This window comes from Mya arenaria, chromosome 3, assembly GCF_026914265.1.
Source record: "Mya arenaria isolate MELC-2E11 chromosome 3, ASM2691426v1".
Lineage (NCBI taxonomy): Eukaryota > Metazoa > Mollusca > Bivalvia > Myida > Myidae > Mya > Mya arenaria.
Window position 1 is genome coordinate 80470671 of NC_069124.1, and position 60948 is coordinate 80531618.

A 60948-nucleotide genomic window follows, 5' to 3' on the forward strand; every position below is an offset into this window, starting at 1 on the left:
GGAAGAAAAACAAGAACTTGATAAGATCCAACAAGAAGCAGCAATAATCACGACAGGTGCCACTGCATCAATCTCTAAACTAATGAAACATGTCGGATGGGACACAATGGAAAACCGTCGTAATAAACATGAATTAATTCAATTCTTTAAAATGAAAAATCATCTAGTTCCAGAATATATTTTTAATTTAGTACCACAAACTGTCGGAAACTTGAATACCTACATGTAACGCACGCAGATCATCACCGACATGTTCCCGCTCGCACGTAACTTTAACTCAATTCTTGCGTCTGTAGTCCGTAGTTTTAATACCCTCCCTCTAAGTTTAAAAACAGAGGACTCGGTTTCATCATATTCAGTATGTGCCTGCCTATTTCTTTCACGGAAATAGAACATTCCAAGTGCTTCATACGCAATTTTACACGTACTGTAATGCCCTAGTTGCTTATTTATATACTAAAAGCATCGTGGAAGTCCTTACTGTACCGTATGCGGTGAGGTAGACAACAGTCGTCACTTCTTTTTAAATGTACATGTTTCTCTGCTCCCCGACTGCAGCTTCTTGATAATAGCTCAGAAATTTGCACACCCGCTCTGAATGTGATGATGTTTGATGATCAGACGTTCGGTCATGAATCAAACAGGTCCATTTTCAAAAACGTTTACTTTATACGGAAAATTAACAGATTCTAGTTCGCCAACTAAATTCACATTACCATACGTTTTTTTTTCCTGTTTTCGCTCAACATACCTTTTATTCCTCAGACTCGTTCTATTGCCATATTTTTTTCCAACTTTAATACAATTACATCCTCAAACAGTCATTATTTGTATACTTCTTTTAAAGTGACACTCTTATTCAAAATCAATACATACACATGTATAACGAACATCATTTTTGTATTGACTTACAGTGAAGGTGTTGGAATTCTTATACATCCAAACTATACTTTTGGTGAAATTAAATCGTATCAAATATCAAATTAATACAGGAATATTATTGGCAATTGAACTCTCAATCAACTCTAAAGAGTATACCATTATTAATATATACGGACCTAATACAGACGATATAAAAGTTTTTTAAAGTCTGCAAGAATTTATACACAATAACTCTGACAAACGCATAATAATAGGTGGCGATTTTAACACCACTATTGATGCTAGATTAGATAAGAAGAACGGCAACCAAAATAGACATACTCGATGTCGGACTTTTATTAAAGGTATGAACGAAACTTATAATTTAATTGATATAAGACGTATAAAACACCCCGACAAAAAACAATTTACATGGCAGTCAAACTTAAAACCAAGTATACATTGTCGATTAGATTATTTTTTGATATCGGATTCCATTCAAAATCTTGTTACTGATTGTCGTATACGCACAAGTTTAGGAACTGATCATGCATTTGTTAGATTACGACTTTGTACAATTGAAAACAAACGTGGACCAGGATATTTTAAATTTAACAATAGCTTACTGTTCATGCCTCACAATAAAGAAATAATTGAAAATACAATTACAGATACTTTGAATACAAATGAAGACGCAAACCCAGTAACTTTATGGGACATATTAAAAGGAAATATTAGAAACGCTACGATAACATATTCATCAAAACTGAAAAAAACTACAAATGCAAAAGAAAAAGAAATAATTGGAAACATCGCAAAACTCGAATTCAAACTGGAATTACAAAATATAAAAGTTGATGAAACAACTGAACAAATATTGTCCTTAAAATCTGAGCTTAACGAGATTATATCAAAACGTGTCAATGGTTCAATTCTTAGATCAAAAGCGGATCATACAGAAAACAATGAAAAAAAATACAGAATACTTTTCAAACCCCGAAAAGAGAATAGCAGAAATAAAAACAATGCATAAACTTAACAATAATAATAAAGTAACAACATGTCAAAAGGAAATAGTTAATGAACAATATAAATTCTATTCTAATCTATACAAGAAAAATACCCTTATTCGACATGATTTATCTTTATTAGACTACTCAACAACCAAATTAAACAACGAACAAATGTTATCATGTGAAGGCCTTTTAACAGAACATGAATGTTTCAAAGCACTTAACGAAATGAAAAACAACAGAAGTCCAGGATCAGACGGATTTTCAGTTGAGTTTAATAAAACATTATGTAACAACTTAAAACACAATTTGACTGATAAACCTTTAACTACTTTCTAAATAATGCATTTATGGAAAATATTAATCACTGACAACAAGATTTTAACCATGTATTTAATAGCAGAAAGCGCAACAAATATGTGAATGCTAAAATATTTAATGTAATATACTATCATCTCATGAGGTAGATATAGCATGTTTTATGCACATTTCTTTCAAATTAAACTCGGTATCCTTAAATTTAAAACAATTGCATTAATTGTGGTAAATCTTATTTGGGAGTAAAAGTGCATCTTATTACATTACATTTGCATTATTTTATTGGTTTGCAACGTTTTCATTGACAAGTTAATATTAACTGAAACGCTTAGTAAATTCAAATAGATTAGTGAGGAAGGACGTTCATTAGTTGTTTGCTATTTTATCTTCCTGATCAATCCTATATTTTGATAGTGTATATATGACCTTTAATTAATTGTAATTGTTTCTATTTACAAAGAAAATAGCGATGAACATCGATGGAAAGACGACGAAATCAAGATGTACCATGGTTAAAATGCAAATTGCCTTTGATTATTTCATTACAAAATATACACGCATTATAGAACCAAACACGCCATTTATATTGAAAATATTATTATGAAAATGTGTATAAAGAATAATCAAGACAAAACATTGAAAACTATGGCATTAAAGTCTGTTAAATACGAGTATTGATAAATATGACATCAAAATCTGTTAATTGCGAGTATTGGGGATCCCTTATCATAAAAATACTAGGGTTTTAAATATGAGTTTATTATTATTTGTTTTATGTTTTACTTTGGACTACTGTACTTGTTGCTGTTGTTTTTCATACTGTTATGAATAGATATGGCATAGTACGAAGATTTATTAATGTGACACTCTTATTCAAAATCAATACATACACATGTAAAACAAACATTAGTTTTGAGTGATACATCCTCAACTACTCACTCAATAATGCATTTATGGAAAATATTAATTACTATTAACAAAATTATAACTGTGTTTTTAATAGCTGAAAGCGCAAAAATATTAAATGAATGGTGAATGCTAAAAGATTTACTGCGATTTACTATCGTCTCATAAGGTAGCAATACTGTGTTTTCTGCACATTTCTTTTAAATTTAACTCGGTATCCTTCATAAGAACCATTGTTTTCGACATTTTTTTCATCCTTTTTGGTATATTAAAATAGTTTTTTTAAATGTGTTAAATCTTATTTTGGAGTAATAGTGCATCTTTAATATAACACCAAAAGCAGTTAAATACGAGAATTGATGAACATGACATCAGCGTCTGTTAAATCAGAGAATACGGAAACTAAAAACACGTGTACAACGTATTTTATTTGTTAACTAATCAAGTATATAAATAGGTTTAATTAATTTATTTTCAAATTAAAGTTATAACTTTTGCTCCCAGCACATAAACATTGAAATACCCGTAAATTTACAATTAACGAACAAATTCAATGAAGACCAAAACTAAGTATACGCGAAAAGGGTATGCTGATTGTTAGGATTGTTAGGTAAAGTCTCAATGGAGATATGCGATTCGCTGGTACTAATCGCATATCTCCATTTCCTATAGAAGAGTGGATCCATTCTTTATACCCCCATTGAAAGAATAGGACGTTTTATAGTTTCACTTGCAGGCAAGCTCGGTGTCCAGTATGTTGTCCAATCATTAACTTTAAGAGTTTTTGTCAGAATGTGTACTTGTATTATCCTCGAAAAAGTTCGATAACCAATCATATAGCTCTAGTCAGTCGAGAGTTATCACCCTTTAATTATAGAAATTACATAACATCTGTATTGCCCAATCAATAGTTTAAAAACCTTCGTCCTATTATTACCAGTCTGTATGGACATAATATCTTGAACAATTATATTAATCAGACATACTGCTCGAGTAAATTGAGAGTTATCGCACTGTAGTACAGAGTTGAGTTTAATACTGTTTTAGCCAATTAAATGGTCATTCCTCTGGAGTGACTGAGGCGATATGACTGATTATCAAACATAAGCGAGACATTCTGCCCATACACATACTACCAAATTTGGTCAGAATGTGTATGGGCAGAATGTCACGCTTAAGTTTCACAACCAATTATATCGTGTCAATGTTCGTAGAAAATACAAAAAGTACAGTGTCCGATCTTTAACTTTAACTTAGGCTAACTGTTAACCACTTCTCTTTTTGATTGTAAATAAACAATCCTTTTTTCATTTCCTGGTTTGTTTGTGCGATATTGATAGCAATGTTCTTTATGTTTTTGCCAGTAAAAATGGTGACGTGAGATGATAAACATAATATGAGGACAATGTTTGTAACGTTTATTACTCATCCAAGTTTTATTAGAACCGAGAAACATAGCTGTGACATTCTAGGGACAGCTTTTGTTTATTTAGAAAATACTAAATTATTCTGTATGTTGATAACAGTTTTGATTCAACGTATTTGCACCATACATGATGTGCTAAAAGGGATTGAACTATTATTAATCGGTCCTCTCGTCGAATTGTTCTTGTTTTTGTTTTATAAAATTTCCTTTATCTATTGAATCAACCCGACGTTTTACAACAAGTGTATGGGATATATTAATAATATATAAATATGGGAAATATAAGCAACATTTTTAACCTATATACACGTATAGATGTGCTCTAGTCAATTTGTTTAGTTCTTTTACAACATAAGTTTCAAGTAAGTTTAAAGGGATATTCCCGCCATGGACGGAGTTCATTATTTTTTTTTATTCAGGAATGAACAAAAAATAATATTTTGAATTAAGTCTCACTTCTGAACTAACTGGTTACAAAAAACACTATGTCTGTGAAGATAATAACTGTGTATTTGGGTAGATGTAATATATAAACTAATTTTAATGAATATTGTTCCACATAATGGCGCTAATTGCCAATTTGGAGAAATTGAAGATTTCTTCCTTTTCTTCATCTGTCCATTATACCATGCCCAAATATTTCAACCAGTTATCTGTTATAAGGCCGCTGTCTTTGCGTGAAGAAAGAAGCCAAGTATCAGTGGGGCACATTAATATTCAACTAAGATAAACACAACAGCTGGACATTAGGCATACAAACTATACTAATGGCGACTTATACCTTAGTTTATCCTTCCTGCATCCTTCCGTGTATATAACGCAATGCAGTTTTAGTAATAACTCCTTAAGTGGTCAAAAGGTTACTCAAAAACGACCATTAAGATAAGATTATTAAAAGCTGTAGCATCAGAAATGTCCACATATAAAAATGTTCAACTTTGGGAAAAATAAAATAAAATGGGTTCAATATTTTTTCAAATGCCTAAGGCTATGTTCCGAATAACGACTTTTGATATACGTAAAGGAGTCAGACAAGGCTGTCCTCTTATTCCAATTTTATTCATTTGTTGGATCGAGCTGTTGTCTATTGAAATCAATAAAAATGAGAATATCAAAGGTATTAAGGTAAACAATATTGACCAATAGCAAACACACGGACGATGCTAGTTTTATTTCTGATGGATAATAAATATTTCGACACGCTTAGTATAACTAAAGATAGTTAAGGCAATATATGAGGTTTAACTTCAAACAAATCAGTGTACAATTTTACGGCAAGGATCATTGAAAGATAACCATATAAGATTATGTGACCGCAATTACAATGCAACATAAACCAAGCGCAACACTAGGATATATACGGAGGAACAATGCAAAATAAAATAAATTTTAAAGATAAAATGCTGGAATTTGAAGCCTGTATGGAAAAGTTGAACAAAAATGGAATGTTTTGCTTTTAGGAAAATGAACAGTTTTGAAAACGTTTGCAATTCCAAAAATATTGTACCCATGAACAGTCCTAGAAACCACACAGATGCAATTTTAAATGATATTTAAACAAAAATATTAAAATAGATATGTGACAATAACCCGGATAAAGTTTTGTAAAATCAATGAAGGTTTTAAATATGCCAGACAAATTTAATTCGAATGTGAAATAAAATCCTGCTGGGTTAAATGACCTTTGTTCCAAAAGGTCATTTAAAATGGGGGAAAATTGTATGAAAGTATGATGGATAAATTTGGAATAGACTTCATTTTCAAATTTTATCTAGACCCAAGTAGCATTGATAGTCTTAAAATAACGTGTGTGTTTTTTTATAAAAATTGGTACAGCAAAGGTATACAATAAATAGAGTATCCGTATAACAAAAAACTGTTTTACGATTTTAAAGACTGACACAAACTATATGAAACTAACCATTATGGTAATGTGAACTAACCTATGCAAGCTAGATTATCAAAAACTCGTTTTTAACCAGTAACCAGAGCAAAACGAGAACGAACATATGTTTTGGGACTGCCACACGACCGAAATATTTTGGAACAAAATAACACCTATCTAACAAGCATAGTTAAGATTAATACCTCGACACTCTACAGCGACGTCAAACTTTGTAAGTTTAATTCATTTAACGGGAAACATGATTATGAAATACAATTTGTAATACTTCTTGCAAAATACTTTATCTTCGTCTCAAAGTAAAAACGCCTGTCTTTAAGGTTTTTGTTCCATAGTTTTCAAAGATACTACAAACAGAAAAACCAACAGCTATCGCCAAAAACAGTTTGTATACATTTCATGATAGATGGACTATAGCGCTTAACAAGCTTATTTGTGATTAGTGCAAATGCTGTTAGTTTTGTTTTAACTTTAGGTCATATACTACAATGCAAGTAAACACCAATTCAAGAATATAAGTTTCATCCACATTGGCTTCCACTACCGTCTAACATTTTTAGTCCCTTTTCGAAAAAAAACACCCCAAAAAGGAACACCAAATACGTTCGCACGATTTATTTTGTTACATGACTTTTGCATACATTATCAATATATGTATGATCAACATGTATATTTGAAAAAGTAAATTTTCGGTATACATACATCAATGCAATCTGTCTTGTCTAAGTCAACAATAAGAAATGGATCAGTGGTTTTACTGTTCCTGTACGATACTCCACTAACTGGGTTATCTGTGATATAACGTTTTTTTCAGCAAACTCCAAAAGAGTCTTAAATTGTAATACTCAGCTTCATCTAACTTATTATAGAATTGTTATTTTAGATTGAATATTACTCCTCTTTGACTGATAATAAAATTGCGCTTTGCTTGCTTATTGTCCGTTTACTAGAAAAGTCCGAGCCCGGTAACGCCCAGTTGATATCCACTTTTGCATGGCATCGTTTTTAATGTTAAGTGCAATGCTTGTGTAAGGCATTCTTTACAAGAAGGTTTCGCTACGAAACGTACACAATACAATTGACAATGTACGTAAACAGTAAATCAAAACTATTTTGAGAACACTCACATTGATATATCTCCAGTTGAGTCTCTCATCCTAATATTGTCAATCATGTAGCGATGAACACATGTGTAAAATTTTGTTTGGATACGTTGTATTCGTTTTTCTGACGAGATGCTTTGTTGCACAAGTCAAAATAAACGTTTGTTCTGTTCATTACTTCAAAGGTAATTTGTGTACCTCATGTTTCCAAGCAGTATTGTATACTACGGTTACAGTTCCATTTGACCAGTTTGTAATAAAATGAAATATAATTGTGTAAAAATTTATTTTGGGCAGGAAAACGATTTATTTTTTAGTATTTGTTTTCGTCTTTTATAAATGATTTAACAATGTATTCATTTTCAAATATATGACTACCAAATCGCGTTTATGTTACTAACAATTAGCACCCGGATTATTTATATTATTTCCCCCCCCCCAGGCATTTCGGATTAACAAAAACCGTTTCCCTCACCTTGATATTTTTGTTCGTGCAAGTGTATAACTTTCAGCGGAGAACCGGTTATAACAGAACAAAAAACAACATCGTTCAGGTTTAAAGTATCACTGCCATGGAAACAATACATATGGTTCCCCATTGGGTGACATCCAATTTCTGCCTTTTTGAGTTGTCGGTTACTTTGAATTTAAAGGCATCATGGCGTGGAAAAGTAACAATAACATTTCTGTTTACAAAATAATTTTATTAATGTGCAAGAAAAGAAGTTAAATACTACCTTTAACAAACACAAAATACTCCGATTGTACTTTTGCAATTCGTCTGTATTCTTTGTAGAACATCGACTACAAATTAACGATTTGACATCGAAAAAACATATGTAGCTTCCGCGGGACAATACAATGCAATGCATACTTAAACTAAAGACATCTGAAATTAAGATGACTGTGTCTATTTTGAGTGCAAATGTTATTGTACAGATAAATGGAAGACACATTACTAACTTGCATAACACACTCTACACACATACACACTTGATCATTATATAAAAACGCATGGAAGACAGTAACTACGCAATTGTTGATTTAATCTTGAGAAATATCGTCTTCGGAGTCGACTTGCTCCATGGTGAGTTCGTACTTCTTCTCCAGACCGTTGATACCACAGTCAATGATTTTGACAGTCTTCTTGGGCACGGCGTTACTTTTGTCAGTGGGAACCTCACCGATTGTTCTCACAACATCCTAAAATATCACAACATAGATGACATGAGTAGAACTGAGATGTGTATCATATTCTTTACAAAAATACCTGCGTCAACGGTCAATTACTTTATTGATCCTGTAATGCCAGCTATGTTTACTCGAACTCATCATTATAAGCTTACATTGGTTTAATTTAATAATTTTCCTTAAATAATCTGCTTACATTAACATACCCCTGTATTGTTTATCGAGGAAAACTACGTTTATTTAACAGTTGTGCATGCAAAAACTTATCTGTAAATGAAGTCCTTAATCACAAGCGGAAAAAAACAGTTGTATAACTGGTATAAAAAAACTTACTATAAAAGTAATGCTATTTGTAGCTTATTCTTTTGAAATTTTGAAAATGCATTTTATTGGTCTAACAAAGATTAACTATTAGCATTTTCGGTCTCATTACTAAACTGTTAGTTTTTGCAAATGAACGCGTGTCGAGTTTTATCAGAATGATGTTGATGCTTGTGACATATTGATTGGCAAACTTTATTTTAAATGCCAAAGATAATGGAACAATGAAAATGCTTGATAAAAGTGCACAGTTAATCTATTCTACACACCATTCCCTTGATGACCTTGCCGAAGACCACGTGTTTGTCGTCCAGCCAGCGGGACTTGTTGAGCAGGATGAAGAACTGTGAGCCGTTTGTGTCCTTTCCGTGATTGGCCATGGAGACCATGCCGGGGGCACGGTGGCTCAGGTAGAAGTTCTCGTCCACAAACTTGTCACCGTAGATGCTTCTGCCTGCAGTAAGAGTATGGGTAGAAACATATGAGAGGTAGACCACGATCAATAAAAGCGATAATAATATTGACACAATAAAAAAGCCATTAATTTCGTTATCATTTTACGAAAAATGTTCTACTCAGGAACCTATTTTATAGTAGAGAACTATTCATTATATAGACAAGTTTTAATTCATATTTGCACTCTCGGATTTCGTCAATATTTTGATAAAGTCTTCAATAGTGCCCACTCACGAATGGTATTGTCAAAATCATTTATGGGCCGCTAAACATACAGTGTCTGCCACAAATTTAAATGATGATATTGGTGAAAGACATAAAAAAAGCAAACATAATCATAATACTTACATATGTACAAAATAAGTAAATATAAAAATGCATTTTATTTCTGTCACATTCTACTTCTAGAAATGAAATGAACAAAACGTATACTCCATAGACAGGTAAAACCTTGTTGTTTGTAAATCGAACATCAGTAATTTTAAAACAGAAGCATTTTGATTAACGAATGACTATTTCTTAATAATAAATGAATAATGAAGATCAAAGTCATTTGAGAGAGATAAGCATACATACATTATGAAACCTATTTGGTATTTGTATAATGACTGCCGTCTTAAAAAACGACTGCCGTCTTGAAAAAACTCCAAAGTAAATCAAAGAATACAAATAAAATCAGGAACGTAGAGTATGTTTATATGAATAATCCCGACACCAGCCATGCCAAAGGTAATTACACACTAAACATTATACTGTTGTCTTTCTCTCTTCTACATGTACTTCTATATATTTACTAGACTAGTTCGCATCACCATCACTATGTTAGATCAGTCGCTTACCGCCCGTGCCGTCACCAACTGTGACGTCACCCATTTGAATGAGGAAGTCGGGCACCACGCGGTGAATCTTCGTGTTTTTGAACCAAAGGCTTGTCTAGAAAAAAGTTGTGTTTATGACATATAAGACTGCGTTGACAACAGATAACTTTAGAATAATAGATGATCATGTTTATATTTTGAATACATGGGGTTTATAACAAACAGTGTTGTATTTTGCAAACGAAGTGGGTTTGGACACACAGGTACATGGATTTGACATGGATTGGACAAAGGGTGTGTTGGTTGCTGAGTGGCATCGGGGGTCACGTGACCTACCGCCTGTTCCGTCTCCTATTGTGACGTCACCCATTTGTATGATGAAATCTGGCACAATGCGATGGATTTTTGTATTTTTGTAATGGAGGTTCTCCTGTTGAAATCAAGTTCATTTATAAATAAGCTAATTTTATTGAAGAATATAATCAGCAAATTATTACTAATTAATGGGCGGTATTAGCACAACATTTTAATGTAGCCTGTAGCCGTGTTCTCTCTGCAATAATCATCCATTGTCTTGACAATTTTGCGCAGGAATGGCAATAACAATATATTAGCAATTCAACAACAACATCATATCAGTCAGGTCATTAGTTTTCGTTCGATTATTTTTTAAGATGAACTGTAGATCAACGGCGTTTAAATCAACAATTAAACAGAATGGATCTGAAACGTTCATCATAAAACATACAAGTGTGAAAACGCCATGTATGAAAATGCGTAGTAACTATAAATCATTACCCCTTTGGCCTTTACCTAACAAGAGTAAAAACATATCAAATTACTGCACGTGAAGATAATTAAAAAAAATGTTAAGCAGTTTATTTGAACTTGATTTCTTGATCGGTTATATTTATTTTTTCTAAAAGTTCTCTTGTCACTAAACAATGGATTACAATCTGATTCAGTTTGAGTCCGATGTCCCTACTCAGAGGCAACTCTATTTTCATAGTACTTATATAGATATTTGATATGTGTTTACAATAACTAGTTAAGTCCCATCTGCTCAAAATTATCGATTTCCTAATCACCACATCCCCATAAATTACTCATATTTAACGTGGCACTACGTTGCCAAGTCGCCATTAACCCCAATCAATGGACCAGTAGGCTGAGCCCACCAGCTGTTGCAACTATCGACTGGGCTCTAAACAATGGGGCTGTTTACAAGCCATTGATTCCGTGTACGTAGGTAATCCCCGACAATTATTGTTAGTTCGTTTTACATTAAAATATAAGAGGTAACAGATATCTTGATTGATTAAAGCTGCACTCTCACAGATTGAACGTTTTGACAACTTTTTTATTGTTTGTCTTGGAACGAGCCAATTTTTGCAAAAAATCCATGGAAACCAGTGATATATGACTGCTGACAAAAAATAGATCGCATTTTTTTATATTTAAGATCAAGAATTAATGTTTAATGCATTTTTCTTAAACCGTTAGTAACGGTTTAAGCCACAAAACATTAACTTTCGAACGGAAAGTGATCTGCGATCTGATCTTTTGTCAGCCATCTTTTATCATTGGTTTGCAGATATTTACGCAAAATTTGCTCTTTCCAAGACAAAAAATAAAAACGGCTAATCTGTGAAAGTGCAGCTTTAAGAAAAAAATCATCGGTAAACTTTGAGGTCTGGCATACAATTTTGATATCATTTTAAACCATTTAGTGCGTCAGTCAAATATATCTATGGTATATAACTAAACAACAAATGGAGCAAACCTGAATGAAAAACCGTAATAACTTTCTCATTTGTTTAAAATGTAAATCTGAATGTAAAATCAATGTGATCAGTCGATTACTTTTCCACGGTAAACACGATGCAACATGTGAAGGTTACCTCACTCGTCTATATCTAATGTGTAGATCGATTGAAGTTTGAATATATAACAAATACAACTATAACAAAAAACTCACCCTTGCTCTTTTGAATCCCTTAGCTATGGCTGCAAAGTTCATGGCAGTCATTGGGCAGGTCTCTCCGAACAGAGCAATGACAAAGCGGCCCCTGTAGTCCTCCCCGGGGCCGTCCATGTCCTTAATCTCGACGTCAAACCACGCTTCCTCCGTCACCGTGTAGTTCCCACAGAAGCCAAGCCCTAGTAGGGCAAACACAGAGGCGACAAACAGTGCTACCATTTTGGAGTGTCACTGAAAATGAAAACGTCCGTTTTAAAGGTCATTTAATTTGTATTTGCCAATTAATAAGTATCGTAAAATTTTAACAGATCAGACGCCATTGTAGTTAATACATAACCTTCTATATAAGAAAGAGTTTCGAAAAAAAACATCATAATAAAATAAAAACTTCAAAAATAGAGAAAATCATGGAAAATATCAGAACATCTTTTGCTTTGTCAGCCAAAGTTTAGACCCTAATATGTTGGCAAACTATGTATTGAATTTTTTTTCAGAAAAGAACTTAACGCATGTTATTTTGTTTTCTTAAATTTAAAAATGAAATTAGAACACTAACAGTATAAAGAAATCTATCAATATTTATAAAATAAAAGATAATATTTTTAAAACACAAGTTTTCCCACCTTGAATATTTCTGTCCTAAACCAAATGTACAAGAGGCAGATTCCTTAGGCCGATCAGTATTTATACAAAGCCAATGTCCACGAGTGCATTTCGCGGAATTGATTGTCAACGTTACAAAAAGCGGAACCGCCCAATCAAAATGTGCGTTGCTGTTGCAACTCTTTCATAATATGCCAAAGATTATTTTGTACCGTAATCTGTTGACTTTTTGCGGTATGAAATTATTCATTTTGTTCCCCTGATTTCCTCTTGCTAATGAAGGACTAATTAAATTGTAGACGATGGATCCACCATTGAGTATTAACTACTCCAAATTCGCCTCTGCATCAAATGCGCCGTTTACGCAAGTATGCTCATAGAAAGGGAGCGGTTCCGATTCATGTTTATTTTAATGGAATGCTTAATTAGAATGTCGAATAATTGTGAATACACAAAAAATGGCCTCTAAAATACTTGGATGTTTAGTGTGAAGATGTGTTTAATGTATCGTCTTAGTTTCTGTTTGTTTGGTATTGTATGAATGTGTGGAATTGTACTTTCCTTTGTATTGCAGTTTACATGGTGAAGTGTCAACGTTGCCTTTAGGCCAGAGGGAACCCCGGGAAGAAATGGAAATGATGTATAGAAATATAATAACGCCAGTTTAACTGGGGTTTGCTGTTTGCATTAGTTTAATAAAATCAAGAAAATTCGAATCCAAGAACGCAAAGATATCTACATAGATTTGAATGTAATATTCATTCGATCTTTTGTACTAGTATTAAATGCGTGCGCTAATATACAATTTGGTTATGTATTTAATTACGATTGCAACAAAATTGTCTATATTGTCTGTAGTACATACTGACTAGAGTCGGAAATTGAGTGTGTGTTTTTTTAATAACTTAGGAAAAAATAAATAATATTGAATGCAATTTCACACAGATGGTGAGTTAGGCTACAGCAGATCTAATAGTCAGTATGTAAATATGTATAATGTATGGTTAATTTTAGAAAACCTATTTGACACTCTTGATAAACATTTTAAACACAACATCCTCGTTATGAATTAAATTGAATTTTCTATAAAAAAATTTTTTACTGGACACCTGAATTTTTTTTATTTTTATATGTCTCATATACAAATGATTTTATACCTTGTATTTGAAATTTGAATTTTTATGAACCATGTATTTTGTATATTTTTCAAGACACGATAAACACATCTGTGTGTCTGTCTGGTGAACGCGACCATTCTTATCCAGACATATGCAGTTACAGAGTTGCTCTCACGTTAACCGATAATAAAAAAATACTTTTTCAAAACGTTATCTTCATAATGTTCGTCTGCAGATTTGATGGGTTTTTTTGCTCAGAATTAACGCGTAAAGCATTGCTAATTTTAAAAACTGAAAATATATTGGTTGATTTAAAGAGTTACTGAAACTATTTACTGACCAACTAACATTTCATAATCCTTTTTGAAGGAGAATAGTTATTTATATGTTCATAGTTCGTATGCCCAATGTATAAAAAAGAGAGCATTATTTTCACCCGCTAAATCAAACATGCTATCTATAAGATGTACCTTTACAGCTTTTCGTTCCTATCCCGATACGTAGCAAAACGTATAACATGGGATACGTTGCATGGAAGGTTATTGTTGAGGTTTAGTGGTAATCTATAGGGAGTCGTGGACAAACAAAAGTGAGGCAACATATGGGCGTAGAGAAACAACGTTGTTTAATGACACCGCCAGCAAGCTGTTCTCCAGGGTTAGTGATATGTCAAAATGTACACGTGTAAAAGCAATTAATCCTTACATGGACAATTGTCATCAAATAAATGTCTATTTCATTCAACGTTGTATTTACTCACAGACTCCACGTTGCGTGATATTGTGATGCATCTGAGATAGCATATATACAATATCATGCAACGTGGATTCTACGAGTAAGACTCATTAAATAAATGAAAGAATTTCAAGTTAGGAATATAGAACATGTTATGGAAGGTATAGATGTACCAAATCAATATAGACCATCCTTATTCGAAGCTTTACTGTGTTACTTAATGTTTATATAAATATAGAGCAGTTCCCTTTAAAAATATCTTCGAACCATACATCCATTTGTATACACCACAGATCAAACTTACTGTTTCTCTACCTAGTCACCTAGTCATTACCTTTCAATATGTGATTATGTGAATTTTGGTTGTCTGGTGACCAATATAAGTTCGGCACTCTTGGAAAGGTAAATAAAATACCAATACGATTATAACATGTCTTTGGACACATTAGATCAGTATCATCCACTTACAGTTGAAAGTATTGTTTATCATAATTTACATTTCATCATTGATTTTACATATTCGTAATCAGCAAGCAAATGACTTTCTAATTACACCAATATTATATGGGCTCATCAGGCAACACAAGTTAACATAATGGTTAATGGAGCTATCAGAAAACGAGCTCATTTGTGGGTCGGATGAACACATTCATCAAGAATGATAGCAGAGGACAGTTCTATAAGAAGGTCCATTAATGTGTGTCCGTGCACTGTTTGTACAAAACTGTACACATGATTGATACTGAAATCGAGTTCTTCAACCTTTTACGGATCGGTTTTCTGTGTCATGATATTTTCTATGATGATGATGTTAAACTTTGCATTACTTTTCAAGCTTTCGTGCCCGTTTTTCGTACGGTTGTTGAGTACTTAAATAAACATATTGGAATGGTATGCGTTTGTTGCAATAGTGATTATAACTAACAATAAGAAATGTACATGTACCAGCTGCTGTTACCCCTTGTTAGGCTAAATATGTTTAGACTGTTCAAGAAATGTTTACTTTACTTTTATTGACAGACGCTTGTTTTGTGTTTGTGTTAAATGCTTGTGAGTTGATTTATGGTTCCTGTTTTGTAAGTCCTTGATTTGGCAGCATTGTCATTTCTCTATCTTTGTTGATTTCACCCACAGTATATCATATATACTAGCAAAGCATGGGGTCGTTAAAACATAGCGTGTCAACGCCACATATTAAGGAAACACAGTCAATTTGCTACCACACTAAAGTTCCACATAAAAGTTCACATCGTGAACATAACGGGTCTCTTCTCGGCAATTGATAAAATCATAGAGCATTATAAATGTTTTAAACGCGTTTGATCGCCCCAGCTTTCTAGTACTCGAGTAGAGCGATCCACGCATGCTTATACCATGGCAATGTTAAGGACTGGTTGTGCTTGTGGGGGTTTCATTGGTTACCCAGTTACTCCAGCTAGTAATTGAGTGTTTTCTGGATAAAGTCTGGCAACATGCGCACGATGCATATCTATGTTTTTCTGTCAGTTTAACCAATCATCAAAATAATCTGGATTGTTTTAACATTTGCACATTGAGAATGAGTAACGTATTGCCGCTGCCTGAATACAATGAAACGTCTGTTATCTGGTACACGCCATAGCTGCCATAGTTACTATTAGAACTTAAACCAACACACACACAAAAAATCATATGAAAATCCTTTTAAAACTGAGAAAGATCTTATTGATATCAATTATAAAAGGTTTTAGTCATTTTTAAATTCAGTACAACATACGAAATTAAACACAGAGTGGCTTCACGTATATTATAAATAAAGATTAGCCACACATAGCATAAACTACAACTAATACCAAGAAATTACCGAAAATGTCAACATTCCCGTTGGAAATAAGCTTTTGCACTTGTGAAAAAACTTGCGAGTTATCCTGTGGAACAGTTACAAAAAATGTTAAAATAAATTTATTCCTAAATTATATAGCTTAAACATTAATATCTGGAGTAATTCATATTCTTGTAGTATGATATAGGTTAAGTTTATAACGATTCTAATATCAGACAATTGCAATGTGTGATATTGCTTGTATTGTTGTAACAACTACTACTACTACTGCTACTGCTACTGCTGCTGCTGCTGCTACTGCCAGTAGTGCTGCTGCTACTACTAATGCTGCTGCTGCTGCTACTACTGCTGCTGCTGCTACGGCTACTGCTACTGCCACTGCCACTGCCACTAATAATAATAATAATAATAATAATAATAATAATAATAATAATAATAATAATAATAAAAATAAAAAAAATAAAAATAATCAGCTATAACTAACAAGGGCAGTAATGTCAGGTGCGTCCATGCTTCCCGGTTCATTGTTTTGAGTGAAAAACGTCCTCGATTCGGTAAGTATTACCACTGTTTTCTATATGTTTCAACGATAATTTTTAGAAACGACCTTGTGCACCGAATGAAGAGCAATTGCTCGTTTACGAAGACTGTATTAAAATATCTCGTGAAAACAATGCACGTTCTTACTAGGCTTCCCGACTCACTCAATGCATATTTTGCTTCAAAACAACAATTTAATACCGTTCTCCTGCGTACAAACCCCACCCGATGCTTTGTTTTGGACAATAACAGTATTACTATTGTTTTTCGAATGCAGACAGCCAATTTTGGAGTTAAAACGGCTCATTTACGAAAATGCTTGCTGGTTCATTCTGAACATTTTTAGAACCTAGGTTCATCCCAAATCTAAAAGATCTATGGCACATTAAAATAACGAATAAAAGGCGTCGATTTTTTTAAAATTCATGTATATGTTCTAAAGCACGTCTAAGAAGGGTAATTTTGTTCAGGCAGTGTGTGTATACCTCGTGATAAATTACGTCATAATTATATGCTACGTCGGAAGGCAACTTTCTGCTTAAAATGAAGACTTAAATCGAAGATAACTTTTCAATCACAACACCATTTTAAATGAAACAAAGGACAGTCTATGCCACCTAAGGAGTCCCGCCTTTGTTGTTTTACCGAAGTTTGATAATGTAATTAGTTTCAACAAACACTTCGACAAACCTGTTTCCAAAATAATGTTTTGACAGTGCTCCGTCAGACGGCCGTATTGTGAAAAGTTTTGTCGAAGTGTTTTAAGAAACTAAACTCTCAATCAAACACTGGTAAACGACCCAAGGCGGGGCTCCGTTAGCGGCGTAGACTGCGCTTTATTTCATTTAAAATGGTGAAGAAATAGGAAAGTTATCTTTGTTTAAAGTCTTCATTAGAAGCAAAATTTTGTTTTCGGACGTAGCGTTTATAAATGACATTATTTATCACGTGGTATACACACTCTGACAGGGCTCTCTACTTAAAGTAGAACTCACATTATTTTTGGAGGTTATATAGTAAGTCAAGACAGTTATGTCTTTACATAAAACAGTTACAAGACCTTAAATTGTTGACTGTTTCCTGCAGGTTGTCTCCCTTTTTATTTCGATTTCCAGAGAAAACATATAGCACACTCTTTAAGGTAAACTCTTAGTTCCTTTTCATCGCTATTTCCTGAAAAGGTAGTTTTAAATATTCCACAATTTTACCTTACATTATTACATTAGCAATTTTTAAAGGGGCTGTACTCCGTATGATGAAATAACGAAAAAGAGAGAAAATTGTCGAAACCTGACATAAACTCCGTATCGATTTGTACAATGCAATGAAACTTACTAATCGAAGTACCACATAGTTCAAAATTAATATATTTTTCGCTGTTTTTTTCGTATTTTTTTTCAATTAAAAAAAATACTAGGTATGTCTTCCTAGTGGAATTCATTCCCGTAATGCGTGATTAGCTAGTCGATGTCATCACGTGATATAACCAAGTTAGGTATATAGCTCAAATATTCCAACCGTTAAGGGTAAGCCTTCGTAGCACAGTGGATAACACTGGACTGCAATTTTGGCGACACCGGTTCCAACCTGGTCTCCAATTCGATTTTTCTTCTACATTAATGATATGAAAGAGTAAAACATTTCCTTAAATACTTGTCCTGAATTTCTTTACAGAAAGAAAACCTTTTTTGGTGCCAATCTGGTGTATAGTGCCTTAATATATATATAAAGAACCTTTATTTTTATTTTATCATCAAGTATGCAGAGTTCATTTATTATGTCGTTTATATGGACTACCTTAAAACGTTTTGTTTTTTGTCTATTTAGATTCAGGTTTGATCTCTTCTTTCGTTTCATCTTTTATTCCTTGAAAATATAAATTATATATCTGTACACCCTCTTATCTAATTAAATAATTAACAAAATTAATATATTTGAAAAACTAAAACAAAACGACTGGTTATTCGGGTAAATACAGTGTGCCATAGATCTTCCAGATTTGGGATGAACCTAGGTTCTAAAAATGTACAGAATGAACCAGCAAGCATTTTCGTAAATGAGCCGATTTAACTCCAAAATTGGCTGTCTGCATTCGGAAAACAATAGCAATAATGTTATTGTCCAAAACAAAGCATCGGGTGGGGTTTGTACGCAGGAGAACGGTATTAAATAGTTGTTTTGAATCAAAAAATGTATTGAGTGAGTCGGGAAGCCTAGTAAGAACGTACATTGTTTTCACGAGATATTTTAATACAGACATTATTTTGATCTAAAACAAGCGTCTTCGTAAACGAGCAATTGCTCTTCATTCGGTGCACAAGGTCGTTTCTGAAAATTATCGTTGAAACATATAGAAAACAGTGGTAATACTCACCGAATCGAGGACGTTTATCACCAAAAACAATGAACCGGGAAGCATGGACGCACCTGACATTACTGCCCTTGACTAATCATTCTTGTGAATAAAAATATAAAGTTTTGTGTTTTCAAATAGTCAGAGCGAATAGGTCAGCGACCCAGTGAAAACAAGTGTTTTTGACGATGTCAAGCGAAGCCGATTTAAGATGATTTTAAACATAGAAACTAAACTAATCAATGAATTACAATCATAAAAAAACCCTGATTATATGATGGAATGAAATAGTATTATTTCATTCAAACATTTTTAATAGCTTACTCCAAATAGGCATTTAATTGCATCTTCAATTCGATCCATTTATTCCTAGGTCTTCCTGAGGTTTCCGGGGAATAAACCTGTCCGCAAACCTGGTCAAGTGACATTAACACCTTTACCAAATATATGAGCTACGCTGATCTTCAAAACAGAATTTACCTTGGTAATCTATCATCAAATGTTTCATGGAATCTTGCTTATATGAAATGTAAAATTAGACGTTTAAATTTTTTTATTCCTGTTGTGTGTGGTCGTAATATGAATGTTGATAGGACTTTGCGAAAGTGTACATTACGTTATATAAATGGCTTGGTGATGAGATTCATTATCTTTTCAGATGTCCTTTTTTGATGCAGATAGATAAAAGTTAGAAGTAGTAGTTTTATTCGTGCATTATGTCAATAACAGTACATTTTACATCAATATAAGATATATCACATATTGTATTTGCATGATATTTAGAGTCCTAATCAATCGTAACAACTCGGCCATCTCCGGCAAGCTTCGAGATAGACCTCGTAAATAGTAGTACGATATTGTAAGGATATACGAGAGTGCGATGCGGCTGCCGGCGATTAACACCGTTTTCAATCCGCGTAAAGAAGGCCCATTGTAACAACAAGGAAATGGATTGTGTTAAATTAAATCTGCTTGTTTAAGAGAAAATATTTACTGTAACCTCAAAAAATGTTCGTTTTATGAATATATTTAGATGTTTTCTTATAGTTGAAGCACTCTATTTCCTCTAGAAAAATCGTGAGCACACAGAAAATGTACTTGACAGTCATTGAAATGATCATACGGTTCATGGCATGCATGAATCATTACATCGGATTAAATGCATGCATGGACTAAATGTCAACATTTTCTCAACAGTTATAGGAATACCCTATGAAATGTTAGTTTTAAGTCATACTTTGCCGTGTTATTTTTCACACCATGCCTTGCCATTAAAACAACATTACTATTCTGTAAAATCATTGATTGCATTGTGCAGACTTTTGTGGATTGTGGAAGGATGGGTGTGAGCTTGGCACCCAGTCAGCTTTACCAGCTGAAATCTATGCATGCCTTTACTTCAGCATTATTGGGTTTGGGCTGCAGATTTTGTGTAAACAGTTCTGTGGGGTTGAGGTGGGGCGGTGACCATCCACGCAGTAAGCTCAATTGTTAGAGTACCAATACAACGTTCATGTGGATATGCACCAGACAATTGTAACCACGGCCTCCCCAGGTCTGGGGGATAGTGGGGACTTTGACTTTCAGTACAGCCAACCCCGGCTAAAATCCCCACCCTGCGCGGACGATCCAATGGCAAAATCCCTGCCAAATGCCCTCACACCCCAGGGACTCTAGGTAAGGTCCATTCCCCTCTATATTTTAAGCGAAGATAAAACCACCGCATTCAACCAGCACTGCAGGGCCACCTAATAGGTAAAACACGGCCCATTTCCCCTGGTTAACCCCAGTATTCCCCCGGACCTGGGGTGGGGGGGGGGGGGGGTTACAAATGACTGGTGCACTAAGTTGACAGATCTGGTCTTAAAATTGTATTTGTTCGAGGCAGATCATGCTTCACTTTACCTCCTAGGCTGTGGATAAAACCCACCCATTAGAAGTTTCCTTACACATTATACTTGCCTAAATCTATAATTAATAGTCTCAATATCTTTGAGTAAATTGCCATTTTTTATTAAAAACAACAACACCAAAAGAGTAACTGATAAGATACTCAACTGATTTATTTTTTTGTAAATAAAATCCTTACACAAATATTTAGCCAGGTTACTAAGCTTTTCAGCAATGTATACCAGACTTTTTTCAATAATACTTAATCTATTTTGAATAATTAGGCTTTAGATCACTCTTCACCAAATGACTCTTTTATGTCCAACTCCATAAAATGCAAACAAGAATAATTACAGTTTGGATCAATATGTCTCTTAATTTTATTTTTAATATTAGTCAAGTAATAACAGAGCCATGTGTATGCAATCCAATGTAAAACTAATGATTAATTAGGTTTTGCTCCCATTTTTACTTTCATTTCTGTGCCAAGCCCTTTTAAGTGCATTGAGTCTTTTGGGAGACTTCACAATATTTCTGGCGCTTAATCCCCATATATGGCTTTAAGTTGCCATACAAATTTAAGTCTTCATTACAAAATATACTGTATGTCTCCACTTTAACCATAAACACACAATGAGAGGACTATTTAAAGCATTACCATGTGTCAGAATTATAGATCTTTCTTTACATTTTATTTGTCTAATTGTATTACCAGTCTCTTTAGCAATATCCTTGTGCCTCTTTGAGTACTTGGCTTGACAGTTTGGTTTTTAATACATTGTTTTGAATGTTTTATTTGTACACAACAATGATGATCATGATGATGACACTATGCTATGCCAAAACCTCAACACATTTTCTTCAAACAAAAAAGGTCAGTCATTCAGAATAACTTTTATTACATCATTTGAGAAAATAAACTCGTACAATCAACGAAATAAACATGCATCTGTAAAATCACAAGTCATGTTATGTGTTCGTTAAATTCAACTTAATTAAGAAAATAAATATTGGTTGCAGTAAGCAATGCACATCACTTCTAATAAACATTCCAACAGACTGAAAAATAAATCAACACAAATGGAAAAACTGTTTGCAAGTCAGCTAGTATCTTATTTTATGCCTTATCAGATTGCTATGCAAGCTGGAAGCTTACAAAATCACTCTTAAGTCTGTTGCCTAAGAAAAACAAGTATGGACATCCTTTTCCTGAGGTCAAGAGAAAGTATCTTGGAGGTCTTGAACTCACAACCTTGAATTTGGGGCTTATCCTCTACACCACTTTCACCTTTTCACATTTTAAAGAGCCCAGTTTACAATATGGCATTTGCAAAGATGTGCCCTATTAACAAATTTTCTGAAGTCTTAAAAATTGAACTGAACAAAATAGTTCTCCTTTATTTGGTCTGCCGATGCCATCTGTTTCTGTTTTTGTAGCTATCTTCCCTCCATAATATAGGAAAACCACTTTAAGCTTAGATAAATCCTTTACCATTTTACCCATTTAAAATATATGTTCGGATTTATTTAATAATCACGGACCAACAGATGACTTTTATCTTCAACTTCACATCAGTATGTAAGTAATCAAATATTTGAGATGACAAGATGTTCCACTGAACGCTTTGTTTCCATCTTGCACTCATTTTTCCAAGGAAGGCGTTGCAGTTGTGTTAAGATGGTTGCCATGCATTGCAGGTCAATCCTCATACAATGGCATTTTTGATTACATTCGGATTCCAGTGCCTGAAATAGAAAACAGAAAATACAACAATAATAGGAATTATATTTTCAGATCAATTATTATAAAAGCCTGTACAACAACAGAAAAGTATTCACAAAACATTAAGTAAAACACCAATTTAAAGCTGCATCCTCACAGTTTTACTGTTCTGACAGCTTTTTTTTAATTTTTGTCTTTAAACAAGCCAATTGGCAATTATTGTGCAAATGTATGGAAACCAGTGATATTAGACTGCTGACATAATATCAGATCACAGTCTTTCATATACAAGTTTGAAAATTTGGTAAAAAATCCTCCAACTAGTCATATAAGGTCACACATAATAGAACAGATTTCAATTGTTTAGAAAATATTTTTTTTGCTATTGCTTTAAGCCATATAATTAATTATATGTGTAAATTTAATTTAATTACTCCTTTGGGCTTTTTAAGAATGACCAAGAAGAACTGTCAATCTGTCAGAGAGCAGCTTTTAGCTCTGGACTACTGGTTAATTAAAAATATGAAATGAAATTGTTATCATGTTTAAATTCATCTACAATGTTGATATTTTAATACTGTCAATCCTTGTTGGTTAATTGTACAAACATGCAGGTACTTTTGGGCTCAAACCAAGGATACTTGACTGTTAAATTATTGTCCGAATTTCGAAAATAGCACAACCATTACCTCATCTGCATTTTTTCATTAGAACAAGCCGGGAATCAGAGTCAGCTGCACCCCTGGTACCATACTCTTCTCTGAAAATGACAATAAGATTGAAATTTAAATGTCTGCATTTCATTGGCACAGTAAAAATGTCAGCATTTTTCAATGTTTCTGCATCACCACCACTGGTGGATATCAAAGAATTTAGTCTTGAAAGAAATGTGTGCTGGTTTATGCGTTCAAACTCATTTTGTTAAACCAATATAATGAAGATCTAATTTATTTAGAGAACTATATTAGTGAACAGGGCCGAGGTATTCAATTGTGCCATTACATTAAGTTGTTTGCTACCAACACTCACGGACATATAAACCATACATCCTTTGTTAAAAGAATGTAAATTTTAATTATAAAAAATTAAAGTTAATGATATGAAATGTATGAGATAAATACATTGAGAAAGAAAGTCTAACCTATTATACCGTGATACCGCGATACCGCATATACAGGATAAAGGCTATGCTGCCTGTAACTCCCGCTCAGGTCTTCTTGAAAAGTTACTCGACGACGCGTGCGTGGGACGAGTGTCAAACAGTCTGTCTTTCCAATACATGTCTAAATTGCTCTTAAAAGTGTTTATGTCTTTAGAGCTGACCACAAAGTCTGGAAGGGCGTTCCAGTTATTCACAACCCTGAGACCAAAGGAGAACTTGGGGATGTTGAGCCTACCGCGTTGTTTCGCCAGCTTCATGCTGTGACCCCTGGTTATTGTCAGTTTGGACTTTGGAAGCAGCTTCTCCTGGTTTATTCTGTCTTTGCCAGTAATAATCTTGTACGCCTGTATTAGGTCACCCCTCTCATGTCTGTAGTATAAAGATGGCAGTTTCATTTTCTTGAGGCGCTCTTCATATGGTTGGTCTTTGAGGTCTTTGCATGATTTGGTTGCCCTTCTCTGTACCCTCTCGAGTTTGTCCATGTCTCCTACAAATTGGTGGATCCTAGGTGCATTGCCATACTCTAGGATTGGCCGAACCATTGTCATGTATAGTCTCTTGATAATGGCAGTGTCTCGGCTGACAAAAGTGCGCCTGATAAGACCTAGCACTTTGTTGGCCTTGTTTACAGCCTGGTTCACATGCTGGTGGAAGGTCAGCTTGTTGTCGATGTGAAGACCTAGGTCTTTCTCAACATTCGTTTCTTCAAGAGTCCAATAGCTGCCTTCGTTGTCCCTCATTTGGTAGCTGTGGTGTGGGTTGTTGTTGCCAAGGTGCATAACGCCACACTTTTCTGTGTTGAACTTCAACAGCCACGTGTCTGACCAGAGTGATAGTCTTTCAATGTCTTGTTGCAGCCTGGATCTGTCGTCTTCAGTTCCTGCCTTTCCAAAGACTTTTGTGTCATCAGCAAAGATTCGAGTTACACTGCTTAAAGCATCCGGAAGGTCGTTTATGAATATGACGAAGAGGATAGGGCCGAGCACACTGCCTTGGGGGATGCCGCTTGTGACAGGTTCCCAGTCTGAGGTGTGACCATTTAGTGATACCCTCTGCGTTCGACCCTGCAGGAAACTCTTGATCCATGTTCCAATCTTGCCTCTGATACCATAGCTGCTAAGCTTGTTGCATAGTCTTTCATGCGGGACTGTGTCGAATGCCTTTCTAAAGTCAAGGTAGATTGTATCGATTGGATCTCCACTGTCTAAGGCTTCAGTCCATTCGTCTAAGCATACCAGTAGCTGAGTCATGCATGAGCGCCCTGGTACAAAACCGTGTTGCTCGTCACAAAACAGGTTGTTTCTCGTCATGTGGTCCATTACCGCCTTTCTAATGATGGATTCCATGCTCTTGCAGAGTATTGATGTCAAACTGACCGGTCTGTAATTCCCTGGTGAACTTCTGTCTCCCTTTTTGAATAAAGGCGTCACTTGGCCTTGTTTCCATTGGCTTGCAGATCTCCGGACTCCAGGGATTTCTCGAAGATGATCATTAGAGGTGATGTGATGATCTGTGCAATTTCTTTCAACACTCTAGGGTGAAAACCATCAGGGCCTGATGATTTATTGATCTTTAGACTCAATAGCTGCTTTAGAATGGTCTCTTCTGTAATGTCTATATCTCGTAACTCACTGTCACTCGGCCTGTCATTCAAAACTGGTACAGTTGATATGTCCTCGTCTGTGAACACACTACAGGAGAAACTGTTTAATAGTCCTGATTTGTCTCCATCTTCATTATGCGTGTTACCCTCACTGTCTTTCAAGTCACTCACTCCACTTTTTACTGTTAACTTTGTGTTTGTGTACTTCCAGAAGGCTTTAGGGTTGGTCTTTATCTCACTTGCCAGCGATTCCTCAAAGTTTTGTCTTGCACATCTGGTATAGGATCGTAGCTTGTTTCTAGCAGTACAGTATCTCTGATAGTCCTGGTCGTCCTCTGTCTCTTTGTATATTTGCCATACCCTCTGTTTTGTTTTTAGTAGCCTCATGCCTTGCTTGTCCATGTATGACTGGCGTTTCTTTTTGGGTTTGTTGCCAATAGTGTGGGTTGGTATGTGATCCTCCATTGCACTGTCTAACAAATCACTGAATACATTCCACGCTTCCTGTGTGCTCTTACACTCCATCTCTTTATTCCAGTCAATGCTTGACAGTGATTCACGCATTCCACTGTAGTCCCTTTTGTCATACCTGTACTTTTTGGTTTTACTGTTCACAATCTCTGTCTTACATGTGTATTCAAAGGTCAGTGTACAGTGGTCGCTATTCCCAAGTGGCGCTCGATAGTGGAGGTCTTTTATCACATTTTCTTCATTTGTGAATATTAAATCTAGGAGGGAAGGTCTTTGATTGCCCCTGTATATGGTAGGTTCTTTAACGTGCTGGTGGAAAAAGCAATCTCTAAGACATTCAATAAATTGATCACTATCCGAATTGTCATTGTCAGAAGTAGTATGATTGTCCCAGTCTATATAGGGATAGTTAAAATCACCCATTATGATCAAGTTACGTATGTTCATATCTGACACTCTGCGAAGTAGGCATTCCAAGATCCTATTGTTCTCGCTCTCACTTGAGGGAGAGCGGTATACACATCCGATCACAATAGACTTATTTCCCTCAACTTTAACACTGACCCATACTGATTCTTTCACTTCTTGCACACTTTCGCTACCCATGTTAAAAGCCTCCACCTTGAACTGTTTCGAAACGTATATACAGACTCCTCTACCTTCTGCTTCCAGATTGTGGTATGGCGGGTGATAACCATCTAATACCAAGTCCTTTTCTTCTAATTTTGTCTTGCAGTGCTTGGGTTTTACTTCCGTTAAAGCTATAACATCCGGCTTGTATTCAATAATGTTCTGCTCTAGGTCATCCATTTTAGTGGTTATCACATCAACATTGCTTGTTAAAATCTTGAGACCATTCCTGTTAAAACTATTTACATGCTGACGTGGTTTATTCAACTTCTGCTTGGCCTGTGGCCGCCACGGCCCCACCCCTGAAGTACAGTGCCCTGTCTTTCCCTTGGACGATTCTCCATCCCCTAATAAAACTATTGGTCTCCCCCTTCTCTCTCCTCTCCCGCAGTTCCGTTCTCAGACTTACTGTTCTGTTCTCTGCATCTTTGTGAGATCAGGGCCAATAAACACATTCATATACTCTTCATTGACTTTAAGATCCTTTGCACTTTTGAGAATTTGTCTCCTTATCTCTGCACTTTGTAAAACAACTTTGGTCATACGGGTCTTATATGGGTCTATCTTGCCTAATCTAGTACAGTTTTCCACCACGATATCATTATCAATACCAATGGTACACAAAAGTTTCTTCACAGACTCTATGTCCTCTGCTTTCCTTGCCTCGGTTTCTCGCTTCTTCGATTCTTGCAGATTCTGAATTATTATGTTCATTTTACGCACTTCTCGATCACGCTGCTCCTCGATTGTTTCTCTAACTGTGTCATTTGTTTCTTTTTCATTGTCTTTAGGGGGCACACACTGACCAGTGGGTTTACTTTCTAAATCCCTAACACGCACTTCCAGACTCTCTACTAGTTTCTTTGGACTATCACTTTGTCCCTGTGTTGCCTTACTTTCCAAGTCTCTAACTCGTACCTCAATATCCTCCACAGATCTCTTATCAGCCTTACTGTCCAACTTTTCCTCTATTTCCCCAATCTTACTAGTCATAGATTCCATGTAGGCTGCACACTTTGCTTCAATTTCCTTGTCCGATTTAACCGCAGAAATGACAGGTTTCTCGCAATCTACACAAAACCAATGAAAGTCCTTTCGCTTCCCCATTACTTCGTTCTCAATATCGGACATTCCTAAACAACTCATACAGAACCATTTGTCACACCTTTCACATTCCATAAGTTTGTCATCATCATCTGTAAACACATTCGAGCATTTGTGGCATGTTATTTGTGTGTCTGTACTTACAGTTTCTTTGGTTGTTGATTTCTTCGATCTACTGTTTTGAGTCTTGTTACCTTTCTTTCCCCCTTGACCGGAAGTCCCATTGTTTACATCCTCCATTTCCCTTTGTTAATTTCACTTTGCAAAGAAGTCTTTTTCCGAAGATCGGCACAACCTACGATAAATCACCTTACAGATCACTTTACATATTCCTAAAAGGAATTCACCACGCAACAGAAACAATTCACGCTAATCATCAAAATATGAAATATAAATTAATTTCACTCGAGCACCGAAATGTCAGTCATGTTCCCCACCCAATATCAATGCAGACGCCATTGCCATTATCGATCTAAGTAAAGTCAGATTCAGACTTATTTGTTATTAAAAAACAAACAAATAGAGTATTTGTTTTCTTAATTTTTGCCACTGATCACTGGAGCTTCAAAATTGTTATTTACTAAATTAGAATCTGTCAAATGAAAGAAGACTTTATCCCACCCACTAAGAATTAATGACATTTCCAATTAGTTTCTCATTAGGGCTCTTTTAAAACTATTTTTATATTTTATTAAAATACAATAAGTATAAAAATAACACTTACACATAAATAAGTGGTAAAAGTTCGCTCCTCATTCTGTCTTTGGACTAACATATCTCTTGGTTGTTTGAACATCTTCTTGGTCGGCCATGATATACTATTTTCTTACGACCCGTATTATATCCGAGGCCATATCTTGATACTAGCCGAGGAGTTCCGATTGAGTCCTAATAAGTTATATCACAGAAAGTTTAACATGAAATACATAATACTAGATCTACTAAAACAAGTATTACTTCTGGTGTTAATGATAAATCTATCTAATTTATTACCAAAAAAAGTTTTACCTAATAAAGTTTAACATAATAAATGACATTGCACAGGATAACCCGTAAAGATTTGCACAAGTACAAAAGCTTATTTCCAACGGGGTCCATGTCTAAGGTATTAGATAAGTTTATTGATAAATATTACTATCAGTATACAAATACAATAAAGTTCAACAAATTAATGTGTAGCACTGACACCTTTTCTACAGTTAAATTAGCTAAATTAAATCACGCACCTATACTGTCCGTGATTAAATTTATGAGACAAATTCTATTAAATGATATTTCATTAAAAAGTATCTATCTATCTATCTTTGCCTTAATTTATTATATGTTTTATTGATATAAAATATGAAATAAATGGTGACATAATTATCATCAAATATCTAATGTTTTAATCAACTGTAATTTTTTGTAATCCTATTACCCCCTGCGGTCATTAACACCTTTAAATCACGCCCGATAGCTACTATAATATTTGGAAAACAGAGACCGGAGGAGACCGGATGAGACCGGGACCGGGAAATAGTATCGCCCATATTTCAGTTCCAACTTCACCTTTTTCCTTTTCCTTCTTCTTCTGATGCAAAATATTTATGAAATTGTTCATCGGTCAATCTATTTTGTTGTGGTGTTGAAGAGAGTTATTTTCATGTCATTCTTTGTATGTTATGTGTATCCATTACATATGTTATATGTATCCATTGTTCGTCATTCCATTTTATTATTGCATATTTTGTTTGTTAACTCTGTACGCCCGTAATAGGCCATGAGTATTTTAAATAAAATAATGAAAAAGCTCGGACTCCTGTGCAGTTCCAAGAAAAATTTAGAAGCCGAACGGGATAATCTACCCTCGTAAATGAACGAGCCATGGAGAAAATAATCGGCATGTCCAACATTTATATATCTCGACAGCGACAATTAAATCATCCCGATTTGCCAAAAACGTTATAACTCGCGACTTAATAGAATACTCTCTTAATTAGAGGAGTGGAACTAAAATGAAAAGTAAGTGTAAATATTTTTTTGCTTCAAAATGATTGTAAAGCCCTTCTTTTCATTGGACTTTCTAATGTTAATATGAAATATTATCAGTATTTTCTTCAAATGGGTATTCTTAAAAGCCTCGTTTACCATTGATTCTACATTTCTTGCACTTTAAAGCAAACACGTGGTTTTGTTTATTATATTGCGGTTTGGCTGTTTGAAGAAAACTCTTGAATTTGCTGTAACTGGACTGCTGAAGGCAATTTAATGTTACTTTAATCCAGCTCAGATTAACGATATTGTATTAAATCGATTTTGCCAATGCCTCAAGTTTTTACTGAGTGATATGCCACCTCCGTGGCCTAGTGGATAAGCGTCCGCCTACGGAGCGGGAGGTCGTGGGTTCGATCCCTGGCCGCGTCATACCAAAAGACGTTAAAAGTTGGTACAAGTAGCTCCCTTGCCTGGCGCTTGGCATTTAAAGGGTAGTGCTTGGAAAAGTGGTGTACTCAGTACTGGTTTAACCCGAGAAAGTTGTACCCCGTGTATCGGTGCTTTACACCGAGCACGTAAAAGAACCAAGGGGTCTCTTCGAAAAAGAGCTAGGGTCTCGCACCCGGACTTCCTTGTATCCCACCACTGTCTCTTCAGCGTGCTGTCCCTTCAGCAAAAAACAAAGGACCCCGTTGGAAATAAGTGCTTGCACTTTCACGGGTTATCCTTGATCGCAAGGTCTAAAGAAATACATACATACATACATATCAGTGATCGAGTGAACAGGTGATGACAATAGCTACAATAATGAGCGATCAGGGATACTTTTTTTTATTATTTTGACATTTCTTATGTATCCCTGTTATGCTACAATTCTCTGCCATTTATGCACCAGTCAAGTGCCGGGTGAATGCTGTGGTTTTGTCTTCGCGCAAAATATAGCATGGAATGGGCCTAACCTAGGGTCCCTGGTGAGGGGGCATTTGGCGGGGATTTTACCATCAGTTCATTCTCGCAGGGCGGGTATATTACCCGGGGTTGGCTAGACCGAAAGTCAAAGTCCCGGCTATTCACCGGACCTGGGGGGGGGCCGTGGTTACAAATGACTGGTGCATTAACAACTGCGAAAGACTTTATAGACTATATTATGCATCAATGGTACACAACCTGTCAGATTTGTCCCAGATTTACAGATATCAGGATACTTGATAAACAATCGACACTTATAAGTGTTTTATGAAATCTGAACATTTTTTTTGTATAATGACATAAATAAATATGTTTTTAATAGTAGACAATAATATTTTGTGTAAAATTTGAATTTATAAATGGAGATAATTTCAAAATTGTGGTCGGGCGGATTCTCTGTGCAAGGACAGTTCGCTACAATTTGCTCGGATGGTGGACGTCACGAGTCTGCCATTGTAAAAAACTGTCAAAAGACTCGTTGATGGCCATAGGTGGACTAGTGATGACAAAAGCAAAAGAAGTTGGTATTTTTAAATTAAACAAAAATCTTATTGATTGATGTTGATTCAGGTTACAAAACACTCACTAAACACTTGGCAATACAGAAAAGATGAAATGCTAACTTAAAGTAAGAGATAATCGGACCTCAAGATAAGCTGCACAATTATGCAATTAAAATAATAGATAACCCAATTAAAATCATATATATGTATAAAACATGTTCCCAAAAGCATTAAGCAATTAAAAAAAAATAAGTGGTGTATAAAACCAGTTGATGAATTTGACATGTTTTTTTTGAAAGTTGTTCTCATCAAATGTCATTGGTTGCTGGCACACTTGAAAAGCAATGTGTTTTGCAAATCTTGAACTAAAGCAAGCATTCGCTAACAATAATCTGGTTCCTGTTGTTTATATTGCAAGCAGGTAAAGCAAGGGTTATAAATGGCAGCATATATTTCACTTTTTAGAAGCAGAGTTTTCGGATAAGACAGTTTTAGATCTCAGAACATTGACGAACCACATCATGGCACATGAAATTGACTCAGTGTTCAGCCATAAATATGTACAGTACACTCCTCGCAGAACTACCACTTTCCTTGTTTACTCTTAGGGTTTTAAAATTGATTGTGAACATGTGCCGAGGATTTAACCCGGTTGTGTTTTTCTCTGGATTTTTTTTTAATTAGGAAGTATTTGCATTAACATATCTATGAAGTTGGTCTTTTGAAAGGAGTCAAACATTGAATATTTTTTAATTATGCTGTATAGTTCTGTTGTAAAATATGATGAGATTGAAAATTTACTTAATTTGGTTTGTGATATTGGGGCCTGGTCTATGATGAATTGATGCAGCAGGTCTTTGTTTTTAAACAAAGACCCCACTATTGAAAAGGACAGTATTTATCTTACCAAAAGGAATTTATTTGGGCCAAAAAGAGCTTTGATTTGTATTTCTCTGTATTTTAGGTGTTTATGTGCAGTTACGAGACAAGTCACTGTCGGTACCACCTCGTCTTAAGCTACTTCGCTATGCCTGGCAGTCGTCACTGGTTTACATTCCTAACAAACATCAGGTTCTCATTGACCTCCTGTTTGGATTTCTTATAAACAAGAAAAAGTAGGTGTTAAATAAAATTAGCTTCTAATAATTGCTGCAAATTCTTTATGGTATTCAAGCCAAATGACATAATGCTGAATCACCCCTGATATAAAGGGTCATAACTGTTTAACCAATGAAGACATAGGTAATTACCAAGGCTGGTCATAATCTGAGTTAGGCATCTTATCATTTATACTTTACAGTGATTATTTTTTAAATTATTTTTACCGCCTGTGCCATGCAAATTGGGGTAAAAAGGCCAAAATAGCTAATATAATGGTAAATATACATGTTTTAACTTTTTATGCATACATTATGCTGTGAACGGGTAAGTATTGTCAAGATTTTGTTTATATTTCAAGAAATTCATTACTTTTTTATTCATTAACATAATCTACATTAATCAAATTGGGAAAAAAATATAAAATTTTGGGGAAAAAGGACATTTTTTCGCAGGAAGAAACAGCCTTTAGAAGGCAGTAAATTGCACCAAAAAAAAATCTCTGCTTTAAAAGAGCTGTTGAATTATGCATACATGTATTACACACTTTTGGTAGTATGTTCAAAAATGTGTATTTATTTTTTATTGAATAATTATGAGTGCATATTAAGAGTTCGTTTATTAGGGAGCAGTTAAATGAGGGCGATGAGTGTGCAGTGTGGTGCTGTCTTCATGAGGTGCTCAACACCAGGGCCGTGTCCAAGTCAACAGGCCTGATTCTGCGCCACTCAGCAGCACAGGTAACATACAAGTACCACTATTTATTATCTATGCATTATTATTTTGCAAGCAATACATATCACAAAATAAGGTTATCAGTTTTTCGCCTAGTATAATATGGCCGTATTCCACTATCCGAACAAGAATTATTCTATGACATTAAAATGAAGTGACAAGTCAGACAAATAAAATAGTGTCCCAGGTATATCTTTGATACTAGATTGCTTTGTTTCAGGTGTTGTTGTCTAGCCTGCAAGCTGTGAGTGAGGGGCCTCCTGAAGATGAGCTTCTCGATAAGGAGTCCCCCCTGGTGGGGCCCCTCATCAGCTGCTGTCTCTGCCTGGCTTCCTCGCCCACCCTCTCAAATGTCTTCACTGCCAAACCAGAGGAAATGGTAAAAATTTAAACAGTATTGCAATGTCAGTGTTACATAAATTTATATCAAGTGAGTGATGAAATTGTGATCTCAGTACCATGTTGCACCCTTCTGTTTGTGCACACTATTAAAATGTAATTTGATGGTGAAGTAACTCAATGGGTGAATTCTGACTTGTTAAATATACATATTATGGCTTAACTAAAAATGATTGATAAAAACATATACTTGAATTTAATGGATATGTCAGTGCTATTTGTATTAAATTAAATATATATATATTGTTTATATGCTGTTAAATGTACCTTAAATGCTTCTGTTTGCTTGACATTGGTGCAGTGATCTTGACTCTGTGTGTTCCAGGTGACCTTGCTGGCCAGCCTCTGTAGACTTGTGAAGGCCGGACACCATAGTAAACCTCTGTCTTCCCTCCTGGCCACTTGTGTTGACCTCTTTGTTGCCACTTTACAGCCATACCCACAACAAAACATGGTAACTTAAGAATAGTTTGAAGTATAAGGGTCTTGCTTTTTTTTGTAATAATCATTCATCAGATGAAAGATTGAAGGTCGTCATCAAAATAGATAATACATGCATGCTAAAGCTTATCTGTCCATATAAGCCCAAATGCTACTGTAATCTGATAATGGTTGAGACAGAGATACTATTTTGATAATAATACAAATCAATACAGTCATATATTCAGTCTGTTGCGTTCATTATAACCCAGTGTTAACTCAGCAATAACTGTTACATTTAATGGTTTGACCCTTCAATTATCTACTAATTAAAACCAACTGTAGAAGTGTATCTATAAATATTTTTCACAGGCACAAACGTACAATGAACCAAAGACATAAATGTGACACTTCTGAAGATTTTTGATTGGTCTTGTGGCAAATATATTTCAATATTTTGCCGAGTATAGCAATTATTTCTGTGTTTAAGGTAGCATGTAGGGTAGTCACTACTTCTGTGATATCTCTAGTTATTATAGGTGTTTGCTTAAGAAAATGGTATGATATTTATAGGGATTTGTCTTCTGTGTATTGTTTATTTGTATTTGCTTTTTATGCAGCCTAAGTCACTCCAAAGTTATGACCCTTGAATTGGCAAAGACTTATTTTCAGTGTCTGCTCTCTAAATTTGGCTTAATGTACAACCATTTATCACCAAACTTGGAGTGTCTGGGAAGATATTAAGTGTGTGCACAATTTAGAGAACATTGTAACTGGCAGCTCTATTTGCAGGTGTTGAAGAGATGCTGTGGGAGTCTGCTCCCAGCTTTCTTAGATCTGGGGAAAGATACACCCAGAATTGAGGTGGACAAGATGTCACAGGCTGTACTTGCAATCATAGACCATAGGTAAGTGCTGAATCCATGGACTGAGAACCCAAGTACTGAGGTAGACAAGATTTGACAGGCTGGCCTGATTTCAAAATAATGTCGTAATAACCTCACAGAAATGTTAGGTGACCCTCTATCAAATTCCTTCACCCCATGTTCAGCGACAGATGTACCAAGTACTGTTTGAGATAAGATGTTAAAGGCCGTCCTTGCTGTCATAGACCAGCGGTAAGTGCTGTATCTGGGGACACATGCATCCAGAAGTAAGGTAGACAAGATGATACAGTCCTTCCTTTTGCCCATAGACCATTGATTAGTGACTACAGATTATATTTGCCAGATACACTACAAGACATTGTCAGGTGGTCTGACATTTTCATATTTTGTAAAGTGTTTTAACAGTCAATGTGTGTTGTTTTCTTCTAACTTTTTGTATATATTTATTTATATAAGAAAAACAAAACATGCATGTTATGTGTGTAGCTTTCAATAAGGGATAGTGAATAAAAATGAAGACCTGAAACAACAATAATAATCACCAAGACCAGCCTTAAAATACTATACTTATAATAATCTCCCTTTGATAACATTTACAAAAAAAGGAATGTCTTCTGCAGGGACCATAGCCGGAGCTATGATGTGTACCTCAGGGCCCAGCAGGGGTCCAGGGATGGGGCAGAGGCGTCACATGTTCACAAGAAGGCCCGGCCCATCGAACAGCTTTATGAGACATTTACCACCTTTATAAAGGTGGGATATTGCTTTAAACTAAAACTCGGTATATTGTGAATAGACCTATACCAGTGTTCTATGTGTTTCCGTAGATAGACAAGAGTAATGAAATACAAATTTTCTTTTGAGTTAGAAAATGACCACTTATTGTACTAAATGTTGGGGGAAATATGTGTTAATATAATTTGGCAGCTATAGTTCAGTTTTTAATAATATACCTTGCAAAAAATAGAAGAAATTTAAATGTTAAACTGGATGTTCTAGTATATTTTACTCTTACAGTGTGTTTTTTTTTATTTAGACCAAAATGCCAAAACATATTCTTTTGCCTTTTGCCCAAAGATTACAAATAAAATTCCCAAATTCTTTTTTAAAGAAAAAATATTGTATTAATCAATTGAGTGTTGAAAATTGATTTTGGAAAATAGTCTTTGTACAGAGGAATCCATGTGTTCATTTTTGGGAACAATCCTGATAACAGTCTTGCACTTACTCAGTTTTTTTTTATAGAATTATGGTTAATTTCTAGGGAAAAAATGGAAATTCTTAAATTTAGTAAAAAAAAGTGCATTTTTCCCAATCAGAAAGGCTTCCACCGTTCCCAGAAATGGTGAGAAAAACACTGACTAGCCTAGTTTTCTCTATTTACAGTATACATCTATTTACAGCATACATAGTAACAGCAGTTCAAATAAACAAAAGTACACTGTTTGACAATAATAATATGTGAATGTTTTCCTTTGTTTTGATAAGAAAAGTGCATTGACCTAAATGTTTCTCACAAACCAATGTGTGGTTTATCCAGAATGAGAGCAGGGATCGGTGTGTGGAATTTCTGGCTGTCTGGTTCCGGCATTTCATCAACAACAACTGGTAATCATGACTTTCAAATTTAACCGTAGCTCATTCTGACAATGAGATTGGTTATATATTTGTATGAAACATGATTTGTCTATTCATGCCATGTAGATGGGGCATGATATAAGTTTGTAAATGTAGGATGGTCTGTGGGTCTGTAGATTATGTCTTGTCCATACAATTACTCAGATTGACCTAGCACCATTAATCTTCAGTGGTAGATTGAGGTCATTAGGTTGAAAGTCACAGTCAACAGTCTTATTCTCAATACGATAATTTGTAAACATGTTGACATGGGACGATCTATATTTAGTGGTATGTAACTTCAGTGGTAAGTTGACCATCACCAGTAGATGGCATCTGTTGCTTTTGAGGTCAGTAGGTCAAGTTCAATGATTTTCTCTTGAACATGTTTTGTGTTTTCTATGTAATTTTATTGTCTGGTTCACTTGTGGTGAGTTTGACACATTGTCACAATGGTGTTTGAGTTTATGTTTGTACATCCTTGTGTCTTTACTTCAATTACTTGATTAAAAAACTTGCATTGAAAGATTTTAAAATAAATGATCTAGTTTTGTCTATCATAAGATTAATGTTTGTACCGGTATGTCAAAGGTCAAGGTCGTACCAGATCACTGGTTAAAATTGATGATATTAGGAGAAAATTGTAAGAAATATTCAAATCAAACTTGGCAAACATTTATGATATTTTTGTCAAAACACATATTAATAAAAATTATATCGAATATTCTCCAGCTAAAAGAATCCACTTTTACTCTTGAAAAAACAAAGTACTTTCAAGCAGTTGCAGTGAAGTGTCATTAATGAAGGATGTATTGAAACTTATGTCAGTAATTTGATAAAAGATGTATATCTCTTAATGTTTCAGCCATGATGGTAACCATTTCACTGCTCATTGTATGATGGTTGAACTGTGCCATCTGATTGGTCTGTGTGCTGGAGAGATGTCCCCAGGAGCTGTGAGGGGAGGCAATCTGCTTCTAGGGGTGGTGACAGATATGGAGTTGTATACCCTTGTGGGGGAAGAGACCACCAACACAGCACAGCTACAGTTCTTCAGACAGATGGTTGATATACTGCTGGAGTGTCCTGATAGTCAGAGGTGGGTCCTTGTATAAGTCATGAATATATCAAAACCAGACAGATGTCAGGATTTGTAATTTTAAATTTATATACTTACAAGATCTTTACTTTTGAAAAATGTTATAAGATTGTGCAGCTGATCAATGTAGTCAATTTTCAACTTTGTAATTCAGTGGTTGCTGGTTAATTTAGTACAGTACATCAGTTTTCTGGGTTATGTATAATATCTCCTTGTATGTTCAGGTACAGCAGTGACTGGTATGGATGTTTTTCCCAGTTGTTACGACTAGACCATCACATCCTGGAGCCCCGCTTGGTAGTGCTACTCACACATGGGTGGATACAAGCTCAGGTAGGCCTGGAACAAAAAAATCCACAATTTGTTGTATGTGGCCAATGTTTAAGGAAGTTTTGAATCTGATATGGCTTTTTTGTTCCAGAGAGATGGACTTTAAAGTTGATTGACACATGATGATTTTTTTCTAAAACCTTATTTTTATGCCTCAAAAGGTCGGCATTAAAATCGCACGATATGTCTTTGCATCTGGTTTTACATATCTGGGCTGTATATTTTTTATGCAGAGGGGGATTTTAAAGTAAATTGGCATTTGTCTAGTTCATACATGTGATGTGTCGCGTGCAAAGTCCACGAGGTCGTGTCTAGGCTGTAACTATGTCATGCATGTAGGGATTTTAAGATTTCTGGAGATATTTGTTCGGTTCATAAAGACAATAGGTTTTGTGCAAGACCAGCATCCCTACTTATTACTCCCCTCTCTAGAGATTAACCATTCATGGGGTGTTGCATATGCTTATAGTTTAGGTGTGCTCTTTCTGAATGAAGACATTATAATAATAGCATTATACATCAAACTGCATGGCAATCCGGGGGCATTCATCTCTTACTGTGTGAGCTTTTTTGTAATTGTTTTTTTAATGTCAAAATTTAACAGTTAAACTGAAAGTTTAAGATATTTCTCCTTACATCAGGTAGAAGCAGGCAGTTTGGAAGCCCAGGACCAGTTGTTGTCTGAACTGGTAAAGAGGTACAGCAAGTTACGACATGTGTCAAAACTTCTGGGGAAAATACTAGCGGCCTTGAAACTTGCTCCAGGAGACAGGCTGTTACCCTTGCCCTCAGTATTCTCAAAATGGTAAGTATTCATGTTCTTTTTTCCACATATTGTATAAACCCGGAAGTAAAACCTGTTTTTCTCCCATTTGCTCAGCCCCAACCTTACGTGAATTTTTGTATCTGTATATTTCAGTTCACAATGAATAGTTTGAATTCTCTTCTCTTTGTTACTGCTATATACTGGCAAATATAACCACTCTGCATCATGCATGAAAATAACTGCTTAATAAATAATGTTTTGTGAAGAAGAGTTCTTACAAATATATCACTAATTTGAATGTTCCAGTTTTGGAGAGGTCATCCAGGCTCTCCCGCAGACAGTGATGCTGGAGCTGTGGACCATGCTAACAGACCATCTGTCCGAGCTCCCCCATGGTGGACACTTCCCAGGGGCCTGTGCAATGTACAATCTCTTCCTACTTAATGTCAAGGTCGCAGACTACACTGTCACTGATATGACCTTGACTTCTGTGTATGATCACATAGTTATATTGGAGACAAGGATTTTATCTCCCATTTTGGGCGAGATATTGAAATCAGAGGTATGTTTTATGCTCAGATAAATCCATAAAATAGTTGCCATGTATTGGCGGAAACATTTCAACTTTACCTACGCATATATAATGCTTTGTATATTTGAAGATAAAAAAAATCATTTTCATGGATGAGTGTAAGAAAATAAATAATTGAAGAATATGGAGAATGTTTTGAAAAAGTAAGTAAAAGTTTTGCATGGAGATACAAATGGATATTGCTTATGCGAATGGTCAAACTCATTTATAAGCGACACAGAGAACTGCCATTCAATTACTACAGTTGAATCCAGTTGACACCACATCAGTTCTGCTCCTGTGTCACGGATTGGGAGAGGTGTGCCTGCTGCTCTCCTTCTACAAAACATTCAGAGCCAGTAACTTCCAAACCACAACCACAGTTTCCCATGCAGGTGACCTCAGCTTTGTACACAGCTACTTCAGCTGTTCCGACTGGAAGAAACTGTATAAAAAAGTGAAAAAGCTGCACGATCCACAACATCGGTACCTTTGGGTAGGATATTTGTTAATGTCTGAGTTTAGTTTAAACTTATTTATTGTACACTGTGTTATTCCATTGTTGTATTAATCACTCTTGTTGGCACAATGTTAGAGGTGTGGTTTTATGTTCTGAAAGAACCTGAGTACATGGAGGAAACCTTCTTTCATGGCTTGGTGACCACCAACCAAACCTGCATGTGCTCCGGTCCAGAATTAACGGGAAACCTCAGGGATCGATTTTTTTTTGCCACTAGCAAGTTTTTGCCAGTGCCATTTTTTTCAACTAGCAAAATGGTGGGTTCCACTAGCAGTTATTTAAAGGCTGTTTTACTTCATGTTAGTTGCCAAATAAACAAGTAGTTTTGTTGTAGCATTATGTACATTGTTTATCAAGTGCACTGAGATAAGAATAAACTATAAACCTTTACATTTTGTTTTTAATTCTTACATAGATTAAGTCATATACCCAGCTGGGATAACTAAGCTCCTGGTTACTCAAAAGCCTTGAATCATTAGTAGTAAGTGACTACACTCCTCCCCACCTATGTTTATACTTTCAAAATGTAAAGTGGGGAGGAGTGTAACAGTCATTATTTTAAGCCATTCCAATACGTCTGCCTGGTAAGTCAAGTTGGGTAGAGGACCAGTCTTGCAAGCAGGGGTTCATAGGCTCGAATCCTACACAGAGTAGATGTTTTTCTCTTGAAAATATATATGTACACTGACATTTTTAGATGGTAATGTATGTTGCACACGTGACCAACGCATGAAGGATCTAGCCAGTAATATGGGCAGGGTGCGAACTGTTGCTTAGTAAATAAAAAATAAAATACTGTAATGCCTACAGTTGATGTTTTATCGCTGGCGAATTCTTTACAAACATCACACTACACTTTGAAATCAACATTGCCATTATTCTCTTTTGTTGCATTCAAAAGTTTGGTGTTCAACTCCGTTTCCTTTTTTTGACGGTTCTGACAGATGCCGTAGAATTTTCGGTTTGCGACAAAGTACCGACAATTCATGACTTTTGGCTAGGTTTGGTTTTATTGAAGGGCTTTTCGGTCAATCCCCGCGTCGCTGTCAGCCTTTTCACCTTTCCAGGCATTTTCGCGTAACAAAACGTGGTTAATTTCCACTTCTTTTTTGGCAGTTGCGAATCACAAACCAGACGAAAACAGTTATCTCCTATGCGCTTGCTTAAATAACCGATAATAACATTTGAGCATAGCGACAAGCGTCCATACACGGTCACGAGTTTATCTTCGAGGCGCTTACTTAAATATCCGATAATAACATTTGTACACAGCGACACGTGTTTATCTATTATGTGGTAAACTTGCGGAAAGGAGTTTTTAAAGCGCAAAGGAGAGTTTGAGCGAATTCGACAATTTTATTTGCGGTCGCAAAAATATTCGAGTGCCAGGATTTTCTACTCGCATTTTTCGATTCTTACTCGCATTTTGCGAGTTAGCGACCGTTAAATTCGATCCCTGAACCTGTCTGTCTTAAAGGGACTCATGTTCTTGTTAAATGCATGTTTTTTGTATGACATAATTCATACTTTACCAAGTAGCCATCACACAATTAGGTTACATAACTCCATATTAACCCGAAATACAAGTTATGGCCCTTGATTGATTTTTATTTCTGCTTTTGATAGGCCCATTTTTATATTCTTATTTTTAACCAGGTTTTCACAAAGTGAAACTTAGTTAATAGAATGACTTACAGCATTGTTCAGGCTGGGTCAAACTCACCTATTGTATCGAATATTTATGCCCCCCTTCGAAGAAGAGGGGTATATTGCTTTGCACAGGCATGTCGGTCGGTCGGTCCTTCGGTAGACCAAAGCTTGTCCGAGTGATAACTCAACAATTCCTGGACGTATGGTCATCAAACTTCACATGAAGGTTGGGCCTGACCAGAAGATGACCCCTATTGATTTTGGGGGTCATCAGGTCAAAGGTTAAGGTCACAGTGACCTTTAATGTTAAAATAATTTTAAAGCTTGTCCGAGTGATAACTCAACAATGCCTGCACCCATGGCCCTCAAACTTGACATGGAAATTGGGCCTGAGCAGTAGATGACCCCTATTGTTTTTGGGGGTCATCAGGCCGAAGGTCAAGGTCACAGTGACCTTGAATGATAAAAGGTTGTCCGAGTGATAATGTGACAATGCCTGCACCCATGGCCCTCAAACTTGACTTGGAGGTTGGGCCTGACCAGTAGCTGACCCCTATTGTTTTTGGGGCTCATCGGGTCAAAGGTCAAGTTCACAGTGACCTTGAATGGTAAAAGGTTGTCCGAGTGATAACTCTACAATGTCTGCACCCATGGCCCGCATCATTGAATTGGAGGTTGGGCCTGACCAGTAGATGACCCCTATTGTTTTTGGGGGTCATCGGGCCAAAGGTCAAGGTCACAGTGACCTTGTATGGTAAAAGGTTGTCCGATTGATAACTCAACAATGCCTGCACCCATGGCCCGCATAATTGAATTGGAGGTTGGGCCTGACCAGTAGATGACCCCTATTGTTTTGGGGGGTCATCGGGCCAAAGGTCAAGGTCACATTGACCTTGTATGGTAAAAGGTTGTCCGAGTGATAACTCGACAATGCCTGCACCCATGGCCCTCATAATTGAATTGGAGGTTGGGCCTGACCAGTAGAAGACCCTTATTGTTTTGGGGTCATCAGGCCAAAGGTCAAGGTCACAGTCACCTTGAATGGTTAGAGGTTTTCCGTGTGATAACTTGACAATGCCTGCACCCATGGTCCTCAAACTTGACATGGAGATTGGGCCTGTCCAGTACATGACCCCTATTGTTTTTTGGGGTCATCTGGCCAAAAGTCAAGGTCACAGTCACCTTGAATGGTTAGAGGTTTTCCGTGTGATAACTTGACAATGCCTGCACCCATGGCCCTCAAACTTGACTTGGAGATTGGGCCTGACCAGTACATGACCCCTTATGTTTTGGGGGGTCATCAGGCCAAAGGTCAAGGTCACAGTGAACTTGAATGGTAAAAGGTTGTCCAAGTGATAACTTGACAATGCCTGCACCCGTGGCCCTCAAACTTGACTTGGAGGTTGGGCCTGACCAGTAGATGACCCCTATTGTTTTTGGGGGTCATTGGACCAAAGGCCAAGGTCACATATACCTTGAATGGTAAAAGGTTGTCCGAGTGATAACTTGACAATGCCTGCACCCATGGGCCTCAAACTTGATTTGGAGAATTGGCCTGACCAGGAGATAACCCCTATGGTTTTTGGGGGTCATCTGGCCAAAGGTCAAGGTCACAGTGACCTGGAATGGTAAAAGGTTGTCAGAGTGATAACTCGACAATGCCTGCACCCATGTCCCTCAAACTTGACTTGGAGGTTGGGCCTGGCCAGAAGATGGTCCCTATTGATTTTAGGGGTCATTGGGCCAAAGGTCAAGGTCACAGTGACCTGGAATAGTAAAAGGTTATCCGAGTGATAACTCGACAATGCCTGCACCCATAGCCCTCAAACTTGACTTGGAGGTTGGGCCTGGCCAGAAGATGGTCCCTATTGATTTTACGGTCATTGGGCCAAACGTCAAGGTCACAGTGACCTTGAATGATAAAAGGTTGTCTGAGTGATAACTTGACAATGCCTGCACCCATGGCCCTCAAACTTGACATTTAGGTTTCTGGTGACCAGCTGATGACTCTGGATTTTGAGTTAATAGAGTCAAAGGTCATGGTCATAACACACTCTATCCTCACACTTTAATGGTCATAATCTTAAAACTGCCTTAACGGCAACAAATCAGCTGTCATTTCGGTCCATGCATATTTCATTCAATTGTCCATATAATCCTGACAACATGGCGCTCAGGGGGGGCATAATGTTTGACAAACATCTCTTGTTAAAGTTAGGTTTGACATAAAGTGACCTTTCAGGGGATTGCATTTGTGTCCCTAGGGTCAAGGTTAAGATCACTTTACTAAAAATAGAAAAAACGCCCGAGAATCATGGTCATGTTCATGGGTCAAGGTCAGTTACTTAAAATAGAAAGTAGTTAGTACTTAATAACTTAAGTTAGTGTTGGCATATTGTGACTAAACTTTATGGAGACCGTTCATGTGATTGCGTTTGGGGCCCTTAGGGTCAAGGTTTCACAGTTACTAAAACTAGAAAAAATGTTGGTACTGAATAATTTAAGTTAGGTTTGACATATTGTGACCAAGGTTGGTATGAAGGAAGAGTTTGTGGAGACCTTTCATTATACCCCCCAAAACAAAGTTTGGGGGGGGTATACTGGAATCGGGTTGTCCGTCTGTCCGTCTGTCTGTCTGTCTGTCTGTCCGTCTGTCCGTCTGTCCGTCTGTCCGTCCGTTTTTTTTTGTCCGGGATTCATCTTTGTCGTTATTGAACAAATCTTTTTCAAACTTTCAGATATTAATGGCCATGATGTAAACTTGCGCCTCTGTGAAATTGGTACGGGTCACATGACCCTGACCAGAGTTATCTCCCCTTGATGTGTTAAAGTAGGCAAAATAAGCCCTGTCCGGGATTCATCTTTGTTATTATTCAACAAATCTTTTTCAAACTTTCAGAAATTAATGGCCATGATGTAAACTTGCGCCTCTGTGAAATTGGTACGGGTCACATGACCCTGACCAGAGTTATCTCCCCTTGATGTGTTAAAGTAGGCAAAATAAGCCCTGTCCGGGATTCATCTTTGTTATTATTCAACAAATCTTTTTCAAACTTTCAGAAATTAATGGCCATGTTGTAAACTTTCGCCTCTGTGAATTTGGTACAGGTCACATGACCCTGACTGGAGTTATCTCCCCTTGATGTGTTAAAGTAGGCAAAATAAGCCCTGTCCGGGATTCATCTTTGTTATTATTCAACAAATCTTTATCAAACTTTCAGAAATTAATGGCCATGTTGTAAACTTTCGCCTCTGTGAATTTGGTACAGGTCACATGACCCTGACTGGAGTTATCTCCCCTTGATGTGTTAAAGTAGGCAAAATAAGCCCTGTCCGGGATTCATCTTTGTTATTATTCAACAAATCTTTATCAAACTTTCAGAAATTAATGGCCATGTTGTAAACTTTCGCCTCTGTGAATTTGGTACAGGTCACATGACCCTGACTGGAGTTATCTCCCCTTGATGTGTTAAAGTAGGCAAAATAAGCCCTGTCCGGGATTCATCTTTGTTATTATTCAACAAATCTTTATCAAACTTTCAGAAATTAATGGCCATGTTGTAAACTTTCGCCTCTGTGAATTTGGTACAGGTCACATGACCCTGACTGGAGTTATCTCCCCTTGTAGGCAAAATTAGCTTTGTCCGGCCTAACTCCAGGGCAAACAACCTAGACATGGAGGGGTGGGGGGTATTCGTTAGCCTATGGCTTACAGTTCTAGTTGGATTGGGTTTTGGGCCCCTAGGGTCAAAGTCACTGTTTCTAAAGATATTGTTTGGTACTGAATAACTTAAATTAGGGTTGACTATTATGACAAAACTTTGTATGTAGGAATAGTTTATGGAGGACTAACATTATATTGCATTTGAGGCCCCTAAGGTTAAGGTCAAGGTCACTGTTATTGAAAATATAAAAAAAAACAGTTGAAACTGAATCTAACAACAAAGGCTTAAGTTCTTCTGCCAATCATTGAAAACCTGGTTTCGTCTCATTGGGGCGTTTTTACTTCTTAAATTGACCCTTTTTATTGCTTTTGAAAGGCACACATTACATCATTATTGTATTTACAATTGAACACCGTGAATCCGAAGTTGTAGGGACCCAACAAATTACTTCGGAATAGCGGTGTTTCAGATTAACAATTTTCCGCAAATGACAGCGTTCGCGAATTAGATGACGTGAAATACTAAGTCGTGAAAATTGCAATGTCGGTTACACGTTACCAATATGATATACTCGGTTTGAGTTATCTTTCATATATAAAACTATTTGTTGATTTATTGTTTAATAATTGACAAATAATTCGTTATTATACTTCTTTATTAGAACAACATAAAACATTTAAAACAAAATGACAGCACGTGTATGAATCTGATGACATTTTCGAATGATATTCAGAATGTGTTAACCAGCAATTATATACTACATCACTGAAATGAATCGCTCATTTTCTGACATCGATGTTTGTAACATACGCGTGCTCAATGTCATTCTTAAACAAGCGCTAATTGTGCTCCAATGTCACCTCAAGCCGTTGCCTGAGTGCATTCGCAGCAAGGTGTGAAAAACTATGACACGATCAGGTTCGAATTAAGAATTGATAATTAGGTGTGAAATACCAAATCGGAACCGTAATTTTTACTTCGGAATAATGATTAGTTCGGAATAGCGAATTCAGATTAAAGACCAAAATTTAGTTAAACAAAGAAGGAGTAAAATCGGGGCCGAAAAATAAATTCGAAATAGCGATAATTTTGGATAAACGATGTTCGGAATAGGGGTGTATTTTTAAGATAAAGAGGCATATATAATCGATCGTGCAAAGCTCTTATTATGTCTTTTAATCATACTTTTGAAATTTGGCTTTTTGATATGATTTATCATGGGATTTCTCTTAAATGACACTTAATTTAAATACAGACTGACTATAGAAGCAGTGTTTATGTATCAAGCAGATAACACTTTCAGATGACATAATTGTTACTTATGCTACAGTATTTGTTTTCTTTACCAACTATCTGCTAACCTTTATTTTAGGATATGTTGACCGTTCAGCGTGTGCGGGCTCTGCTGCTCCACTTGGGAACTACAGACTGGTCGGTGGTCACTGATATAATTTCATCCATGGTTTCATTCTCCGAAGCTTTCACTCTGGGCAGCAGACAGTGTACATGGACTGGCACCGTATGTCCGTCTATTTTTAGCATGACTGCTTGTCTGATTACACATTTTGCCAGTGAAAATATGTATGTATAAACTAATCTTATACATGACAATTCCTGGAATTTCCTCTCTGAAATGATGTCATAAATCAATTGCATTAATTCATCGGTGAATTTTCATGAATATAAACACAAACTGAGTTGAATTATTTCAGAAGAGTTTCTTTAAGGAATATCGAATATTCCTAAATTACAATGTTATAAGTAAATATCATAAAAAATTATACATTTTTTCGTATGAATCTAAACTTGATACAGAACATCAGACAAGTGTCACAAATATTGAAATGGATCCTACATTTTAATGGATCATTAAATATATAAGATTGGAATGTAAGTAACAATGAATTCCTTCACGCATTTACATTGTGCCACTGAAACTTTACAGCTGTGGCAAGTGACTGGAGACAACCTTGATCTTGCCTGTTGGGACCTGTTGCTAGGTAACCTGGTTGCTATGGAGACTGTGTTGTCGCAGGAACAGAGGAGAAAAGTGGCCGAACATATAGTCCAGGCTCTCCTTAACAAAGCAGAACACACAGAATGGTAAAACTGCTTGCATCAATATGCAATGCCTGAGAAATGATCAGTGTCAAATTCAGTAGCCATCGTGTTTGTTTTCATGAAATTTGTAGAAACTTCTAACATTAAAGAAATCAGCTACTCATAGTTCCTGGATAACAGTCAATCAGGTTGAAGTTTTGTAGATAGAGCATATTTTTTGTTAATAAAAGGACCATGGTACACTTAATTCCATTTGTTTGGTACTTAAGTTTTATTTCATATAAGTATGAATCAGAAGTGCATAATATACAGTACAAATATTTACACTTGCCTAGTCCTAATAGATGAAACTTAAAGTTTAGATTGGTACACTTAATTCCATTTGTTTGGTACTTAAGTTTTATTTCATATAAGTATGAATCAGAAGTGCATAATATACAGTACAAATATTTACACTTGCCTAGTCCTAATAGATGAAACTTAAAGTTTAGATTGTGTAACACACTAAGAGTTATGACGTCATTATTTAGTTCAATATTGCGCTCCGATTGGATTAGCGCGATGTCATTTAACAAATGATATACAACATTACAAAAATCAGCTATTCTTTTATACAAACGTATCTTGTTTGTTACATTTCTTTTAAAAAAATCCTCAATTGCAGAAGATAATTTTAATTGTAATGAATAATTATTTAAAATGTAATTATGCCCCCCTTCGAAGAAGAGGGGTATATTGCTTTGCACAGGCATGTCGGTATGTCGGTCGGTCGGTCCGTCGGTAGACCAAAGCTTGTCCGAGTGATAACTCAACAATTCCTGGACGTATGGTCATCAAACTTCACATGAAGGTTGGGCCTGACCAGTAGATGACCCCTATTGATTTTGGGGGTCATCGGGTCAATGGTCAAGGTCACAGTGACCTTTAATGGTAAAATAATTTTAAAGCTTGTCCGAGTGATAACTCAACAATGCCTGCACTCATGGCCCTCAAACTTGACATGGAGGTTGGGCCTGACCAGTAGATGACCACTATTGTTTTTGGGGGTCATCAGGCCAAAGGTCAAGGTCACAGCGACCTTGAATGGTAAAAGGTTGTCTGAGTGATAACATGACAATGCCTGCACCCATGGCCCTCAAACTTGACTTGGAGGTTGGACCTGACCAGTAGATGACCCCTATTGTTTTTTGGGCTCAATGGGTCAAAGGTCAAGATCACAGTGACCTTGAATGGTAAAAGGTTGTTCGAGTGATAACTCAACAATGCCTGCACCCATGGCCCTCAAAGTTGACTTGGAGGTTGGGCCTGACAAGTAGATGACCCCTATTGTTTTTGGGGGTCATTGGGCCAAAGGTCAAGGTCACAGTGACCTTGAATGGTAAAAGGTTGTTCGAATGATAACTCAACAATGCCTGCACCCATGGCCCTCAAACTTGATTTGAAGGTTGAGCCTGGCCAGAAGATTGTCCATATTAATTTTAGGGGTCATTGGGCCAAAGGTCAAGGTCACAGTGACCTTGAATGATAAAAGGTTGTCCAAGTGATAACTCAACAATGCCTGCACCCATGGCCCTCAAACTTGACATGGAGGTTGGGCCTGACCAGTAGATGACCCTTATTGATTTTAGGGGTCAAAGGTCAAGGTCACAGTGACCTTGAAAGCAAACTCGACAATTCTTGGACCTATGGTCATCAAACTTGACATGAAGGTTGGGCCTGCCCAGTAAATGACCCTATCGACTTTGGGGGTCATCAGACCAAGGTCAATGTCACAGTAACCTTTTAACGGAAAAAAGTTAACAAATCTTCCCCCACTGATATCTCAACAATGCCTGAACATATGATCATTAAACTTGACATGGGTGTTAAGCCTGACCAGTAGATCACCCTTATTGATTTTAGGATTCATAGAGCCAAAGGTCAAGGTCACAGTGATCTTGAATGATAAAAGGTTGTCCGAGTGATAACTCAACAATGCCTGAACCCATGGCCTTCAAACTTGATTTGGAGTTGCATCTGACTTGTAGATGACCCCTTATGATTTAAGGGGTCATCGGGTCAAAGGTCAAGGTCACAGTGACCTGGAATGATAAAAGGTTGTCCGAGTGATAACTCAACAATGCCTGAACCCATGGCCTTCAAACTTGACTTGGAGTTGCATCTGACTTGTAGATGACCCCTTATGATTTAAGGGGTCATCGGGTCAAAGGTCAAGGTCACAGTGACCTGGAACGAAAAAAACTTGTCTTGTGATAACTTGACAATGCCTGCACCCATGGCCCTCAAACTTGACATTTAGGTTTCTGGTGACCAGCTGATGACTCTGGATTTTGAGTTCATAGAGTCAAAGGTCATGACGGTCATATCACACTTTATCCTCACACTTTAATGATCATAATCTTAAAACAGCAACAAATCAGCTGTCATTTCGGTCCATGCATATTTCATTCAATTGTCCATATAATCCTGACAACATGGCGCTCAGGGGGGGGGCATAATGTTTGACAAACATCTCTTGTTATTAATCAAATTTTTTCTTGCATTTATGCTGCAAGAATACAGCAGGGCAATGACTCCAGATCAGAAGTTTGCTTGTTCAAATCATGTCGGGGTCACTTTTTTTGCTGTTTCTTTCGGAAACGTGTGCATATTACCAAGAAGGGCTAGCACGCTTCATGGAATATTCTTACATGCCCTGCTGCATTCTTCTTCAAGATCAATGAATACACATGCACCTAAACGAGTACAAAAGATTCCAAAATTGTATTGTCTCATTTCCAGTTTAAGACTATTAATCAAAAACTTATTTTTATTTTTTGTAGCAATTATAAAACACCTAAAAGTGTAACCCAGGCTGTCCTGGATTCAGGCGTGTTCTTTGAGACAGGAGAACTGCTTACAGAGATAGTCACCCAACTCTGGAAGCATGGAACTGGCACATTGACACACAGCAGTCCGAAAAAGTAAGTTGTGCAGGAAAAGATGTGTAATAGTAATGCATGGTGAGTTTAAGCAAATAAGTAAATGGTTACGAGTTGCTGTTGGCAGCAAAACGATAACATCTCGCCTACACATGTATCCATGTTTCAGACATAAGAGAGCAAAGCTGGGTGGTGTACTGACCAGTTTGAGCGAACTGCTGACAGTCATCGGTGACCAAGAGACACCTTGGCACAGGGACATGAATAAGTATGATGCTGTTGAAATTGGTCAAAGCTTCAGCATTTTTTAACCAATGGATGTATAATTGTTGATAGATATATATTATGTTATATTATACCTTACATGAATAGAGCAGATTAGTCCGTTTATGACTGTTTTTCTTAAATTAAAGTTTTATAACGTCAGCCGTCCATAAAAATATATTTTTGGCTAGTCTGGACATGTCCAAAAGTATCTAATGGACCACTGATGTCTAATTTAGCCTGTGGCAGTGAAAAAACCTTGGCTTACGCCTCAGTTCATAATATACACCTTCAGTGGCTGCCTGGTAGGTCCTAATATTGTCATATAAAACCTCAGTAATGAGAAAAATATCTTAACTTTAGCATGAAATGTCTTTTTTTGATGTGTTTAACATATATGCATACCCTGGCCAAATACTTAACTGACATACAGATGGCACACTTTCTACCATTCTCTTTTAAAGAGCCTTTTATCACAAACAAAACTTCCAATATATTTTCCTCATAGGACAACAAATACATCCAACACTTCATATAAAAACACCAGCCCATCAACCTGCCAAACAAATGTTTAACTTCAAGGTGGAGCAAGATTTTTCCAAAATTCAAAAAATGATTTGTTTAAATTTGAACAAAAAAAGTCATCCCAAGGTTGAATCACAAAGATAAAATAACGTTTGTTTGTGTATACCAACTTAATCCAGATGTTTTTTGAAATCACACAAAAAGATGATATGAGTGGTATTTGTTTTTGAATTTTACACATCATGAAATCATTTTGACCACATCAGCAAATGATGTAACATGAGTTCTTCTTTTTCGGGTTAAGTTAAACTACCGGTAATTCTGTATTATATTTCTTCTCATTTCCACTCGGTTTTGAGCAAAGTAGGGTCAAAGTATGTTAACTTTTAAAGTATGCTTTTCACTCAGACTGCAAACCATTTTGCTGCCCTCAGCAGTTAATATTGACATCAAAAAAGGTGTATTTACCCTTTCATATTATTTTCTATTTTGTCTCATTCTTATTTTTGAAAACTTTTAAAAAACCCTCAACTTTTCATAATAATTGCTCCTATTATTTCATCATTTAGTCTATTTTCTTGCATCTTACCGATTTTATTGTACAATCATTGCTGGTTTTCAATGAATTAGGCTTTGAAAAAAGACAACTTACTACTTATTATATTAATATAAGCTAAAACTACGTTGCTTTATGAAAATGGACCCTGAATAATAGGGCATAATTCAGTACGGCTCTCTTAGTCTTTTTTAAAACTCAACAGAGATTAATTGTAGTGGTATATTGTATGTTATAGGACTTGACAACTTCAAATAGTTTTTCACTTATCTGATATTATCATGATAGACAATTCTGTGTAATATACAAATGACTCCATATCATTATCACCCAGTGAGAGCCTGTTGCGGCTCCAGGAGTCTGCAGGCCACCTACAGCAGCTGATGTCAGACACCGGTCAGTCTCTACCTGACATGGACTGGACACCTTGGATCAACATTGGACAGGTACCACAGTGGGGATATAGTAAGGGGTGTAATAGCTACAAAACATCTCATAATGATCAAGACAAGTTATGCTTCTTGTATCTTTGCTCTTCGAGTTGTAATGTTCCAATGTGATTTTGAGATACAAATGTATTGTTATAAAAAAAAATCTACTGGTATCAACAACAAATGAAATTAGTTTGAAATCTTTGTCATTATTAGCTCGACTGTTCGAAGATTAGGTGGGCGATACTACTCGCCCCAGCGTCGGCGTCTGGTTAAAGTTTTAGAGCAAGTTGGGATTTTCACTTGTAAGTCCAATACCATTCATTCAATTGGCTTGATACTTCACACAGTTGTTCAAAGCCAACACATAATGAGGTTAGATAACTCCATATTATCTTTTATACAAATTATGGCCCCTGATTGACTATGGAACTTAGGTTAAAGTTTTAGGGCAGGTTGGGATATTAATTAATAACTTCTATACTCTTCATTCAATTGACTTAATACTTCACACAATTGTTCAGGACCATCACCCAATGAGGTTACCGAACTCCATATCCTTAATACAAGTTATGGCCCCTGATTGACTTAGGTTAAAGTTTTAGGCAAGTAAAAGTTAAGGGCAAGTTGGGATTTTAATAAAAAAACTTCTATACCGTTCATTAAATGCACTTAATAAAATTCAAAATTATTTACTACCATCTTACAACAAGAAACATAATAACTCCATTTTAACCCTACCGGGTAAATACAAATTATGGCTCTTGATTTTTTTATTTTTTTTTATTTTTTTATTTCTTTTGAAAGGCATATTTTTATATTCTTAACCAAATTTTCATAATGAGAAATCAAGTTATTTGAATGATTTGCGTCATCGTTCGGGCGGGCTGGTGGGAGGGCAGCATCAAAGTCACCTTATGTATTGAATAATTTTAGTTAGGTTTGACATAAAGAGACCAAACTTGGTAATATTACATCGTTATTGTATTCATTTCTAAGTCAAAGCGGTGTAGTCGAGCGCGCTGTCTTACGACCGCTCTTGTTTATCTTTAAAGCTTACATTAAACAATTTATTTTACATATGATATGCATGTGAAAGTTTTATTCAATTTGCAGATACTGTATCATTTTCCATTGGTTGAGCTGTGGCCATGTGACCAGTTGAGGGTGCTGATTGGTGTCCTGGCTGGGCTCTCCATTGCTGTTAGCAAGGTAACATTCATATAGCTGTGTATTAATGAATATATTACTGATGACAATATACATTTAAATATATTGGTATACAATTGTGTACATATTAACTATATGTGTAATGGTGATAAACCTCTTTAAAATTTCTAAATGGACTCAAATCAAATTGTTTACTAGTTTTGGGCATACCGGTACTTACATTATTGCTTAAGGTTATTTGACCATCTGTTTATGTATGTATTCAGGGTGAGGAAAGCGTGTGCAAGCTGTACCTTGAGCTGGGTACCAGGATGTTGTCGAGCTGTGGCCGGCTCCCAATCTTCCAGCTACTGCATGTGCCAACCTTCCTCACCTGGATGCTGGAACTCGTCAACAACACTGCACAGGTGAGATTACCGGTATTACTGCTTCTTAACTTGTCTGTTCGTCTCTGAAGTAGTAGTGAGATTGTTAAACTTAAATCCTTGGTGAAGTCAGCGTCTGCTGCATCATATTTTGCAAAATTGTTTTATCTTAGAAAAAAACTGTTATACAATTTTAATTATTTATTCAGCTGTTGTAGATCATTGTAAATTGTCATAATAAAAATGTTCACAAGTTTTGCTGTCTGTCTGGAAAACAGTATGTTGAAATATCTCAAGAAGTATGCAAGCTAGGTTTAAGAACCTTTGATTATAGGACCATTAGGAGATTATACATATCATTTAATTTTTGTGTTTTACCAAAAAAATGAAAACAGTAAAATACCACATAACTGGCATCATTGAGAACATATTAAAGCTACCCGGTACAATATGAGGATAAAGGGCAAAAAGGAGATTATTTATGCCATTATTTTTTCTACTTACCTTAATTGTGGTATATATGTATGTGTCTCTCTATTCTCCTGATAAATATGTCAATATCTCAGTAAGTATGCAAGATTGTTTTATGAAACTTAAAATTTATATAGAAAGTAACAATAAAATAATGCATGTTCATGAAATGTATTTTGTGTTGGACAAAAAGATGTTATTGCCATGGCAACGAACATAATGAAATGACCTCACTGAGTAGAAAAGCAAAGGTTCACGAAATTTAGTATCAGGACAAATAATAATAATGCAGATTATATAATTTTAATATTTTTGGACAAATATGGTTGCTATGGTAACTTGTAAATAATCAAAATACCAAACAAATGATGACAATACTATAGAAAATATCATGTCCCCTGTGAAAAAGAATTAAAATTGCTTCTTAAAAATGTGAACAAGGTAATTTAAGAGATTAATGAAAAATACCAAACAGTTGTTTCAGTTTTTATTGCAACTAAAACAGTAAAATACTATTTATGCTTGGGTTTTTTATATTATTTTCAACTGGCATTTAAACCGGTAGGTAACTATTGTATTGCAAGGGTTACTCAGTGACTTGTTTTCTTGGATTCTATAACACAGTATCAATCATGCTTGGTTTACAATACAGAAGCCGGACATGTTGCAATACATGCTGCTGGCAGAGGTGTCATGTCAGGCCCTGGTTGGAGACTACACAGTGCTGGAGAAGTTGACACCCCATCTCACACAGGTAATATACGCACACCCAGAGTAGTGTCATGTATAAATATGGTTCCACAGTATATTACAATGGTTCTATGCTGATACATTCTATATTGAAGAAATAACTTAAAACAGTTTATGCTTGATAGTTTATTTCAGTTTATTTTCTGAAAGCTTAAGCTGTTATCAACTCAAAACTTTAACATGCATGGTTATATAACCACATACGTGTGTTTCAGTTGGTCGTAGAAGTTAAAACGGGAAAAACAGGAAAGCCAGGGGCCCTGACATTGACTTTTTTCCTGCTGCAGGAGATTTCAAGGGTGGGTTAAGAATAATTGTGTTGACATTACTCTTTTATTTTATCTTCTTCTTTTTCTTGGATCATATTTTGTCTGGAGCAGAGCTACTTGAAGGAATTGACTGTGATAATTTGAAGCTGTGCATCTTGAAATAATTGTTACCCTTGGGCACTTTGATGCAAAGTTATCTCCCCTCATAAATTTAAATAAGGGACAAAACCTAAAATCCCAGTTTATGTTATCATGACGACCTATTCCAATTCGCAGCACATGACAAGAACAACGGAATTTCACAACACTTTCTTTAGAAAAAAGGCATATCCATTGACTGAACTCAACGCAAAGCATGTTTATTTTTCGCCCAGTTTGCTGGTGACTGATTTCTCCAAATATATTGAAGTCATCATTCATTTAAGAAACATTGAACATGTAGTAGCCACTTAAAATATGGGTAATTGTTAATGATATCTCCATAACGAATTCCAGATTGTTCAGTTAAAGATGGTGACACTAATTTCTTTCAATATTCTATTATTATAATTCAGCATACAAAATGTACGAAGGGGTGCTTTTTCTAGAAATTGTTATTTTTCTTAGGAAGTCATTTTGTATTTTGTCAATTGACTCAAATTCCCAAATTTTAGACCCGTACATTAAATTAAGTTAAACTGTGGAATTAAACAATTCAAATTGCAAGTTGATTGGTAAGTAAAAATTTCTTGCCTGTATGAGTAGCAGTTGCATGTATTTATAACTATTGACAAGTTGATTTTATTTCGTTTTGTATTTCAAATGCAGACTGGCCTAGCTTTCTTGCTCCAAATACCATTACTTGGTTTTGCTTTTGTTAATATTAAGTTTCCAATACATACAGTATTTTTCAAATGCATTTACCGGTAATGTTTCTTGAAATTGTTTGGCATCTTCTGAAAAAATAACACTTGTCAGCATACTTGAGCACTACGAAGTTAAAAAGGTTGTAAAAAGTTCTAAAATTTCCATCATAGTAGTTTAGTTCAAAACCAGAGTTGACAAGCGACTTTAATTATTGTTCAAGGTGTTAAAATTAATACTTAAATGCAGAGGGCTTAAATAGTGGCCTTGCCATACACAACAATCACTTTCAAAAAAGGGTGACCGGTTTCTTTCCGGGTTTAGAAAATATTTTAAGTGTTTGTAGTGTAATGCCTTTGGCAGAGTGTTGAAAATATCTTGTTACTTCTGGACAATCTTTGAGTCTTATTGAACAACAAGATAAAGTTATGTGTATTTCCAATTTTACCCAATACCCATGCATAGCCAATACCAAATCCAAACAAAAGTCATTTGACTCCTGTTGCCAATGTTGTCTTGCTCTGAAACTACTTTTAGTTTAAGAAAAGTAGTTTTACCAGTAATTTGATTAAAAATGAAATTAAACATGGATATTACACACAAAAATGTACCTGTATTTGCTGATACATGTTAGGTAACATTTATTGGATTTTAAATCATGTTGATGTTTGTGTTCTTATTTGGTTGCAGCTGTGGAATCGTCCATACCTGAATGACAGTCTGAAGTCTGCCTGTGAGGAGATGTACGTGTTAATGGCAAGACCTGTATTAAAACTGGCCTCCAGTGTGAAAGATTGCACATACTCTCATCACGAGTCCCTGCTGGTCCGATCTTGCACTGCTGTGCTCACCTGTGCACATAAAGATACTAAAATAAAAGAGAATCTGTACAAAACTATGCCAGCCATCTTGAAGTGGTGCCACAAAGTTATTGATAACAGTCATGTAAGTTTCTCTATGTAGATGATTTAGGGAATAACATCTCCCCCATTAATGGGGAGACATATTGTTTTGGAGACATATTGTTTTAGCTCAAGTTGTCCGTCTGTCCGGTCCAATGTAGTGCGGTTCAATGTAGTGCGGTTCAATGTAGTGCGGTTCAATGTAGTGCGGTTCAATGTAGTGCGGTTCAATGTAGTGCGGTCCAATGTAGTGCTGTTCAATGTAGTGCGGTTCAATGTAGTGCGGTTCAATGTAGTGCGGTCCAATGTAGTGCGGTTCAATGTAGTGCGGTTCAATGTAGTGCGGTTCAATGTAGTGTGGTCCAATGTAGATGTGTTTAGGGGGATGAGTTCATTAGGGTTAGGAGTTTATTTGGTCATGTTTTCTATTGAAAAAAACAACAACACATTTTAGAGGCTTTTTTTAAAGAAGGAAAAAAAACATAAACAAGAAATGTTGACACCTCAGCTTTAGCCAGCCCATCTGTGTTCATATCCCTGATAATGACATCAATCATGCATTTCATGTTTGTTTAAGATTTTTCCTGGCCAAAACAATAACAAGGTACACAATTTACAATGCACATGTATATCTATGTGCAATCCAAGCATATCCGAAGATGTTGTGTTCATCGGATGATGAATCAATTGCTGAAAGGCCATTCATTTAAGGAATGGATGTTGAGGTGTAAATATAATCTCTTGAACTTTTTTAAGGATCTGAATTAACTTGCCACAAATTTCCACCATATAGTGACACATTTTTTAAATAATGCTATTGTAAAATTATTAAAAATGCTTTGCTTAATCTTTGATTGTAAAGATTTTCAATCATTACAGGAGAATGGAAATGTGCATGGCCGACTGGCTGCCCTATGGTTCCTGCAGACCTCAGCCCGGTACCACACCCTCCATGCATCTGTTCTCACCATGGAAACCAAACTGGCACTATGGCAACACTTGGTACAGGTGGTCAGGCAGGCCCTGAATACACAAACACCAGACAAGCAACCACCATTATGTATTGAGAATAGCAGTGAACACAGTAGTAGCCTGAAGAAGACAGATGCAACTGAGTATGGGACTGGACATTTGAGAGATTCTAGAAAAAGTAGAAAGAGAAAACATACATCTGTTTCAGAAGAAAATGAGATGGATACCTCTAGCTCAAAAGACAATGGCACATCTGATATAATAAACCAAGTTAGGGCCATTTTACAATGTAAAGATGACATTACAGGGAGCGAAGCTAGAGATATAGGTATCTGTACAGAACCAGACAAGCTGGCTACCAGTGAAGCCATTGAGCCACTGGACTTCAGGATACTGGTGTACAAGGGTCATCTACTGGAGAATGGCGACCTTCTGGTGCTGCAACAGACACAAACTGTCATGGCTGCCATCCTGGTTGCCCTCAACATCGACCAGTTTCAAGATGTGCTCAGACAGCTGGAACATGACATGGTACTAAATTTCTTTACAACAAAAAAATATTAAAAATCTGTGTTTTTATCCACACTTCATGGAACTGTAAAACTCAAATAAGTACATAAAAGAGTGGCCATATTGTGCTGCAGCATGGCTGCCATCTTGATTAGCCTCGGCATTGACAACTTCCAAGATGTACCCAGACAGCTTAAACCTGACATGGTATTAAATTTCCTCATCAAAGCAATATTATAAAACTATTAACATACTTCCATTGAAGGTTGAAGGATGGTTCTTTTCATACTATATAGAACTATATTATTCCTGAAAGAACATGCAAATTGAATGTGGTTATTGAGAGACATTGATAGTGCATATGTTGCCTATGATCAGGTATATTTGCATAAATTTCAGCACCCAAGCACTCTGCAGTCAGATCGGGGTAAAGTGAGTTCATCCCTGTTCATCTGGAGAAGTCTGTTAAAGCTGGAGTTTACACAAGAGCAGACCAAAGTGGTTAGGAAAGTGGCAAAAGATGTGAGAACAACATGTTTTTTGTCATTAATATTTGAATACAAATGATATCAAAGTAGTTTCGTGAATCACTTTGCCACATATTTTCTTTTAGCATTATTCTTTGCTTTGTTACTGGCTATGAAAAGATGAGGGGACATGTTTATGCTACATAGGCTTCATCACTTTGTTTACAGTAAATCTCCTCTTTAGCATATCTTTTTAAACCTGTGAAACGAATGAATCTTATTGTGCTGATGGTTACTTTACTTGAAGAACTCTGATTTGACCAGAACCATAATTTCACTGTTATTTCATCTTAGGGCATGGTTGTTTTTAATATATACCAATTGTGTTTTATCTGTCTATTGACCATCAAAAGGTCTTTTAAACTGAAAAGTTTTTGAATTTTCAAATTAAGTTTGACATACTGATATGCAAAATGCTACATGTTTTTTTTTCCAGCTAATGTTGAACTGGCAGTGTATTGTTGAGCGACTGCAGGGCTGGGATGACCGATCGGTTTGTCATGGAGATCACAGTGCCTCTTCTTCAGGCACAGCAACAATTGCTGCTTCTGGGCAAGGTAATACAAGTCACCCTAGGGGATGGAAAATTGTTAAGTGACTGGTATTAGTATTTATTGTATGTTGTACATTTCTGTTGCATCAACATACCAATAGGCGGATTTGTTGATTAATATGCAACAAAGAAATATGCATTTAATTTAGAATTTGAACCAATTTCAAACAGTTTCATTAAAAAGTCTCGTTATTTGAAGTTACTGATATTACCCAATATATTAGGTTTATTTCCCTTCAGACCACATCAATTTTATTTTGTTGTAAAAATACAATATTCTTTTTTAGTTTAAGAAACAGTTTAAGAAACAGGAAAGGGTAATACTTGTAATAAAAAAGTTCAAATGTAAGAAAAGTTTTAAAAGAAGATACTCTCAGGAAGGAGTCATTCACAATCATTTCTGATTTCTGTGTGATTTGATGAGATTTCTTGGTACATTAAATATTTTTTTCATTCAGACTGATTTTTCTAATGTAATGATGATATCTGTTACCAGAAGTTCCTGCCAAGCCAGACAGTGATGTTGGCCATGCACAGCTGTGTATTCACCCCGCTAGAAGGCAGCACCTACCTGCCAGCCTTTCATGCAGTCTGTAACCTGCTTAATGCCCTCCTCGTGCACCACACAGAAACAGTCTTCCAGAATGTACCAACGTTCATAGCCTGTGCTAAACGTATTCTTGCATTTATTGTTCACTTTGTTTAGTTTAAACATTATATATATTACAAAGATAGTGAAGAAAGTTGTGATAACTTAAACTAAGTCACTCTAGTTTGCACAATGTTGTCGAGTGTGTGGCCTTGTGTTGTAGGAGAAACCGTAGTTCCCTGAGAAAACCCACTTTTCCGGCTTGGTGACCACTAACCAAACTCAGGCTGGGAATCGAACCATTGGTGAGAATCTAGTGCCCTAACACTGCACTTACCAGAAACATTTCACTTTGTTTAGCTAATAATGCTTCTTCTTTTCAGTAGTAAAATACAGCAGTTTGAATATGGGGTTTGAATATAGCAATGGCTTATATACATACATAAGAGGTCTTATTGAAGTGCAGACATTAACTTAAGCTTGTAAGTTATGCCTTCTTTGCTATTGAAAAGCAGAAATTGTAGAGTAGTTGTCCATGATGATCATATTCCTTAATATCTGTCCAGGCCTGCTGCTGTCTGTTGTGGAGCACTCCGACCAGGACCAGGTATCGGGAAAGCCGGACGTCATTGACAGTCTCCTAGCTTGTGCTTATCAGATGGAAAGGTAAGATGCAAACAAAGCATATAAAAACTTCCCTATTACTGTCCGTTTCCGCAGCATTTTAAACCTTGTTACTCTGTTTACTCTCCAGAACAGTATCTTTGTAGGGATAGGTCAGATAATGTTCAAACTCAGGCAGTGTGTTACCCTTGATGGAATCTCATCAGTTTTATATTTTATGAATTGGTCCCTAGGGGTAAAAAAAAAAATAAGTCATTAGATCAAAGTGGGTCACATGGGGTCAAATACTAGATCGTTCAGTCAAATCGTATAGAAATCTTGGGAATAAACAGCGGCAATATTTTCACTCCAATCTTTATGAAACTTAATCAGAATGCTTGCCTGGATGAAA

The 60948-nt window shown here is 36.0% G+C and overlaps 3 protein-coding genes across 3 annotated transcripts; 1 reads left to right on the plus strand and 2 right to left on the minus strand.

Annotated features, from left to right (window-relative positions):
• Positions 1 to 8213: 8213 nt before the first annotated feature.
• LOC128228943 (uncharacterized) lies at positions 8214 to 13007 on the minus strand. Its single transcript, XM_052940505.1, has 5 exons — positions 12921 to 13007; positions 12295 to 12528; positions 10338 to 10431; positions 9312 to 9496; positions 8214 to 8733 (listed from the first exon to the last, which is right to left on the minus strand). The coding sequence occupies exons 2-5, from the start codon at positions 12514 to 12516 to the stop codon at positions 8575 to 8577; spliced, it is 660 nt and encodes a 219-aa protein (XP_052796465.1). The 5' UTR covers positions 12517 to 12528; positions 12921 to 13007; the 3' UTR covers positions 8214 to 8574.
• A 12662-nt stretch (positions 13008 to 25669) lies between these two features.
• Positions 25670 to 27127, minus strand: LOC128226308 (uncharacterized). Its single transcript, XM_052936192.1, has one exon. The coding sequence runs from the start codon at positions 27125 to 27127 to the stop codon at positions 25670 to 25672; it is 1458 nt and encodes a 485-aa protein (XP_052792152.1).
• Positions 27128 to 30023: 2896 nt separating this feature from the next.
• On the plus strand, positions 30024 to 60587 carry LOC128228775 (unhealthy ribosome biogenesis protein 2 homolog). The gene is made up of 28 exons (XM_052940276.1): positions 30024 to 30052; positions 32462 to 32612; positions 33221 to 33335; positions 33551 to 33709; positions 34055 to 34183; positions 34942 to 35057; positions 35657 to 35789; positions 36577 to 36644; positions 37519 to 37752; positions 37977 to 38085; positions 38724 to 38887; positions 39155 to 39410; positions 39685 to 39915; positions 46627 to 46773; positions 47200 to 47357; positions 50138 to 50278; positions 50406 to 50504; positions 51916 to 52027; positions 53129 to 53224; positions 53449 to 53589; positions 54671 to 54772; positions 54984 to 55067; positions 56571 to 56825; positions 57662 to 58285; positions 58664 to 58786; positions 59228 to 59348; positions 59841 to 60018; positions 60500 to 60587. Exons 1-27 carry the CDS (start codon positions 30046 to 30048, stop codon positions 59939 to 59941), a joined length of 4176 nt encoding a protein of 1391 aa, XP_052796236.1. The 5' UTR covers positions 30024 to 30045; the 3' UTR covers positions 59942 to 60018; positions 60500 to 60587.
• Positions 60588 to 60948: the final 361 nt, after the last annotated feature.

What these genes read in the sequence shown, in the direction of transcription:
- LOC128226308 (XM_052936192.1), bottom strand. Translation starts at nt 27,127, where the DNA reads ATGGATGACCTAGAGCAGAACATTATTGAATACAAGCCGGATGTTATA.
- LOC128228775 (XM_052940276.1), top strand. An exon ending in CATTTACCACCTTTATAAAG is followed by an intron (nt 35,790 to 36,576) that starts GTGGGATATTGC and finishes TGGTTTATCCAG; the next exon opens with AATGAGAGCAGGGATCGGTG. An exon ending in GCGAGATATTGAAATCAGAG is followed by an intron (nt 39,411 to 39,684) that starts GTATGTTTTATG and finishes CAATTACTACAG; the next exon opens with TTGAATCCAGTTGACACCAC.
- LOC128228943 (XM_052940505.1), bottom strand. Translation starts at nt 12,516, where the DNA reads ATGGTAGCACTGTTTGTCGCCTCTGTGTTTGCCCTACTAGGGCTTGGC. An exon ending in AGGGATTCAAAAGAGCAAGG is followed by an intron (nt 10,432 to 12,294) that starts GTGAGTTTTTTG and finishes ACTTTTTTCTAG; the next exon opens with ACAAGCCTTTGGTTCAAAAA. An exon ending in AGTTGGTGACGGCACGGGCG is followed by an intron (nt 9,497 to 10,337) that starts GTAAGCGACTGA and finishes CTCTTACTGCAG; the next exon opens with GCAGAAGCATCTACGGTGAC.